Source organism: Trichomycterus rosablanca, chromosome 15 (genome assembly GCF_030014385.1).
Source record: "Trichomycterus rosablanca isolate fTriRos1 chromosome 15, fTriRos1.hap1, whole genome shotgun sequence".
In the NCBI taxonomy this organism is placed as follows: Eukaryota; Metazoa; Chordata; class Actinopteri; order Siluriformes; family Trichomycteridae; genus Trichomycterus; species Trichomycterus rosablanca.
This window is the reverse complement of record NC_086002.1, coordinates 9,790,510-9,862,598: the sequence shown is the minus strand read 5'-3', so window position 1 is coordinate 9,862,598 and position 72,089 is coordinate 9,790,510. Positions and strand designations below refer to the sequence as shown.

The 72,089-nt window shown below is 39.1% G+C and overlaps 1 protein-coding gene across 1 annotated transcript; it reads right to left on the bottom strand.

Annotated features, from left to right (window-relative positions):
* Positions 1–27,288: 27,288 nt before the first annotated feature.
* lmo7b (LIM domain 7b) lies at positions 27,289–68,129 on the bottom strand. The gene is made up of 30 exons (XM_063010497.1): positions 68,084–68,129; positions 67,472–67,562; positions 62,915–62,985; positions 62,749–62,818; positions 60,218–60,324; positions 58,630–58,660; positions 57,271–57,384; positions 56,108–56,288; positions 54,769–54,937; positions 53,352–53,666; positions 52,638–52,946; positions 48,771–48,978; positions 46,877–47,004; positions 46,084–46,696; positions 42,302–42,556; positions 40,690–40,804; positions 39,156–39,317; positions 38,685–38,776; positions 38,381–38,444; positions 36,329–36,354; positions 36,145–36,249; positions 35,976–36,065; positions 34,946–35,154; positions 34,423–34,467; positions 34,223–34,278; positions 33,921–34,095; positions 32,406–32,666; positions 31,698–31,806; positions 29,881–29,986; positions 27,289–27,401 (listed from the first exon to the last, which is right to left on the bottom strand). The coding sequence occupies exons 2-30, from the start codon at positions 67,538–67,540 to the stop codon at positions 27,379–27,381; spliced, it is 4,278 nt and encodes a 1,425-aa protein (XP_062866567.1). The 5' UTR covers positions 67,541–67,562; positions 68,084–68,129; the 3' UTR covers positions 27,289–27,378.
* Positions 68,130–72,089: the final 3,960 nt, after the last annotated feature.

The window sequence follows — 72,089 nt, the reverse complement described above, 5'->3', positions numbered from 1 at the left end:
GAGGGGGGCTGATACAGCCTAGCTATTGGGAGGTGCACTTGTCAGTGTGCTCTTAGTGCTGGTCCCAAGCCTGGATAAAAAAGGAGGGTTGTGTCAGGAAGAGCATCCAGCTTAAAAACTGTGCCAAATCTGGTATGCCGACCAGATCCACTGTGGCGACCCTCAAAAACAGAAGCAGCCAAAAAGAAAAAATAAACATAAATTAAATTTTGAAATGCCCACAGTGCACTTGCACTACATTTTCCTCCAGTTGCCATTTGCGTTTACAATTTTGAGTGTTGAGTACTCTCCTAATTATTCAAATTTTTATGGTTTTGCTGGTTGAAACAGGGACATGTTTACCACTGTGTTACATCATGTTTCCTTTTAACAAAGTTTGCTATTTGGGAGCGGAGGACAGCAAATATAGCTGATATAGCGACATTTTTATTTTGTTCTTGCTTAATATAAAACTTAACATGCTGAATTTCTGTTGTCCTATAGTGCACGTCATAATGCAGCACACATTTTCAGTTAGAGAGTGACAAAAAGGCCAATCTAGGACCTGCTAGGACCTAACATGGCATTGTTTTGCTAAAACAAGCAGGAAAAAGCCCTGAAAAAGACGCTATCTTACTGTGCTATGAGCAAACAAGCTGTATCACATTTATCAATACAGATTAATAAATGTTAGTGGAAAGTGGTGTACATGAGTCTAAACTATTCCAGTTATAATTTACTATTATATCGTTATTTGCATTTTAATATACACAGAAGAGGCATAACATTATGACCACTGACAGGTGAAGTGAATAACACTGACAACGGCACCTGTTAGTGGGTGGGATATATTAGGCAGCAAGTGAACATTTTATCCTTAAAGTTGATGTGTTAGAAGCAGGAAAAATGCACAAGCGTAAGGATTTGAATGAGTTTGACAAGGGCCAAATTGTGATGGCTAGATGACTGGGTCAGAGCATCTCCAAAACTGCAGCTCTTGTGGGGTGTTCCCGGTCTGCAGTGGTCAGTATCTATCAAAAGTGGTCCAAGGAAGGAACAATGGTAAACCGGCGACAGGGTCATTGGGAGCCAAGGCTCATTGATGCACGTGGGGAGCGTTTGTCCAACAGACAAGCTACTGTAGCTTAAATTGCTAAAGAACTTAATACTGGTTCTGATAGAAAGGTGTCAGAATACACAGTGCATCGCAGTTGCAGCGCTGTTTTGGCAGCAACAGGGGGACCAACACAATATTAGGAAGGTGGTCATAATGTTATGCCTGATTGGTGTATGTTTTCCTTATTAACACCTAATCTAAGAGCCACTTTTTTATAGATGAACTAAGCCAAGTTTAGTCCACCCATCCACATAAGAAATGCAGCAAAAAAAAAATTTTTTTTTCTTTTTAATATAGCGGCATTCTTCTAAGGTCGAGCTAATCAGTGAATGGCTTATGTCAGATAAACCTGGAGGTTTAATTCTCTCACAAATCTATTATAAAATGATTAGCATTTATTCAGGCTAATTCTACCTCACAGTGAGGGCAAAGGTTTGAGCTCTGCTGATACGAGAGCAGTTTCTGGGTGTCTATTGAAGTGCTTGACCTTGGAAACTGGAGATCAAACTGACCCAAGATCAGATCAGCAGTTGATTTTTCTCCTGTGACAAAGGTGACAACCCTTATGTAACAACTGGGAATCCATATTTGTGAAAATCCCCGTTTTTACACTGATCTGGGACGAATTGATTTGGTCACAAATAAAGTAAGAAGTACAGAAAGCTGATCCTAGATCAGCAATAAAGGGCAGCCTGCCACCCACCGCGAGCCGTTGTTCTCTGTAAATGTCGCAGCAGTTCTCCCTCTTACTGTTCTCTTTGCCAACTCGAGCTTCCGCACTGTGGCAGTCCGGCACGCCTCACGCAGCTCACTCCGAGGGTGCTAAAGGCCGCCAGCATCAGTCAGCGGCGGGGAACAAAAGCAGGGGCGCAGGCCCATGATTTTTAGCATCCTGACCACCTGCTGGCCACAACACTAGGCCCTTTTGGAGTAAAAAGAGCTCTGGCTGGGCATAGAAAAGGCCAGGAAAGAACTAAGAAGCATAAGCAGAGATGGGAATCGTCTTAGAGAAGAGGATGTTTTGCACACAAAGTTTATAAAAAAAAACCGTACAGATCGGCTACATGTTCACACATGCAAATACACTCAGCTCTTCATGGGAAATGAATACCAAAATCTGCAAATGCTCAAGTTCCTTATATAAACGGGTGAAGCATTTGCATATAACCTACACACATCCTCCCCAGTTTCTCAAATCATCTCAAGGTTACTTATAATATTGAATACATGCACATGTAAATAGTAATGCCGGTGATCATTTATGTTGGGATAGAACTGATTCTGAGTGCAGACGTTTTGGGGTTTTTTTTTTTTATAATGTTTTCAATCCACTGTTGGTTGAATCAGTGGACTTGGAACCCATGGATTTGGACTGCTGACTGTGTATTGCCTTTGAACTGTTTGGCCAAAGCATGCACATGTACACACTCATGACTACACACAGGAGGGTTCTTGTGCAATCAACTGTGTTAGCGTCTTTCACACAGGAAACTGAAGCAGACTCATGCAGGAAATGTGCTGTTTGTCGACTAGTCGACTATTTCAAGTTCAAAGACAAATAAAGGAAGAGGGGTCACATGAAAAATGTTCAGGACTCACAAAGAATTGAAAACAACTTAGAATTGTGACAGAATACAATTAATAGTTTAGGGCCTCGGTTCGGAGTGGCAACCTGGAAGTTACAGGGCTGTTTTGGCAGCAAAAGGGGGACCAACACAATATTAGGAAGGTGGTCATAATGTTATGCCTGAACAATGTATGTCATGGGACTTCTTGGGACTTTCTGTTCTTCTCTGACTAAAGAAAGCAAATACATAGTATACTGTACATGTTCCTTAAAAGTGTATGCAAACATTCAACTTGTATGTATATTCTTGTATAAGCACAAGACTACATATCAAGTTGCAGTGGCCAAGCAGCTCCTACTATCACAAATACTAAACAATGCCAAGAATAATGTAAAGCACAGTATCCCTGGACCCACAGGTTACTCTTTTATAAATGCACTACATCCCCAAATGCATAGTGCCAGCTATAAGAATGATGGAAAAGAAAACAAGTTCTGGAGAGTTTTTAAAAACTGGCTGGATTTAAACCCCTTTGTTGCAATCGTTATACAGCATACCATGGCAACAGTTGGTAAAAAAAAATGGTGAACACCCTTTTGTTATTGTTTTTAGCATAAGCAAACCGCACAGAAATGGTTTGCCAATTTTGTTTTAAACGTTCTTGACTGACCTGACTTCAAACACTTAAATAAATCAGAGTGCAGTTCCCACTAATATTGTTGTAGATGAATGTAAGTTATTATTTGCAGTTATGTTCCTAGAGGAAAGCCTCCCTAGAAATTGGGGACCAATATGACAAAAAAGGGAATAAACTTTAAAATTCAAAAAGAACATTTGACTGTAACATATACACATATATACACTGGTCAGCACCACCTCCTTGTTTCTACACTCATTGTCCATTTTATCAGCTCCACTTACCATATAGAAGCCCTTTGTAGTTCTACAATTACTAACTGTAGTCCATCTATTTCTCTACATACTTTAGCCTGCTTTCACCCTGTTCTTCAATGGTCAGGACCCCCACAGGACCACTACAGAGTAGGTATTATTTAGGTGGTGGATCATTGTAAGCACAACACACACTAACACACAACCATCATGTCAGTGTCACTGCAGTGCTGAGAATGATCCACGAACCAAATAATACCTGCAGTGCTTCTATATGGTAAGTGGAGCTGATAAAATGGACAGTGAGTGTAGAAACAAGGAGGTGGTTTTAATGTTATTCCTGATTGGTGTATATGTGTGTGTGCGTGTGTGTGTGTGTGTGTGTGTGTGTGTGTGTGTGTGTGTGTGTGTGTGTGTGTGTTTGTCATTCCCACTGATATTTGTTTCTTAAAGGTTGGGGATTAGACATGTTTTAATCAATGCTTTATGAACCACTAACACACACAGGAGATTTATACTGCCCCTGGTGGTTGTGTCATGGAAGAGCATGGGTGTGCCTAACTGATCATTTTGTAAACATACAGGATTCTGAAATGGAAATTAGAAAAAGGAATTAGGCTGTACCCTATCCAGTGCACAACGAGTCAAGGATCCATTTGTGATTCAGGCTATGCATCTTCCCTGTATCCTGTGTCTGGACAGTGTTATTCTTTGAGCTCTGAGCTCTGGACTACTCCTGACATTCAGCAGAAATTGGGAGATGAATCCACCAGCCGGAACTAATGTACCATATGATTCTTCTTGTTTTCTTAGATGGAAACACGCCATACTGTTCCACATTCCCCAATCAGATAATGAGAATTACACTTAGAATTGGATGTTGCAGTCGCCCAGCAACCCGAGATCCACATATCTGAAGTTGAACTTGACAGCCGGTACATAATTACAAGACTGATTGATATCTGTGGTAATTAGCGGATTATGGGCTGCATTTGTTTGGTCTCCTTGCGCCAGTGCTTTTCCACACTAGCAGGCTGAAACCCAATTTAGTGCAAGATGATGAGCCACAGCCTTTATTTCACCCTCTAAGATTTGATATGATCACCGCCTGCTGACAAAAGCCAGTCTTGGTTGTTTCTGCTCTGTTAAGTGCTCTGTAAGATAATGTTAGCTCTGTCAAGCGTGTTTAGCTTAACATTCGACTGTGCAAATATTTAATAGGACAGGGTTTTATTAATCCACAGAGATTTTACCCTGACAAACAGGCAGACTATTGATCTTTTAAATGATTGGTCATATACAGTGCCTTGAAAAATTACCCCCAACTCCTACATAAATCTAATATAAAAACAACAGCATAAATCAGCTTGAATTGTAAGCTAGTTGTGCTTTTATAAAGCTAGTTAGCTTGTTATCAACAAAGAAAGATGTAGAAGTGCTAAAATACTCTTAGAAGCTGGTGGAAAGGATCTAAACTTGCAAAAAAATATGGTCAGAACTGGTATCTGGACCATGTAATGCTTTTATATTGAAATAAAGCAAACAATGATTGTGGCGTTACAGTAACAGTGAAAGTGTAAAAGCACTGATACACTATTTGGTCAAAAGTAAGTGGACATCTTGCAATGAGCTTGATGGACATCCTTTTTCGAAACCATGAGCATTTATTTGGAGTTGTTCCCCCTTTCCAGGTCTAAAAGCTTCCAGTCTTTTAAGATTCCTCAAAATCAATCAAGATGTTGTCAAGATATGTGGGTGTATCTATGGGGATTTGTCATTTATGTCAAACTGCACTTGTGGGGTCAGGCACAGATGTTGGAGGAGGAGGTGTGGCTAGCAGTCAACACTGTAATTCATCCCAAAGGTGTTTAATAAGGACAAGTCTTCATGGACCTGCACATGGACACAAATATTTGATTTTACAAATATTTGATTTTACACCTTAGCAATGGGTGCATGAGCTCAATAATAGGAAAGGTGTCTACATAATTATGATGTCATAATATACATTACACAACTAGACTTAATGTATTTTATAATGTATGCATTTAAAATATTTTATCCATACACGTCTGTATATCAGTGTATTTAAATCCCTCTTGCTAAATCACGTCTGGTAACATATTTAGGTCTCAAACATAAGGGTTCGGAGTTGAGCACCTCAGGTCACTATGTGAATGTTTGTATCAGTATGTGTATGTGTATCTTAGGGCAAGAGCGAATGACAGCTGTGACCCACCATCTGCCATCAGCATCAATCCTTAACCACCGCGGCATTACAGGAACATCGACCATCTCACACAGCAATAAGATCTCACACACATGATGGAAAAATACCACACAGCAATATAAGAAGGAGGCTGCTGCCTACAGGGCTTTGGTTTTATTGCTAAGAGCTGATTTCTCTATGTCTATCTTTCTATTTCCATTCATTTCTTGTAGTACCTTCAAAAAAAATTAAAAAATAAATAAATAGGTGACATTTATAGTGGTTTGGAGGTCAAACAAGTCATTACAGTGCAAAAGTAATATGTCTCCATTTAAAATAGACATACTGAGTAGTTCTTTAACAAAAAAGGTGGACTTTACACATCTAAGTGGCACAATTATTATCATACACCAACCAGGCTTAACATTATGACCATCTTCCTAATATTGTGTTGGTCCCCTTTTTGCTGCCAAAACAGCCCTGACCCGTTGAGGCATGGATTCAACTAGACCCCTGAAGGTGTGCTTTGGTATCTGGCACCAAGATGTTAGCAGCAGATCCTTTAACTCCTGTAAGTTGCGAGGTGGGGCCACCATGGATCGGACTTGGATCGGGGAACACCCCACAAGAGCTGCAGTTTTGGAGATGCTCTGACCCAGTCGTCTAGCCATCACAATTTGGCCCTTGTCAAACTCACTCAAATCCTTACGCTTGCCCATTTTTCCTGCTTCTAACACATCAACTTTGAGGATAAAATGCTCACTTGCTGCCTAATATATCCCACCACTAACAGGTGCCGTGATGAAGAGATAATCAGTGTTATTCACTTCACCTGTCAGTGGTCATAATGTTATGCCTAGTTGCTGTATACCACATGCAAATAAATATTGAAGGACTGAATGAATGAAAGTCTTTGCAAAAAGATCTGTCTTTTTGTACCTAAAAAAGTTGGGTCTGCTAGGCGCTCAGGTGGTGCAGCGGTAAAACACGCTAGCGCCACCAGAGCTGACTTTTCAAACTTGTCAGTTCGAATCTCGGCTCTGCCATCCGTCAGGCTGGGCGGCTACATGAACAACGATTGGCTGTTGTTCTAAAGGGGTGCCGGAGGGGATTTCTCAAAACTGATGCAATTATGACTTCTTCTGGCTGATTGATGATGCCTGCACACAGACAAAGGATAATGAGGATCAGGGTGTGTCTCTCCGTACACAAAGCTGATCCGCATATGAAGCCTCGTGCAAGTAAATAAGCTCGAGTACATCAGTCAAGTCAAAATCTTTGAGACGGTATGCTTGAGTGACATTCCCAGTGCTGGAAAATGGCTTTTTGTTCAAATAAATGCATTGCACAGTGGGAGTTGTGGTCTGTTTGCACATGATGTTGTGAAAATGTCTTGGAAGAGCAGGCAAACATAACTACATATTCTTCTATCAATAAAAGTCTTGTATAACACTAATTATGAGTTGGTGCAAAAATGCCTTGGCAATTCTTTTCTCCCCACAGTGAAATGTGTCAGAAGTCTTATCTGTTTTTATTGCTCCCTTTTAGTTATGCTATAATAATTAGGGGTGCCGGAGTTTCATGCTGTTCTCTGCAAAATTGACATTTTACTCGTAATGACTTCATATTAAATTTAAACACATTTTGTTGTTTACCCCGAGGTGGTTCTGACAGAAACCTGTTTCCCACCTGAGGCTGAAGCCTGCAAGTCGAGACTGCTGTGCCAACAATGTATCTCCGGCTAGATGTGAGGAGAACCTGGCGTGTCTGCTCTAAAAATGTCCAGAACTCACTACGGATGTTATTACAGACTGGACTGAATAATGAAGACCTCAAATATTTTCGTGTATGGTTTGTGTAAGTCCAATTCATTCAGATTATTTTACAGACCACCCAAGGAGGATAGGTCAGGAGTCTGGTTCTGTATCTCTTAGGAAGTTTTTCCTTGCCATAGTCGCCCTTGGCTTGCTCAACTGGGGTGTTTGGTCTGTTGGTCCTCAATGCTGTAAAGTGACTTTAAGACAATGTCTATTGTAAACAGTGCTATACAAATATATTTGACTTGACTTGACATTACAAAGGAATATATCTGCTGGAATATTCTCTTTTTTTTTTAATGCATTTTCTCCCCTTTTTCTGTTTTTTAGCGCGTCCAATTGCCCGATTGCGTCACGCTTCCTTTCCACTAATGCCGACCCTCGCTCTGATTTTAGGAGAACAAAGCTTACCCACACCCCCTCTGACACATGGACAGCAGCCATATGCATTTTGTCACCCACACTAGTGCATATATGCAAATCAGCCTTGTGTACGGAGAGACACACCCTGACACTCTTTCCCCGCCTCTGTGCAGGCACCATCAATCAGCCAGCAGAGGTCGTAATTGCACCAGTTATGAGGAACTCTGGTCTGGTTCATCCCACCCCCTGAACAGCATTGTTCATCATTGAACAATCATTGTTCATGTGGCCGCACAGCCCAGACGGATGGCAGAGCTGAGATTCGATACGATGTATTTGAAATCCCAGCTCTGGTGTGCTAGCATATTTTACCTGAGCAGCCTTCAACAGGGGTTTTTGGTTGGTCCTGGATGCTGTAAAATGGCTTTGAGACAATGTCTATTGTAAAAAGCGAATACAAATAAACTTAATTACAAATAAATACAAATATATAAATAAATACAAATAAACATGACATTTCAAAGGAATATTCTGGAATATTTACTTATTCTTTCTGTTACTAAGATAACATCATTCTAAGATACATTACAATGAAACAGCAAGATGAAATCAAGCTATTTTTGAGAAACTACAAGATTGCAGATGTACGATTCCTTCCTGATATGCCAAAGAAAAACATCAAAAAGTGTTTCATTAAAATTCATCACCTTACGTTAAATCGTTCAATTAAAATGTTCCAAAACTCAGTCACTGTGTGGCTTAGTAAGGGGTGTGATCAGTAAATAGAGGAAGCTGGAAGTTGGCAGAGAGTTATAATGACTGAATTTGTCAAGATTCACACATCAAGCGTTATTGCACAAGTAATAGTATTTAAAAAAACTGTCAACTGTAATCAAAAACCAATCTTATTTTCTTCCTTTGGAATTATAATAGAAGCATTGAGTTAAAATGAAACACGCTATATACTTGGTAGGTTTCAGCAAGCTGGGAAAACTCTTTTTGCTATGTAGTGCAAAACACCTTTGTGTTTTTTAACAACATTTCATGTAGCATATGAGCAATTACCGTGGGAAAATAAGAAATATATATAACTCACGGAAGGCTAAGAGCAGATGTTGGTGCTGTCGATATGACGTCTTTTATGCAAGTTTAGAAAATGTGCCAGCAACACTGTTAATTCTTTACAGTTACAGTACTTTCACGGAAAATTTAATGAAGGTCGGTATGTTCTGTGCTGGAATAATATGGCTCTTATAGATCCAACTGTGCATATTCTACCTCCAGACCTGCTGAAGCTGTGATCATGACCACACCAGACCTCATATGCACAGGACCTCATGACCAGAGGAGGCAAAAGTAGACAAACTTAGTCAAAAGTCAAAGGTTTACATACAGTATGCTTGAAAGGAACATGTAAAGTGAGAGGAAACATATTTGACATATATGAACCAGTTTTAGTTATTATATACACTGATCAGCCATAACATTAAAACCATCTCCTTGTTTCTACACTGACTGTCCATGTTATCAGCTCCACTTACCATATAGAAGCACTTTGTAGTTCTCCAATTACTGACTGTAGTCCATCTGTTTCTCTGCATGCTTTGTTAGCCCCCTTTCATGCTGTTCTTCAATGGTCAGGACTCTCCCAGGACCACTACAGAGCAGGTATTATTTAGGTGGTGGATCATTCTCAGCACTGCAGTGACGCTGACATGGTGGTGGTGTGTTAGTGTGTGTTGTGCTGGTATGAGCGCTGCTGGAGTTTTTAAGCACCTCACTGTCACTGCTGGACTAAGAATAGTCCACCAACCAAAAATATCCAGCCAACATCGCCAACAACATGTAATTAGATCATATAGTGCAGTAATTAGACATACTAGTTAGTACTGTTGTGCTCAGTTTGGGATACAGCCCACTGTAACAGCTGTTATTACTTTAAGCTCTGGTTTAAATAGAAATAGAATAGGTCTGTTTATTTATGCATTTCTCTCCCTTTTCTCCAGATTTAGCGTAGTCAATCTGTCTTCCACTGCTGGGGATCCCTGATTGCAATCAAGGAGGATATATTTCCTGCCCATGCCTGTTTCAACCTGTGCACAGTCTATAGCGAACCCCTTCTTTTCGACCCATGCTTTCTGCACAGGCGCCTCTACCTGCTAACCAGGGTCCTTACACAGCGTTTGAAGAACCCACCCACTTATAGTCCGGGCATCCCACTCAACAGACACGGTGGCCAATTATTACCTGCTGCAGGCACTGCCAATTGTGCTTGCTAGATGGTGCCCACTCGACCGGTGGCAGAGCCAAATTTCGAACTGAGGTGTTCAGAATAGGTCATTTTAAATTGAATATTCATGAATACAGTTACTGTAAAATGTTAAGACATTTCTAGGTTTTTTTAAATCGTTTTCCTGGACATTAAGAATACCTGATTATGGACACTTGACTATAGCATGTCACTTGTCAAGGCTTTTGTAGGCTAAATTCCATGCTCCTCAGAGACTGGACACTGACACTGTTCATTTTTGAGAAGCTTGATAAGCTCTATGTCTGACTTTAGAACCAGAACTATTATAAGATCAGCCATAATAAGAGACTAGATCAGGAAACCAGTGCAACTTTAGTACCATATGGAGACAGATAATTTCATTATGTTTAATTAGAATTCAAAATTGATATGCTAATGAAACAGAAGCCAGCTATTTCCCGTATGCTGTATATTACATTGCAACAGGTTGCCTAAAACAAATGTTCATTATGATTTTAGAGCACCAAAAAATTATTGCACTGTTAAGCCAGCTGTCTGTTTACCAAAAACCATGCTGGCTAGTGAAGGAGAAACAAAGGTGAGTGAGACTTTCGATGAAATGTCTTCTCTCCCTTGCCATTGAGTCATGTCTTGGTGGATGAAAAGAGCTATATTTGCTCATATCACCCGCTGTTTGAACATGAAAGCCCTTTAAACAACCCCCCACCCACCCCCCACCCAGTTTCTAATCAAGCAGAAGGAAACTTGGCTTAATCCTTATTGAAATGGTCAATAAAAGGGTCTCAGAGGAATACTTGCACACATACACAAACATTCTCTCTGAGTCATCGGCGTACCTTTTCGATTCCTCCCCCTTTCGATTGCCTTCTTCCTGCGGTTGTTTCTATGACGACCACCCAGGAGGCTGTGGTTGATGGTCCACTGACTGTGATTCAACTCTGATCCCGTTCAGGCACCCTCTGGGCAGCTAACATACCAAATTAGGACAAGGATTCCAGCCATTTCTGCACTGAAATTCATGAGTTAAAACATGAGTCTATACTAGTCTAAACATGAAGCTTGGTATGTGCCAATGGCTTGAGGAGGCGCAGTAAGATTTTGCAATTCAGCGGCTTGGACAAGCAAAAATAACCTAAAAAATGTGGCATAATTTATAGGTTCAATATTGGTGAAACCACAACCACAATGGGTGGATCCTTAACCAAAGTACTTATGAGTACCAAATACACAAGGTTTTAGATTACTTGCTTGGTGTGCTGCAGCACATATAGTAAACTAGGCTCTGTGTTGCAACAGATAGCACATTGGACTTCTAGTCTTGGTTTGAGGCCATTTGACGCCTTTGACCAGTCAGCAGAGGCCACTATTGCAGCATTAATGAGGAATCAACTTGACCATCCCTCCCAACAGACAAAACCAATTATGTCTGTGCTGGCACCTGGCTGGTAGACAGCACAGCTGAGATTCACTCACTAGCGCATTAGATCCCTGCACTAACTGAGCGTCCCCTCTACATTGTAGAGCTTTGTGTCACGCTTACAGTTTTTTTCTTAAACGTTTAAACACATTAAACTACTATATAATGCTAAGAGGACAACCCTGTAGTTCCAAACCATACAACATACATTTATTTCTCCAACTTTTCCATAACCTTCATCTATATAAATACATATAGAGTCACCATAATGGTCCATAATGGTTAATACTGAGAAACTGGCTCCTCTGGCAAACTCTACTAGGCTCTGTGGCAAAACAGGACTTCTAGGTTTGGTTTGAAGCCATTCAAAGGTTGTGGGTTCAAGTCCCACCACAGTTGCTGATGTGTCAAAATTTGAAGTAAGTAGGATAAATCAATTGTTCACCAAAAAAATAGACTTTAGTGTGCATTTGTTAGGGAAGTGGTAGCTCAGTGGTTTATGCACTATAGTAGCATTCAGAAGGTTGCTGGTTCAACCCTCACCTCAATTAAAATGCCCTGAGCAAGACCCTTAACCCTCAAATTGTATCCAGTCATAATTGTAAGTCACTTTGGATAAAAAGCGTCTGCTAAATGCCAATATCCAATATATTATTTGTTGATATATTAGACCAATATCCAAACATGGTTTTTAAATACCGTGTCCACTCACTATCCACTCTATTAGACACTCCTACCTAGTTGGTCCACCTTGTAGACGTAAAGTCAGAGACGATCGCTCATCAATTGCTGCTATTTGACTCTGTTTGCTGTTTGCTCTTCTAGACCTTCATCAGAGGTCACAGGATGCTGCCCACAGGGCGCTGTTGGCTGGATATTTTTGGTTGGTGGACTATTCTCAGTCCAGCAGTGACAGTGAGGTGTTTAAAAACTCCAGCAGTGCTGCTGTTTCTTATCCACTAATACCAGCACAACACACACTAACACACCACCACCAGTCAGTGTCACTGCAGTGCTGAGAATGATCCACCACCCAAATAATACCTGCTCTTTAGTGGTCCTGTGAGGGAGGAGCATGCAGAGAAACAGATGAACTACAGTCAGTAATTGTAGAATTACAAAGTGATCCTATATGTGTGTATATATATGAATTGTAAACGGTATGAATTTGTTTATTATTCATATGACTTCAGTTAATTTTGTCATAACTGATGCAGAAATCAGGACAATACAAATGATTTAAAACCCTCTCTTGCAACCTTAAATACTAAGACATGTTTAAACATTGTGCATTACATCAGAACTGCTTGTGTTTACTTCAGCAAAACAATGTCAACTCCCATGAAGTCTATTAAATAAATTTTATGTTTTTCTTTGGTAGCCAAAAACAGTTTCTGGGCTGCTTGCCAAAAGAAATGAGAAGCAAAGCCAATTATGCGTTACTCCTGGAATACTCCAATTAGATTACTTTCCAAAATCAGTACAATCAGTACTCTGTCTGTCACAACATATGTCTGACTGATAATAGTGTTCATTGGATGTACAAAGTGAGCCTGCGAAATAATTTTGTTCCTTTCTGCTCTAATTCACTTGCTTATTCTCCTTTTTCACAAACATGTTCTGTGGATTGATGTTGGTTTCTGTGAAATCCCTTAACTGCATCTTTTTTTGCATATTTGTCTGACTGAATAATATAGGATGATTAAACAAAACTAATCCATACCAAAAAAAACATGATTGAAATCAAGGTGAAGAAATATGATTGAAATATGAGAAATATGATATTATAAGGATTAAACATTAAAAGGTAAGACTAGTGCAAAACACATATTTGATGTGTTGTCTGAGATTCAAACCCAGATCCTAGTAGTGGATGTTTGTCTGTCTTTTGATCCAGATCAGATGAGCCATTATTTCTCCATCCTTATTTTCTCTCTCCTGCTATATGAATAGAGAAGATTGCATAGTGATGGAATTTTAAACAAGACAGTGACATGTCATCACTGTTACCCAGATATGAGCCTTTCAAACAGCAATAACAAGGAAAATAAATGAGCTGTTAGTGACGGCTATGGTCTGGCTGCCTGCTAACACAAAGGCATTGTGCACTATATTATTAGGTGAAAAATGACACACACACACACACACACACACACACTTTTGATGAAATAAAAGATAGCATGTAAAAAAAGAACAAACAGAACAATATTGCAATAGATATCAAAAACACACTGCATGCGACTGAATGAAACATACTGAGATGTGAGAAAGACATCAAGCAACTTAGATGAACTGCTGCATCCTCTTAAATAGATAGATTACAGACTACAGCTATTTACATATGTGGTATTATGTCTATATTAATAGTACTATATACATAATAGTAATAATATTAATAATAATAATAATAATAATAATAAAAATAATAATAATAATAATAATAATAATAATAACAATAATAATAATAATTAAAAAAAAATAATATAATAAATGGGATTAGCTAGGAATGTATAATAATAACAATAATAATAATAATAATAATAAATGGGATTAGGTAGGAATGTATAATTATAATAATAACAATAATAATGGTAATAATAATAATAATAATAATAATAATAATAAAGATGTGTAAAATAAATAACTATTTAACTATAACTATATAAAGACGCTATATAAATGACTATACATATGTGGGTAATTAATTGTGCAGATATGTATATGTATGACAGTTTGTGTAAAGTGCAGTTGCGAATGATAAATAAGAAATAATAGGGCCATTATGTAGTCCAGGGTGTTGGTGGTGTTGACGATGTAGTGACTGAGTAGTGAAACTGTTCATGAGCCAACTGGTCCTGGCATGTATGCCCCTGTATCTCCATGATAGCTTGTGTCTTATATTTTTACCATTATTACACTGTCTCTGAAATACACACAAAAATAGTAAAGTAAGCAGTTTTCTAAAATAGAGAAAGAAGTAGTCCAAACACCTTTAATAAATCAGTGCGATGCAACAAGGCCACCGGTCTGTTCCACAAAATATGACTCAGAAATTAAACAAAGACGACCTCAGACTTTAGCCCGGTGAGTCATACGACATTGAGGGTATTTATAGCTTTAACCCTGCTTTCTACACCGAATCAAATAAATGCCCTTCAGAGGTGTTTTAGTCACAATGAACGTGGAGATGCAACAGGCTTTGAAGCTCAGTGATGCACCCTGTGGAGTCTGGATCTTAACAGTTTGTTTTCCAAGACAGTTAAGTAAAAGTCATGAAAGAATTGCTGATAAACAGGAAATTAATACAATATTCTTAAGGTAATAAAAGAATCACCAGTAAACAGGAAATTAAGAGATAAGGAAACCATAGGGAGAAAATAGTTAATAAGGTTAAAAAGCTAATAAAAAGATTAACTGAAAAAAGGACACTACAACTGTAAAATTGAAAAAATGTAGTTAAAAAAAGGAATATAAAAATAAATAATATATTAATGCTGGAAAAGGGGAATGAAAAAAAGATAAAATAAAAAATAAAAAAAATTTAAAGAAAAAAAGACGTGCAGAAATAACAATGTAAAATTTCTAAAAATTAAAAAAGAAAGATAAAAGATAAAATATAGAAAAAGATATAGAAAAACAAATAAAACAGCAAGCAATATAAAAATAACTGGAATTCTCTAAGGGTATTTTCAGCTCACTCACTAGTGTCTGAAGTTAGCATTCATAAATAGCAATAGCTGCTGGCTAGTGCTGACCACAAAAACATTTCAGTCAGCGGTATTATAAATGTCCTGCTGAATTATGGATATACTCATTTATAAACTTAAATTAAAGCATAATCCAAAAGAATCACCATATATTTAAATACATTGTCCCACAGATCTGTCCTTGACATTTAGCTTTCTCTATCTGCATATCTAGCACAGCACTCAACGTTTAGATGCTTTCAATACAAAAAGCTTTAGAGAGGAAAATGGAAACAGTGAGAGGAAGAGTGGGAAGGTGTTCCTTTTTAAAACTGAATTAACCACATGCTGAGAGAAAATGTGCACACTGACCTGAAGTAAAATAAACAACAACAAAATCCTTCTTTAGCCAGCCAGGTATTCAGAAAGAAAGAGATACAGACAGAAAGAGAGAAGGATAGACAGACAGAAAGAACAAGAGAGACAGACAGAAAAAAAGAAAGAAAGACAGAATGGAAGGAAGGACGGACGGACGGACGGACGGACGGACGGACGGACGGACAGACAGACAGACAGACAGACAGACAGACAGACAGAAAAAAAAGGCGAGACAAACAGAAAGAAAGAAAGAAAAAAAGAAAGAAAGACAGACAAAAATAAAGACTGGCAAGTAAGAGAAGCTTGTACACGGAAAGAACGGGTGAAGATTCCAGACACTAAGACAGAGAGACAGGCAGTAAAAAAAGAAAAAGAGAGAGAGAGGGCTACACTCTTTTTCTGCCTGTCTCTCTCTCTACTCTGACACACACCTACTCACACAGCGGACCAACAGAGAGGACAACTCCCAAAGCTACAACGACAAACCTACAGCTACAGCACACCAATCAGATGACCACCAACACAACCGCTTTTTAAAAAAACTCAAATGGGACACAACTTAAAAAAGCAAAGCATACCTCAACCTACTCAGCGCTCTCACCTGTCCAGACCGGCACCAGGCAAATTACCACCACTTCAGCCTGGACTACTGACAACTCCACCAGCTCACCGGCACCAACCAAAGCATTCAGAACCAGCAACACCACTCCACCTCACCCGGACTGAACAAACACATCTCAGCTATGCTCAAGCACTCATAGGACCACAGCGCACTGACGAAATGGGTGAGATCAAACAATTACTGCAGTACATTTGCAACAAACTGGTTTAAAAAAAAATAAAAATAAAATAAAAATAAAAAAAGCCTTTATGTTTATATAATTGTTTAACTGCTTTGTCTCATTCTAAAACGAAATAATTATATAATGACTTCACTCACTATCACCACGTGGAATATCCAGGGGCTGAATTCCTCAGCCTTTGGTATAAAAAGTTTACACCCTGAATTACACAAACAGATAAAACACCTTGACATTATCATTCTACAAGAGACATGGTGTAGGGCTGATACGGTCACTTACTGTCCCCAAAACTACAGGGAAATTCTAATACCCTCCCAAAAACTGAGCACAGTGCACCAGGGCAGAGACTCTGGGGGGCTCATCATCTGGTATAAATCAAACCTACATAATTTCATAGACATAATAAAACAAGCAAAATACCACATCTGGCTTAAATTAAACAAATCTATATTATCATCACAGAGGGACTTGTTCCTCTGTGCTATTTACATCCCTCCTTCAGAGTCTCCATACTACTCAGATGATATATTTACAGAACTAGAGAGAGAGACGAGCCATTTCCAGGCCCAGGGAAATGTGCTCATCTGTGGAGACCTGAATGCAAGAACAGGAACACAATCAGACACTTTAAAAACACACGGAGATCACTTTATTAAGAATAATATGTTCCTTAATAATCATTCCTCTTCCACTTACAGGAACAACTATGACATTGGGATAAACAAAAACGGTAAAGACCTCCTGCAGCTCTGTCGAAGTCTGGGTCTGTACATTGTCAATGGTAGGATACGAGGGGACTCTTTAGGAAGATACACGTATTGCTCATCTCTTGGGAACAGTACAGTAGATTATATGGTAACAGATTTAGACCCTTTCTATCTCAGTGCATTCACTGTCAAACCACTAACCCCTCTGTCTGATCCCAGATCCTACAGATGGGCCGAGAACAGCGCAGAAGAGTTCCAGAAAGCAATCAGCCACCAAACTCAAACACTCTTAGATAGCTTTCTGGACACTGCGTACACTCACAGTAATGAAGGAGTAAATCAGGCAGTCCAAAAAATTAACCTAATTTTTAGAAGAACAGCAGAGAAGGCAAAACTACAACTTAGATCTACACTAAAACCCAAATTAACAAAAGATGACAGCTGGTTTGATAAAGACTGTCAACATTTACGAACAGAACTCAGAACATTATCAAATCAAAAACACAGAGACCCAAACAACACTAACATACGACTTCTTTACTGTGAAAAGCTTCGACAATATAAACGTACACTCAGATCCAAAAAAGCACAACACACAAACAAACAGCTGACACTAATTGAGGAGTCAATCAACACACATCAATTTTGGGACAATTGAAACAAACTAAATAAAAAAGAACATGAAGAATTAGCTATTCAGGATGGGGATATATGGACAACCCATTTCCAATCACTATTTAAAAACATAACATTCAACACAAATTCAAAACAAAATGACATCAATAGAAGACTTATAGAACTTGAATTGGCTATTAAAGATAACCAAAACCCTTTAGACTCCTCCATTACTGAGCAGGAACTCCTTAATAAAATAAATAAATTAAAACCAAAGAAATCATCAGGACCTGATGGAATCCTGAATGAAATGATTAAGCACATCAGTTCCAAATTTCGATTGGCCATTTTAAAACTCTTTAACTTGGTTCTGAGTGTAGGTTCCTTCCCTGAAATCTGGAATCAAGGTCTCATAACACCAATTTACAAAAGTGGAGACAAATTCGACCCTAATAATTACCGGCGCATCTGTGTGAACAGTAATCTGGGGAAGTTATTCTGTAGTATAATTAACTCAAGGTTTTCAAGCTTCCTTATTGAGCACAATGTCCTGAGTAAAAGTCAGATTGGATTTTTACCAAATTACCGCACAACCGATCATATTTACACCCTACACACTCATTGAAAAATATGTAGTTCAAAACCATGTAAAAATATTTGCCTGCTTTATTGATTTAAAAAAAGCTTTTGACTCAATTTGGCATCAAGGATTGTTTTACAAACTATTAGAAAGTGGTGTAGGGGGTAAAACATATGATCTTATCAAATCTATGTACACAGAAAACCAGTGCGGAATAAGAATTGGCAATAAACAAACAAATTTTATCTCTCAGGAGCGTGGAGTGAGGAAGGGCTGCTGTCTGAGCCCAACTCTTTTTAACATCTATATTAATGAATTGGCCTCCATGTTAGAGCGCTCAGCCACGCCCGGTCTCACTCTACACGACTCCGAGATTAAACTCCTGCTGTATGCAGATGATCTGGTCCTGCTGTTCCCCAGCGCTCAGGGTCTCCAGCACAAACTGGACCTGCTGCAGCAGTACTGTCAGACCTGGGCCCTGACAGTCAACCTCAAAAAGACTAAAATTATGACCTTCCAGAAAAGATCCAGATCTCAGGGAACCAAACACACATTTAAATTAGGAAACCATGAAATTGAACACTCTAAAAACTATACCTACCTTGGACTCAACATTAGTTCATCAGGAAACTACAACTTAGCAGTGAATGAACTGAGAGAAAAAGCACGCAGAGCCTTCTATGCCATAAAAAAACAAACTTCTGTAGAAATCCCAATCAAAATTTGGCTCAAAATATTTGGCGCAATAATTGAACCAATTGCCCTGTATGGCAGTGAAGTGTGGGGCCCGCTTACACACCAACAATTTAACAAATGGGAACAACATCCAATTGAGACCCTGCACACAGAATTTTGTAAAACAATATTAAAGGTGCACAGACACACCACCAACAATGTGTGCAGGTCAGAATTAGGCCGATACCCACTTATTATTAATATACGAAAAAGGGCAATAAAATTCTGGAATCATCTCAAAGAGAGCGACCCACACTCGTATCATTACAAAGCTCTGCAATACCAAGAGCTGAGCAAAGATACCAGTCCCCTCATCCAACTGGTCCTGAGTCACTGCACCAACACACCATTAACACATACTAACACACCACTAACACATACTAACACTATTAAGACTCAAGACCAGAACCTAATCAGAACTGATCAAATTACACATAAATTAAAGATAAACTATTTGGCCTATTGGGAAACACAAACTAAACTCCAAAGTAAACTACAATGTTATTTGGCTCTAAATAGACAGTATAGTGTGGCAGATTATCTCAGCACTATAACTGATCCAAAACTCAGAAACACCTTGACAAGGTACAGACTCAGCGAACACAGCCTGGCCATCGAGACGGGACGACACAGACAGTCCTGGATGCCCAGAGAGGAGAAAGTGTGTCAACACTGCTCTTCAAACCAATTAGAGACAGAGCTGCACTTCCTCACTGAATGTACAAAATACACACAAATTCGAAAACAATTTTTTACCAAAATCAACAAAATTATCCCCAATTTTAATTCGCTCTCAAATCCTGACAAGCTGCCCCACCTACTGGGGGAGCACAGAGCGAGCTGCACACTCGCAGCTCTCTACTTACACACCTGCCACCAGGTGAGGGACAGTGAGTGACCTTATACTGTATCCCATACACACTCACACATATACACACACACACACCATCATACACACACCATCAAGTGCACACACACACACCATCATACACACACCATACACACACACCATCAAATGCACACACACACACCCCATCACACACACACACCCCATCACACACACACACACACACACCCCATCACACACACACACACACACACTTACAAATACTTTTTCCACACATACATATACACACTTTATATAATTTTGTAAGGCTAATTACTAAGGTTATTGAACATCCTTTAAATTAATATGAATGTTTATGTATGGGTTTTTTTTTTCATTTATTATCTAGTTTGTAAATGCACTTTGGCAATACAAATGTGAATATTTGTCATGCTAATAAAGCACTTTTGAATTGAATTAAAAATTGAGAGAGAGAGAGAGAGAGAGAGAGAGAGAGAGAGAGAGAGAGAGAGAGAGAGAGAGAGACAGAAAGAAAGAAAGAAAGAAAGAAAGAAAGAAAGAAAGAAAGAAAGAAAGAAAGAAAGAAAGAAAGAAAGAAAGAAAGAAAGAAAGAAAGAAAGAAAGAAAGAAAGAAAAGAAAAGCTTTTACACCCGAAGAACGGATGAAGATTTCAGACAGAAAGAGAGACAGATAGACAGAAAAATAGAGAGACAGACAGACAGACAGACAGACAGACAGACAGACAGAAAAAAGAGACAGACAGACAGACAGACAGACAGACAGACAGACAGACAGACAGACAGACAGACAGACAGACAGACAGACAGACAGAAAAGAGAAAAAAAATTAAGACAGAAAGACTGGTAAGTAAGAGAAGCTTTTACACTTGAATGGGTGAAGATTCCAGACAGAAATACAGAAAAGAAGAGAGACAGACAGAAAGAAAAAGGAAAAGAAAAGAAAGGCAAAAAGAAAAACGAAGCAAGGAAGAAGAGAAGGAAGGATGGAAGAAGGAAGGAAGTTGGTAAGTAAGAGAAGCATTTACAAAAAAAACAGGTGACGATTTCAGCCAGAAATACAAAAAGAAACAGACTGACGGACAGAAAAAAGACAGACAGAAAGATGAGAGACAGACAGAAAAAAAGAGAGACAGACAGACAAAAAGAAATAAATAAAGGAAGGAAGGGAATAAGGAAAAAAAGCTTTTACACAAAAACAGGTAAAGATTTCAGACAGAAATACAGAAAGAAACAGAGACAGACAGACAGAGAAACGAGAGACAGACAGAAAGTAGAGACAGACCGACAGAAGGTAGGTAGGTAGGTAGGTAGGTAGGTAGGTAGGTAGGTAGGTGACCTGCACAGAACCCTGATTACAACTTCCTTAAGCACATTGGGTGGAACTAGATTCAGTGCTTAACCTTACTAATATATCGAAAGCAAAATATAAGGGAATCCCAGCAACCATGTTCAAAAACCTATTATAAAACGGATAGTTCCGGTCCTAATATCTGATTGGCTGAGCCGCGTTCGAAGCCGTTGTAAAATCCCCGATAAACGCACACCTATGACCACCTCACATCATTCCATATTAATACGCCACTGAAAAGAAAAAAATTATGTTATGTTCGCCCTCATGTTGCCTAGCAACACTGTTAATCGAACTACCTTGCGTCGCGGAAGAATGCTTTATTGTAAGTTTATACACAATAAATACATTTATGAATTAAACATTGTTGTATTTATTGTATTTTATGTTGACCGCCGTTTTATAAAAGCAATAAGCCACTCAAGACCGTGCGTTACTGCTGTGATTTTAGCATGGGGAATGACGTTTTTGGCACGGCCTCTCGTGGCTTATTGCTTTAGTAAAGAACATCCTCAGAGTGTAGGTTGTTAGCTAAAAGAAGAAGCCCTGGGGGAAAAGATACATTCTAACCCCACTATTATATGCATTTCCTTTAAATTAATATGAAATTTATTATTTTCCCCAAGCCAATATCAATAACCGGAGATCTCAAAACTAACCACCACATCAGTTTTGCAGGCCTACTTCTACTGACAAAACTATTCCCCACATGAGAAATCCTTGGACATGTTTTGACAATGTAATGTGATGTTTAGTTTATATGGCTTTTACAGAAACACTCCCAGCACATATTTAGTAGGTTCAGAGGTGAAAGGATGGAAAGTCCCTTGATGAATATGCTCCAGCTAACATCACTAATCTGAGTGGAGCCAACGTTTCTCTCAGAGGACAGCCTGCGATGCAGATTCACACTCGTGCAAAATGGGCTTATATAGGCTGTGTATTTCCCAAAGGTAATGCTAATTCTCAAAGTCAGTATTTTCCCAAGCAGCCATGACAAGTCTGTAAGATGTTTGCTTTGGTCAAAGATATAAAACAGAGAAAATGAATACACGAAGGACTGTTACAAAAAGGGAGTCAAATAAAAGATAATGTGACCTTAGTGTTCCTGAAAAGAGGAATAAAACTGGCATGACTTTAAAAAGGCCATGTGCACCTCCACAAAAACAACATATAAATGGCAATCATTAGAGAAAAGAGTATTGGGTTAGAGTTGCAGGCATCTGGCAATTGAAAATCGCACAGGGTGCCCATGGGCATGCATAATTCAATCCGACTGGCTACTTACGCATCAACTGACTCCATATTTATTTTTTATGCCATTATAAACTTTATGAAATTGCAGGATTATTCAGCGCTCAGACAGATTGCGCATAACCCTCTCCATTGACTGCGTCTATCAAAGAAAAGACAAATGACAGACTTCATTTCAAATAACGTAATCAGGTTTAAAATTATAAATCCATACATTTGGGTAAACTGCTAGAGTCAGTCAACACACATCCCATTAAATTAGGATTGAAATGCTTAACTATTAATTTCAGGAGCTGTTAGATCGAGCTATGCTTTGCCTCCAGAGCAGCTTTAATTCTTCAATCAATGCTAAATTTAGTGGGTGGTTGAACTTCAAGACAATAATCAATTCTGAAAGAGGTTGAGCTCGAGCTTATACTAAATCCTAAGTCTTTGCTTTTTATCAAATTAAAGCCTAACTTCCCATGAAGGTTCAATGACATTTAAATCTCCTGGGTAGGCAGAAATAATCGGCTCAACTTTATCCTACTGTCTTATTAAACCAGTTTTGAATAGCAGTATGTGGAGGTGCATTTCATCAGCTCCACTTATCATATAGGAGCACTTTGTAGCTCTACAATTACTGACTGTAGTTCATCTGTTTCTCTACATACTTTGTTAGCCTGCTTTCAACCTGTTCTTCAATGGTAAGTACCCCGCAGGACCACTACAGAGCAGGTATTATTTAGGTGGTGGATCATTCTCATACTGCAGTGACACTGACATGGTGGTGGTTTGTTAGTGTGTGTTGTGCTGGTATGAGTGGATAAGACACAGCAGCGCTGCTGGAGTTTTTAAATACCGTGTCCACTCACTGTCCACTCTATTAGACACTCCTTCTTAGTTGGTCCACCTTGTAGATGTAAAGTCAGAGACGATCTCTCATCTATTGCTGCTGTTTGAGTTGGTCATCTTCTAGACCTTCATCAGTGGTCACAGGACGCTGCCCACGGGGCAGTTTTGGTTGGTGGACTATTCACAGTCCAGCAGTGACAGTGAGGTGTTTAAAACTCCATCAGTGCAGCTGTGTCTGATCCACTCATAGCAGCACAACACACACTAACACACCACCACCACGTCAGTGTCACTGCAGTGCTGAGAATGATCCACCACCCAAATAATACCTACTCTGTAGTGGTCCTGTGGGGGTCCTGACCATTGAAGAACAGCATGAAAGGGGGCTAACAAAGCATGCAGAGAAACAGATGGACTACTGTTAGATCAATAATTAGTACAATTATTATCACTGGCATGCAGTGCTAAGAGTTTTGGTAAGTTTTGTTAAAACAAGTCCATTGAATCATGGCTTGACCTTAGGTTCACTGAACACCTTTGGAAGCCAGACCTTATAAATCCAACACCAGTGTCTGACCTCAAAAATGCTTTATGGAGGCATGGGCACCCATTCAAAGGGATACATACCAAAATCTAATAGGAACCTTTCCCAGAAGGTTGGATGCAGTTACAGCTACAAGGTTGGCAACTTTATATTAAAGTGGATGGTCAGATGCCCTAATTCTTTCAGCTATATATTGTACATCACTCTAGATGTGGTTCCTGCCATAACAACTAATGGGGGCACTGGCAGATCCATTACACAAAACTAGTGAGTGGAACACTTTTATTTACCATTTTTACATCTGTATAAATAGGGGAGACATGTCTTGCTCACCACTATCTGGACATAGACTGTACTGAGCTGATTAAATAAGTCACTTCCTTTTTTCAGTTCCAGTTCTTGACCTTTTATGGAGGGAAACTAAAGGTAAGACTGAGGATCCAGAAAAAGCTGCCCAGCAAGACAGAAACCAGACAGAAGAATGAAGAGACAGGTTAAATGTCATCACACTAATCACAGAATATATATACAGACATGCACTGACCAGTATGCCAGCACTAACACAGAGCTGAATATTTCTTTTAAATGGTAGTGGATTAAAATTCCTGTTTCAGAAACATCACAGATTTACAGGAACTTGCTCACTAAACAAAATGAATTACAGATGAGCAGTCTTTCTTTATACTTAATTAACTACAGTATATCAGTGTAGCCTTGGAGGCACTTGTTACACTTGTTACCTGTAAGTGAAGATTCTGTTTTGCTTTATTGCACCTTCAGTAAATGTTAAGAGGAAAACATTCTGTTCTGTGGACAAACAAGATGACTCATTGAACTTTAATGACCAGGCTCGCCTTGCCTTTAAAAAAAGCAGAACTACAAATCACCAGTAAGCTAAAAATAAAACACCACACTAAAATAAAAAAGAGAAATCCTGCTTCTTAAACTGCTAAAATAAAATTGCATACCACATACACCGATCAGCCATAACATTAAAACTACCTTCTTGTTTCTACACTCACTGTCCATTTTATCAGCTCCACTTACCATATAGGAGCACTTTGTAGTTCTACAATTACTGACTGTAGTCCATCTATTCTCTACATACTTTTTTAACCTTCTTTTACTCTGTTCTTCAATGCTCAGGACCCCCACAGGACCACCACAGAGCAGGTATTATTTAGGTGGTGGGTCATTCTCAACACTGCAGTGACACTGACATGGTGGTGGTGTGTTAGTGTGTGTTGTGCTGGTATGAGTGGATTAGACACAGCTGTGCTGATAGAGTTTTTAAACACCTCACTGTCACTGCTGGACTGAGAATAGTCCACCAACCAAAAATATCCAGCCAACATCGCCCCGTGGGCAGCATCTTGTGACCACTGATGAAGGTCTAGAAGACGACCAACTCAAACAGCATCAATAGATGAGTGATCGTCTCTGACTTTTCATCTACAGGGTGGACCAACTAGGTAGGAGTGTCTAATAGAGTGGACAGTGAGTGGACACAGTATTTAAAAACTCCAGCAGTGCTGCTGTGTCTGATTCACTCATACCAGCACAACACACACTAACACACCACCACCATGTCAGTGTTACTGCAGTGCTGAGAATGATCCACCACCCAAATAATACCTGCTCTGTGGTGGTCCTGACCACTGAAGAACAGGGTGAAAGCAGGTTAAAAAAAGTATGTAGAGAGTTAGATGGACTACAGTCAGTAATTGTAGAATTTCAAAGAATATGGTAAGTGGAGCTGATAAAATGGAAAGTGAGTGTAGAAACAAGGAGGTGGTCATAATGTTTTTCCTAATTGGTGTATGTGCATTAATCATTGGTTGGATTTATTTAATAATTCACTGTGAGACTGAGCTTATTACCCACAACCATAAGTGCCAGTAAAGTGAGCAGCTGGCTCTTTATGTAATGAAATGTAGTGGTGAGTGGCCAATGTGTGAAAGAGAGAACTCCTGCAAAACTGTTTCATTATCCACTACAGACTTAGTAAATAAAAGCCACTTATTTATGCTGCATAGAACTGTTTTTATCTTCTAGTTTTTCATATCAAGACACACAGGGCAGTTGTAGCCTAGTGATTAAGGTACTAGACTAATAATTGAAAGGTCACTGGTTCAAGCCCCACCACTGCCAGGTTGCCACTGCTTAGACTGTATACTGTCACGGTACTGTAAATCGCTTTAGTTAAAGGCGTCTGCTGGAAATGTTTGTTCATTAGGATTTTAACGTCATGTTTTACACTTTGGTTACATTCCTGACAGGACAGATAGTTACTCATTACACAAGATTCATCAGTTCACAAGTTTATATCGAACACCGTCATGGACAATTTAGTATCTCCAATTCGCCTCACTTGCATGTCTTTGGACTGTGGGAGGAAACCGGAGCCCGCAGAGGAAACCTACTCAGACACGGGGAGAACATGCAAACTCCACACAGAAAGGACCCGGACCGCCCGACCTGGGGATCGAACCCAGGACCTTTTTACTGTGAGGTGACAGTGCTATGCTGGAAATGTAAATGTACATATTACAGAATTTATGCTGAATTTAACAGGTGCTGTGATGAAGAGATAATCAGTGTTATTCACAACACCTGTCAGTGGTCATAATGTTATGCCTGATCGGTGTAGAAACATCAGTTTAACTACTAACTACAGTATTGCGTTTCTCATTTTTCCACAGTTCTACCCTATTTATAAGAACAGACCTTTTGGCGCCACCTAGTGGATCCCAGATGACACGAGTTGAAATCAAGACGAGTAGTTTGAATAAAATTCATATTTGTTTATTTTATTTACAAACGCTGGACAATTACTTAACTGCAATTTCTGCTCACCCCCCCCAAAAACAGCTACCAAAAAACAAAAACCGTGTGTGCATTTTAGAACAAAGTGCTTAAACATCAAATTCATGTTTATTATAAATCATCAACGTGAGAAGGTGGTCAAAGTTGAGACCGTGTTCTAAGATGTAATGCAGAGAATTATACACTATTACATTATAATAAAAGATTTCTTGGATACGAGTTGGCCAGCTTATTTCTATAATGTTATGACCAGGCACTTGGTTTTATTTAGTTTAGCAATCTGCAAAAAAAAAAAAAAAGTTTATTAAAGAGAATTTAAAATCTTATAAAAGGAAAAGAAAAAACAAACAAGAAACCTGAATCAATACATACACATAAATCCAAATCGACATTTAGAGACACCAGAAACGAACTGCTTAAATAAAAATATACTTATAACACTTAGATGTGAAAAGGGAAGCAAAGTGTACAATTTACAAGTCTCAAGATTAGGCTGTGCTGGTGGTTTCTGTGATTGGAGCATGTTCAGGTAAAGTCTTCTCCGTGATCTGCTGTGATGCACTGTGGTCACTTGGGAATGCCGGACCGGACTGAAAAGAGACAGAAATTAGCTAAAAACTTGGATTACACAAGGATCACACAACATTTCTATTTTTACATCACCATTTAAGTTAATGCAGTACAGCACTGTTAACCTTGTTGTTCACATGGTTACTATAGTGTCTGTCTTGTTATTTTTTTTCCATATAAGGCAAAAAGTCTTAGACAGCATTTATTATATAAGTAATGGCCAGTGTGAACTTCTTTCGTAAGTCGTAAAAAATGTCTAAAAAAAGATAATCATGCAATACCTGTCCTTACATTACATTCTCGGCATTTAGCAGACGCTCTTATCCAGAGCAACTTACAGAAGTGCTTCTATAGTAAACATTTCATTGCTCTAGTTTAAGTAAACACCAGTCCAATAACTTTTTTTTTCAAGAATTTTTTTTTAAAGAAATGAAAAAGAGCGTTAGCAAGAAAGTACAAGTCAGCTTAAGTGAAGAGGTGGGTTTATAATCGTTAAAATAGATGTTTGGACAGACAGAGGAAGTTCGTTCCACCATCTGGGTGCCAGTACAGAGAAGAGCCTTGATGCTTGTCTTCCTCGAGTCCTGGGTGAAGGATCAAGTCGGGCGAGACTAGTGGCTCGGAGGTTGTGTGGTACGATTAGACCTCGAAGGTAGCTTAGGGCTGGTCCATATTTGGCTTCGTAGGCGAGCATCAGTGTTTTAAACTGAATGCGTGCAGGTACAGGACGCCAGTGAAGAGAACGCAGCAGTGGGGTGATGTGGCAGTGTTTAGGTTGGTTAAAAACCAGGCAAGCAGCTGCATTTTGAATGAGCAGCAAGGGTTTAATAGTGGACATGGGAGCACCGTGTGATTACAAGTGACTGCACAAGAATCGGAGTAGCTTCCATGGAGAGAAACAGCTGCATCTTCTTGATGTTGTAGAGGAGGAACCGGCACGATCTTGTCATGTTGGCTACATGAGGAGAGAAGGTCAGCTGGTTATCCAGGACAACACCAAGGCTTCTTACATCATCAGATGGTCTGATCTGGAAGTCGTCAAGAGAGATGAGTAGGGTCCTGGGTTGGAGATTGATCTTCAGGAATAAGTAGCAGCTCTGTCTTGCTGGGATTGAGTTTTAGGTGATGAGCTGACATCCATTGTGATTATCCATAGTGTAAATCTGTTTACACTCAATAACTAAGGCCCTTCCTAATTCACAGCTGTAAAAATCATGTCACGGCCATAAACAAGCTTTTTCCTGTGTTATATGCATTTATTTATTATACATCTATTTTATTATACATCTATTTTATTTTCTCCCAATTTAGCTTAGTCAATTTGTCTTCCGCTGCTGGGGGATCCCTGATTGCAGTTGAGGTGGGTATATAGCTACTCACGCCTCCTCCGACCCGTGCACAGCCCTTAGCGGAACCCTTTTCACCCATGCATTCTGCACAGGCGCCTCTCTATCTGCTAACCAGGGTCTTTACATAGCATTTGAAGACCTCACCCACATAGTCCGCCCAGGTCATCCCACCCTAGCAGAAACGTGTCTGCTGCAGGCACTACCAATTATGCCCACTAGATTGTGCCCAGCCAAACGGTTAATGGAGTTTCGAACCGAGGAGTTCAGAATCTCGGTGCTGGTGTGCCAAATTTAAGGTTTGTGTTTAGCGATTTAACATTTTTCATTTGCATAGCATTCAAATGGCTCACGTTTACTGGTTCATTTGCACTATGAGGCGGTATCAGGGTTAGTATCACAATACAGTATTTTGTCATACTGCTCAGGCCAAAAAATTAATAAGTTTTGCAAAAATTAAAACACTTAATACTTTTAAGAAAGGGCTGTATTCAAAATCTGTTTACGACATTCTGCTAGCACCCCGGTTCGAATCTCGGCTCTGCTACCGGTCGTCTGGGTGCCATCTAGTGGGCACAACTGGCAGTGCCTGCAGCACACAAAAATTTGCCACCGTGTCTGCTGGGTGGGAAAATGACTGGCCTAAGTGGGTGGGAATCTTCAAACGCTGTGCAAGAACCCTGGTTAGCAGATGTGGTGTCTGCAGTAAGTGGATGAGCCTTATGTATGTAAAAAAAAAAGTGGCCCGCAAGGACTGCGCAGACATCGGAGGGGGTGTGAGCAGGCAAATATACCTTCCTCAAGTGCAATCGAGATCCCCAGCAGCGGAAGACAAATTGACTACACTAAATCGGGAGAAAAAGGAAGAAAATGCATGAATAAATAGGAAAAAAAAAATCTGTTTACACTTAATAAGCAAGTTCCAGGTGATGGTTTGTTATTTATTTAAACTTTTCCCCCTGAGGTACACACTTCACCAGCTTTTTGCCATCATTATCCATTATCATCTTATGTTACATTTTCACCGAGATGCTGACTGGAGCATAGAATGTTCATCAGTGTACAAAACAAACTGCAACAATTAGATCAGGCCGGCAGCTTAACTGACTGAAGAGAAGAATAGATGAGAAAGGCATGTAATCCGATGCCTCACCTCGGAGTCTGTCGTAGCAGGTGTCACAGAAGAGCTGTTTGTGTCGGACTCGCACCTGAGCTCCGTGTTCGGAGCCTTTTCCGAGCACACTCCTACAGCTGACACACTGGGAAAATAAGAACCAGACTTAATACCAGTATTACAAAAGCACATTGCTTTTTCCAAGCTGCAACGACCAGAATAATCTGATTCGAAATCAGTCAAACGAAGAATTTAATACTGATTAGAATCTGAGACCAGATATAACAACCACCACCAAGACTGAGTAGATGATCTACTGTAATTAAGCCTAAAGGTGCTACAAAAATAATCAATGCAGGGCAGAATGCTGTGAAATGTGACCACCACCAAGCTATGACAAGAATCCCCAAGGCAGGTGCATGTTATGAAGTTTATATGTGAGCAAAATGAATAGAACAACACCCAGTGAGATTAAATGTGTGCTTGGAAGCATAATCTGTGATTGCTGGATATCCTCAAGATCACATGCATATCATGAGCTGTAAAGATGTGAAGTATTCATTATTTTGTCATATTGCTCAGGCTAAAAACTGTATCGTGATACTTTAGATATTAACTATTGCTTTTTTCAAAGAGCAATTTCTCTTTTTAAATGGTAAATATGTTACACTACATTTAGCCTAGTGTTTCTTTGTTAAGCTTTCATGCATTCATAGTATATTGCATAAGTAGCTCCCTTTAATGGCACAGTCAAGGAAAATAAGACTCAGGTTGCTGGAGCAAGAGTGTCTTGAGCCTGTAGAGATGAAATGACACCTTCACTAGTTTCTGTTTTTTTCTTGACCCATTATAATTTTTTTTCTTTTGCGTTTTTCCCCAATTCTGCTCCCAATCTAGGCATATCAAGTTACCCGATTGAACTGCGCTTCCTCTCTGCTGATGCAGACTTCCACTCCTGATCGAGGAGAGCCGTGACTAACACACGTCCCCTCTGACACGTGTGCAGTAGCCGACTACATCTTCTCACCCGCACAAGTCGAGTTCATATGTAGATCTTATTCGCACATGGAGAGTCACGCACTGATCCCGTTATCCCTCCTCTCCGTGCAGGCGCCACCAATCGGCCAGCAAAGGTCGTAATTGCATCAGTTATGAGGAATCCCCTCCAGCACCCTCCCTACAAACAAGCCAATCATTGTTTGTGTAGGTGCCCAGCCTGCCGGTAGCAGAGCTGAGATTGTAACTCACAAGTTTGAGAAGTCAGCTCTGGTGTGCTAGTGTGTTTTGCCGCTTGCCACCTGAACGCCGACATATTATAATGCTTATATAGAGTCCTTCACAAAAGGCACTTAAAGCCATGTGCCAGGAGGCAGTTTGGGCTGTGTGCATATGTAAGAGCATGTTTATTGCTCATCAAAAGAAATGCTAAACATGCAATAAATCAGCCATAATATGCTGTGTAGGCCAGTCATATCTACACATTTTAGGTTATATTTTAACACATTACCTAACACTGTACACATTAGTGACGATCGGGGAACAAATGCTATTAGGTATATAACTAACATAAGCAATAAATGGCAGCCTGTTACCTTGTTGCTTGCCAGTCAGACTGAAGAGTTGTACTTATAACAAACATTTCATAACTAGAACTGTTTCATGCTCAGTGAACAGCTAATTACCACACCATCTTAGCCCACAAAGCAGCATGTGATCTGATGCCAAACCTAACATAAAGAGCAATTTCTGTTAGTACAAGGTGGTTCTTCAGCAAGAGCTTAAGCAGTCAGACTAGGTGCGGGTGACCTGTTGCAGGTCAGCAGGTGCCTCGGTTGTCAGGTGACCTCCAGGCTCACCTTAAAGCACCCAACATGATAAGAGAGTTCCAGAGACTCGATCATCACGGCTGCACCCTTAAGCAGAGGCTGACTGCAGCGGGAGCACAGCCGCCTGTTGCTCACCTGCCTATAGGATACGGCAAAGCAACAGGTAGTCCAGACATGATGCACTAATCTGATACTGAGTATTTTTAATATATAGTATTGCTGCACGGTCATATTTCATTCCGTTATAATAACTGGAGGAGTATTAACATTTCACATAAACATACAACTTTTGACAAACTATGCAAAATTACAGACAGAGAGCATTTTGTCAAGTGAATCTTGCAGAATGCCAATTTAGATAATGTGAGAATGCCAGATATGGGAAAAAAATCATGTAAACATCACCATAATTGCAGCTAGTCCATATATACTAGTGCGGTACATTGGAAGTTCGAATCTGAGTGGTGCTAATGGCCAGTTAAGCCTCTATATTGTCACTGGCTTTTTCTGGGGAGGTGGCAGGGGAGGGGGAACATTAAACATTAGGAAAGGCACTTGTCAGTATGTCCTGGAAGGATAAGTCAGGACTATAATTCAGTTACATGTCTTAAAAATAAAAACTAAATCAAACGCATGTATGGATGGCACTTCAATGTCATTTTGACCTTTGATGCATATAATCTCACACACTCCACAGTAAAATGGCATTATATTAACAGTACTACAAACATGCCGTACTTGCTATGTTGCTGTGAACTGGAGGACGTCTCAAAAGCAGCAGTTGAGATTTTTGTAGAGGGGAAAATGGAGGTGGGTCTAGAGCTCTGCTGTAAAGAGGTTGAGAAGATGACAGCATTGGGGCCCAGGCTGCAGCGGCCAGAGAATCCTCGGTAAGGAAGGGTGACGCTCGAGGCCAAGTTACACTGGGCTGGCTGAGATGGGCTGGAAAACTGCTTGGACACCGAGTTGCTGGTGTGGAGGTTATCCAGAGAGTCATATCTGTAATGGAAATATCCATTAGACAGAACTGATAAGCCTTTCCTGCTGCAGCCATATATTTCTTATGGTCTAATCAGCAGACATGACCTCTAAAAGACAGTTTTTGATTCAGAGCCAAGTTATACAATTGAACATCACTCATACACCTTTCCCACAATTGCCATTGTTGGGCCTTTGAGCAAAACCCTTAACTGCTTGAGAATTATACACTGATCAGCCATAACATTAACCACCTCCTTGTTTCTACACTCACTGTCCATTTTATCAGCTCCACTTACCATATAGAAGCACTTTGTAGTTCTACAATTACTGATTGTAGTCCATCTGTTTCTCTACATACTTTTTAACCTGCTTTCACCCTGTTCTTCAATGGTCAGGACCACCACAGAGCAGGTATTATTTAGGTGGTGGATCATTCTCAGCACCGCAGTGACACTGACATGGTGGTGGTGTGTTAGTGTGTGTTGTGCTGTTATGAGTGGATCAGACACAGCAGCACTGCTGGAGTTTTTAAATACCGTGTCCACTCACTGTCCACTCTATTAGACACTCCTACCTAGTTGGTGCACCTTGTAGATGTAAAGTCAGAGACGATCGCTCATCTATTGCTGCTGTTTGAGTTGGTCATCTTCTAGACCTTCATCAGTGGTCACAAAACGCTGCCCACGGGGCGCTGTTGGCTGGAACTTTTTGGTTGGTGGACTATTCTCAGTCCAGCAGTGACAGTGAGGTGTTTAAAAACTCCAGGAGCGCTGCTGTGTCTGATCCTCATACTAGCACAACACACACTAACGCACTACAGTGCTGAGAATGATTCACCACCTAAATAATACCTACTCTGTGGTGGTCCTGGGAAAGTCCTGACCATTGAAGAACAGCATGAAAGGGGGCTAACAAAGCATGCAGAGAAACGAATGGACTACAGTCAGTAATTGTAGAACTACAAAGTGCTTCTATATTGTAAGTGGAGCTGATAAAATGGACAGTGAGTGTAGAAACAAGGAGGTGGTTTTAATGTTATGGTTGATCAGTATCATATATATAAAAAGTTGCTTTAAATAAATAAAAAGGTATTTGCTAAATGCTAAAAACAGAAATGTATTTAGAGCTTTGGTATTACTATAGCAAGTCTTACCCAAACTGTTGCCCCATCATAGGAGCACATTGTTCCTTTGATATAAGATTTTAATATACCTTAGCAATAAGTGTGTGGCTGAAGAGAGCGAGAGAGTGTTTGAGCAGAACATGACAGACCTCCTTATTGGTGCCATGTTGACAGGCTCCTTGTGGGTGGTGCAGGAGCCCTGCTGACGTATCCAGCTGTTGTCAGTGAGGAACTGAGTCTTTTTCTTCATTTCATGCAGGATGTGTTGACGCTCCTGCTCAGCCTGAGACAACAGCCCCTTCTTTTTAATGCTTACTGCAACCTCTTAACACACAGTGATACACAGGGATCCACATAACACAAAAAACTGTGACAAATTAAAGCAACAGTTTAAATAAAAAATAAAGGGTTGGGGTGTAGTTATTAATGTGTGAGATGAAGAGCAGGAAACCTTTGGGTTCTTGCTTGTGACTGCCATCAAGGGTTGGGGTAGATTTTGACTTTTTCCTATTAAGAAAAACAAAATAATTAACATTTAAAACCACTAATAGCAGAATCATACTATTTACCTATGCCCGTTTTTAAAACATATATAGTAGCGAGTGCACACTCATGCATTTTCCATGCGCAACGTTGTATAAGCATACTAACCTGTCCAAGGGTGTAAGCTTGGTAAATCCATAGGACTCACTGGGCCTAAATAGCAGCAGAAGCAGACATGTAGACCAAAGCAGAAAAATGTGTAGCAGATACACACAAAGCAAAACAACATAGCCAGCAATGATTTATTCATTATCTGGTCAGGATGGGTCAGATTCACTGGGCACGCACACATACACACACAGAACAGTTTTCAGTAGCTCTAATTTAACTGCATGTCAAATTGTGGGAGGAAATCGGGGTACGCCAAAGGAATCCACACAGACACAGAGAGAACATGCAAACTCCACACAGCAACTCCGGAACAGAACCTAGGCCGATCCCTACTGTTTTCAAGTCAGTTGAAATGTTATGTCTGTATTGCATATTTTGTTGCATTGTACTACAATATCAGTGATATCCGAAAAAGTGAGGGCTAGCACATGATTCCTTTAAAGCCCAAAGACAGTGCTGTGGAATCAACTGGATTTGATTAAGATAATAGATTTTTAACAGAAAGTCCCCAGCTTCTCACCACTGGTCATTCTTCATAGATGAATCCTGCTCCTCTCTGGTCTGATGTTCTTCTGCTATCTGCACACGTCCACTCCGTGCTGGCTCAACATCTGCTGCAGGCCTGAAGTCACTTGGAGCCACTAAAGGCTGAAAAGTGAACTGGGAGGGGAAAGCAGATGAAGTGTGACAGGTGGTGTTTTCATTGGACAAAGATAAAAGTTTGAACTCCTAGAAAGAATAAAAATACACACAGTCATTAAACATGTTTATTTCCTTTCATTTAAAAAGCAATGTTAAGAACTACCAGAGATTTTCAAAAATAGTTTAATTATGACTTTTATATTGGCCTGTCACAATGATACATCACAAGCATTATATAAAAAGAGGGACTACACTGATCAGAACCTGATATCCAGTCAAGTATGGTGGAGGATCTGTTTTAACTTCGAAGGCCCTGGATACCACGTTCAGGTGGGTGCATGGCATCAAGGACTCCATAAAATACCAGAACATTTTAAATCAAAATGGGTCATCATTGGATCTCACAGCAGGACAGATATACTTGTAGGCTTAAAGTATTTGGACTCCATATATTTGCACACTTTGTGTTATGGACTTTAATTAAACAAATGTTATTTACAAAAGCATTTAGAATCTTTGTTTAATACTTTGTAGAAGCCCCTTTGTACAGATGTATTCAAGAAGACTTGAGCTGAAATTGCTGACCAAGTGTATACACTTAGGTTTGGGCAGTTTATCCCATTCTTCAAGTAAGATCATTTCAAGCTCTGTCAGACTGAATAGCAAGGGATTCTAAACTGCCATCTTTAGCTTTCTCTACAGATGTTAGATGGGGTTTAAGTCTGGGCTTTGGCTGGTCCACTCAGAACTTCAGGGCTAATCTCTGAATGTCCTTGACATGTTGAAAGGTTAACTGTTGCCCCACTCCGAGACTATGATTTCTAGAGAAGGTTTTCTTTAATGATGTTTCTGTATTTGGCTACAACACGCTTGACAAATGTTGGCACAAGGTTTGAAAACCCACACACCTCTGGGCTGCTAAGCTCATCTCTTGCTACTTCTTGCTGAGCTCGTCTCCATTCTTCCTCCAGCCTTTCCTGATCCCGCCTGTACTTTTCCTAACACACACAGTACTTAGATGAAATTGTATGTCATTCTTCAAGTCAAAATATAATTTTTAACATTTTGTTTTTCTACCTGCAGGAGCCGCTCCTGCTCCATCTGCCATTTCTCTTGTTTTCTCCTCTCCTCGTTTGTGTCCCAGGACCAGCGTGATGATGCTCTAATGGAGGGAACTTGCAGCTAATAGAAGGGAAAACTAGAATAATTAGAAAATGCACAATAAATTCCACAATTTATATGAATAATAATTAGGACTTACGTCTGATATGGCAGAATCAGAGCCTCCTACAGGAGAGAAGCAATAAAAAAAAGTCAACAGTGAAATACATGGTGCTTTTAGGCAACACACCACACAAGCAGTACTAAAGATCACAGCACACACACAGAAATCAGATTAAGAATCATCAGTTAGAAAGTATTTGGGATAAAACTGAAGTCCTCCTATAAATAGCATGTGTGGAATGTTTAAAGTCACACACCTCAGAAATAAACAGGCTGCAACATTTTAGCCACAGTTGGATAGTATTTGCTTTTTTTTGCAAATTGTTTAGGACATATTGGAAAACCAGTGCAAAACTGTTAAAACCACTGTGCCTCACTCCAAAAGGGCACAACTTTCATGTGATGTGCCATTAGGTCAATAAGCCATTTTACACACATCTGTTGTTTATTTAGCCAGCACATAAAGCATCTGGGCATGTACTACAATGGTGTAAAAAATATTTGCCACCAATCTATTTCAGTAATAGTATATCTGTAATACTAAATTATTATATATAATTTAAGAAATAACATAATGTAAAACAAAAGGGAACCTGAGTAAAAAAAACAAAAAAAACATTGTGAAACATGATTTATTTTATTATCAGAAAACCAAAAGGTATCCAATGTGTAAATCAGCCATGTGAAAAAATAATTGCCCCTGGTTACTTGGACAACCATTCTGTCTAATTATGCAAGTAAGATGCACCAAAAAAATCTATTTTTTATTAGGTATGTCCCATTTCTTCCCAGCTGTACTCAAGCCAGCATTTCGTAATATCTGGTGTTTGTTAAAGCTATTCGCATCTGCTATTAAGAAAATCCCTCTCATCATCTGCTAGCCAGGCTTAAATAATGTGGGTATTTTGGTTCAATGTGGGAAAAACTACTGAAGCAGATGGATATATAAATTCATGAGTGAATAAAAACCATATATGGCCATTCTGACTGACAAGACTGTTAGATTTAAAGCTGAGTATTAACTCATCCAGGAACTCATACAAGACATTAAACAATCAGTGTTTAAACTGAGAATTTGTGTCTTATTAAAAACAGATCTGAGGAGAAAAAAAAACTGAAAGTGTTTAATTGATGACATTCCTGCTAAAGATGGTTTAAAACTTCTGGATAGCCATTAATTTTTTTACACTGATGCCAAAATTTGATAGCTTTGCATTGATTACACGAGGTGCAATTCCTTTTTAGGACATTTTAGGGGGAAAAGTCTTGTCCTCAGTCCAAAACTCAAGAATTTTGAGAGGGGGGGATGATTGTGTATTGTAAACGTGTTATAATTTAAATGAACTAAAAAAAGAGAAGAAACGTTCACTATATAAACACAGTTTTCTCAGGCAGTACTTTAAAGGGCACACAAAGCACAACTGCAGTCCACACTGCCTTCATTTACCACAAAGGTACACGCAGGAGTCCACAGTGGAAGAAGAACCTGGAAAGTATAAGGTTTGCATAATTGCTTAAAAACGAAACATAAGGGGCACCAGCAGCACTCTTACTACAGTATAAAAGTATTGTTTAGTTAGCTCAGTTTTACCTGCTATTGTTTAACTTATGGATAGACCACAGTTTCTCTACTAGCTTTCCGTACTCTAATGAATATGCTAATTGTTTATCAATGTTCTTTTGAAGTTATCAGAAGTCTTTAGAAACCAGGGGTTTCCCTGCATTATGATGGTTTGTAAATGCTAACCTGCCGGTACTGGTCCGTGGGTTATTTATTACCGGGCAGCACAGAAAAAATAAATAATTAGAGATAGCTACAAGATCAATTACATTTTCAATACTCTTCTGGTGTTATTGTCCCCATCACACTGATTTTCCATTCTATACTTATTCTATTTTAAATCCCCCCACCCCTGCCAGTCCGTGAAATTATATCTTATATGAAACCAGTCCATGGTGTAAAAAAGGTTGGGGACCGCTGTAATAAAGCACTTAATTTACAGGTAAAGCAAAGAAGCATAACAGTGAAAATACAAAAAAGATAGTAAGGTATAATAATGCAAGGCTAATCTAATGTACAAAATATTACCTTTGCTTTTTGTTTGGATTGTACTGTCTTCACAGCTTTTTCTTGTTGCTTTTATTGGCAAACCCTGCAAAATAAGTCAATGTAAAAAATATATACATAATTATCATAGCTGCCATAAACAAAGTATAAACCTTATAGAATAGTGCTAGGCTATTTTGATTAGACTTTTAATACAAAAACTTTTTTTTTTAACTGGATAATAATGTCACTATATAAATACAAATAAATAATAGCTTTTAATTACTATTATTTATATTTTATTTAAAGGAAGTTTGTCGATTTGCTTTGTAATATTCATACTCACATTAACAGGGTGGCTGTTTACTGGCGCTCTGACCTGCTTCTCCACTGGCACGCTGGAGCTGTTACTGACTGTGGCACTGTGTTCAAGATCACCTACAAGTGTTAAGCAATAGTGCTCAGATGTATGATCCTATAGCTTTTAAATGGAAAGAGTTGGCACTGCTCAAGCTCAAGTCCAGTGTATGAATCAAACAGAAATGGTCAGTAACTGCCAGAAATGTATCAGATTTTAGCTATTTAATTACAACAAAATCAAATTAAAAGGTGAACAGATAACCAAGAGACAGACCAAGCACCTCTTCCTGAGACAAAATATCTGATTGTTTAATAGCCTCCTAATTTTACACAATGTAGCAGACAACAAAGACAGCATTGTGGGTCAGCATTAAGCTACAGAGAGAGACAGCAAACATTTTTAGAAACAGTTTCTTTCAGGCTGCAACATAGATTGTGGAAACAAAGCAAACCTCACCATTTAAACCATGGCGACGGATGTCCATGAGCAGCTTGCCCTCCCTGAGCGCTGCATCCATTTTGGCCTTCCACTGTTCGTAGCTCATCTTAGCCACACAATGCCCGCCCAATTCCACAACCTCATCGCCAACCTGCAGGTTGCAGAGCTGAGCAGGGGTTCCTGAGGGCCAGATTCAATCATAACCATAGATACACCGATCAGCCACAACATTAAAACCACCTCCTTGTTTCTACACTCACTGTCCATTTTATCAGCTCCACTTACCATATAGAAGCACTTTGTAGTATTACAATTACTGACTGTAGTCCATCCATTTCTCTGCACGCTTTGTTAGCCCCCTATCATGCTGTTCTTCAATAGTCAGGACTCTCCCAGGACCACTACAGAGCAGGTATTATTTGGGTGGTGGGTCATTCTCAGCACTGCAGTGACACTGACCTGGTGGTGGTGTGTTAGTGTGTGTTGTGCTGGTATGAGTGGATCAGACACAGCAGCGCTGATGGAGTTTTTAAACACCTCACTGTCACTGCTGGACTGGGAATAGTCCACCAACCAAAATATCCAGCCAACAGTGCCCTGTGGGCAGTGTCCTGTGACCACTGATGAAGGTCTCAAAGATGACCAACAGCAGCAATAGATGAGCGATCGTCTCTGACTTTACATCTAAAGTGGACCAACTAGGTAGGAGTGTCTAATAGAGTGGACAGTGAGTGGACATGGTATTAAAAAAAAAACTCCAGCAGCTCTGCTGTGTCTGATCCACTCATACCAGCACAACACACACTAACCCACCACCACCATGTCAGTGTCACTGCAGGGCTGAGAATGATCCACCACCCAAATAATACCTGCTCTGTGGTGGTCCTGTGGGGTTCCTGACCATTGAAGAACAGGGTGAAAACAGGCTAAAAAGATATGTAGCGAAACAGATGGACTACAGTCAGTAATTGTAGAACTACAAAGTGCTTCTATATGGTAAGTGGAGCTGATAAAATGGAAAGTGAGTGTAGAAACAAGGAGGTGGTTTTAATGTTATGGCTGATCAGTGTATGTAATTTTACTGATGTTCTTTTTCTTTTGCACAATGCTACTATTTGCACTTCTGGTAAATAAAGTTGAATCTACCTATCTAAGTAATTACTTTAGAAGTACTAAATAAGGAAATTTGACAAGCTTGATTAGCATGTAACAGTTAATAACAACGCCATTGTTACCATTAATTATTCATGCTCATCTCACATTAAACAATAAAAACTGTTTAAAAATATATAGCAAACAATTAAAGGAATGTGTATACAGAACAACAAGGAAACACTGATGTATAGAGAACAATGTATGTATCCTATTTTTAAACTAATCAATATAACTACTGCAACAGTAAAACTAATGATATACTGTGACATCATTAGTGAAAAACAGCCAATCAGCAACACAATTACTAATCTCACAAAAGAATAAGAGTTAATTCACTTAAAATAAACTATGGTGAAATAAGCATATTGTAAGAAAAACAATGCACTAGTTCTCTTACCTGGTATGACAGATTTGATGTAAGCACCAGTGGAATCCCAGTGAGACTGAAAGCCAAAGTCCCTGCCACAGTTTGCTTTCTGATTCAGACTGACTCGCAGTACATTGTAATCCACCTTAAAGAGAGGAGAGTGAGTTAGATGGAGTAGGAGAGTGCACAAACTGAGCAAGTGGTCATTTGAAGCTATCACATGATTGCACCTGTGGGGAACCTGAGATGTTTAACGTAGTAATGCCGAGCTTTCCATTCGATCACTCCCCCAAGCCAGTGTAACATTACAGTATGGGAAATGCTTCCCTGTGATAAACATGACTTTTTGATAAGCAAGTCAATACCTTTCTATTAACAAACTCTGCACAACTGACAGACGTGTAACAGTGGCTGTTTAATGTTTGCTTATTCTACACTGAATCTGTAAGAGTAATAAAGCAACTAATAATGAAATTCTAATAATAACTGATAATGACTATTGGTATAGTACAATGGTTTACCAGATGCTGCACTAGGACCTAGACTGTTATAATTATTATTTATCATTTGCACCTGCACTTTACACAACCGTCATATGTATATAGTTATAGTTATTTTTCACCATCCTTACATAGTTATAGTTACAGTTGTATAGTTATTATTTACACATCTTTTATTATTATTACTGTTATTATAATAATGTATATCTAACTAATCTTTATTATTATTACTATTATAATGTATACCTATCTAATCCTTTATTATTATTATTGTTATTATTGTAATACATACCCATGTTTATTCGTATGCTTATTGTTATTATTGCTATTATGTATATCGTACTATGTATATAGATATAATTCCATATATGTAAATAGCTATAGTTATAACTTTATATTCATATTAATCATAGATATATGTTACTGATATTATCTGTTTGTTTTTTTTGCGCAATGCTACTATTTGCACTTCTGGTAGATGCTAACTACATTTCATTGCCTTGTACCTGTACTGAGCAATGACAATATACTGTAGTTGAATCTATCTATCTATCTAGACACTTTGTCCATATTACAAACTGGGAATGCAAGGTTTCTGCGAGTTAAAACTGAGAGGTTTTGAGTTATACGTCATATGAATGGTCCAAATCACAAAAACAAGAATGCCAAAACAGAACTAGAAAACCTGACTAGGCTGTTCAAAAACATCTATTTTGCAATGAATTTATTAGCCAAAAGAGATGCTGTGAACCTAAACCAAGCAGTCTATACCCCAAAATCTAGTGATATAGCTTTTGGACAACTCTGTTCCTAATATAAATATAAAAAAGCCACTTTATGGACTGGTGCACTGTCCAGGGTATTCCTGCATTGCACCCAGTTTTTCCCGGTCAAACTTGACCTGCCACAATCCTCACCAGGATAATGAAATAACCGGCTGATGAAAATAAAATGATTTGTTTAAATTTATATAAGTAACACAATATCTGTGTTCTATTTGTATCAGGTAGTAACACATTTTATGGCCAATAGTCTAAGATAATAGAGGTTAATGATCTAGTAAAAAAATAACAATGATTAAGCTTTCAAACACCATGAATTTACATTTATGGCTTTTCCCAGACTGCTCTTATCTTATTTACCTTGTCCACCTCAGTTATAGACATGCCATGAGGGGTAGTGTGTTTGGGAGGACGCGATATCACGCTTGCAGACATAAAGGAGTGAATGTTAGGAGCGCAGTCCTTTTGTCCTCCCCCCTCTTCACACTGGACAGCAAGGTAGGTATTGGTGTGAGCATGAGCCTCATCATCCAGGGTTGTTCCCTCATGTTGACAGGTATAACTTGCAGGTTGCTGTAGTTGACCTTTGACAAAGCTGTTTTGAGAATCGTCTTTCTGCAGGAGGTTAGCATAAACACACACACACACACACACACACACACACACACACACACAAAGTGATGAGACTTACACAGTGATGCAATTTATTTTAAAATAACAGCACTGAATTTGCTACCTTGGTGTTATTAAACAAGCTTTTTAAACACACAGCTCCTCAGGCCCCAACTGCCCAGCTGAATTGGGCATTAGGACAAAAGCTTGGGTTTCACTATGTGCCAGGAGCATTAAGTGGCATGGCAGACGTGTTTCATTATTCATGTGAGTTGCAAAAAGATCGTATAGCAACTAGTAATACTAAACTTCACACAGAACTCTGCACACATACATGAACAGACACAAAAAAGAGCAAAAGGCAAAGAGAGTTACACAGAACAGTAGTTCTACAGGGCTTCACTGGCAACTAAAACCAAGAGATGTACACTGTTAAAGCTAACCATGTTGAGTAAACAACTCAAAAGAATAAAATAAAGTGACAACAACTGTAAAAAAAATTTTGCTGGCAATTGTGACAAAGTACTGGTAATACTTCTATGTACTGTAGTACATAGGCTAGTACTTAAAAAGAGTAACTGCTAAATTGGATGCATGCATGTTTGAACTAGTACTTACAGGGGTTGGACAAAATAACTGAAACACCTGGTTTTAGACCACAATAATTTATTAGTATGGTGTAGGGCCTCCTTTCGCGGCCAATACAGCGTCAATTCGTCTTGGAAATGACATATACAAGTCCTGCACAGTGGTCAGAGGGATTTTAAGCCATTCTTCTTGCAGGATAGTGGCCAGGTCACTACATGATGCTGGTGAATGAAAACGTTTCCTGACTCGCTTCTCCAAAACACCCCAAAGTGGCTCAATAATATTTAGATCTGGTGACTGTGCAGGCCATGGGAGATGTTCAACTTCACTTTCATGTTCATCAAACCAATCTTTCACCAGTCTTGCTGTGTGTATTGGTGCATTGTCATCCTGATACACGGCACCGCCATTGGATGCACATGGTCCTCCAGAATGGTTCGGTAGTCCTTGGCAGTGACGCACCCATCTAGCACAAGTATTGGGCCAAGGGAATGCCATGATATGGCAGCCCAAACCATCACTGATCCACCCCCATGCTTCACTCTGGGCATGCAACAGTCTGGGTGGTGCGCTTCTTTGGGGCTTCTCCACACCGTAACTCTCCCGGATGTGGGGAAAACAGTAAAGGTGGACTCATCAGAGAACAATACATGTTTCACATTGTCCACAGCCCAAGATTTGCGCTCCTTGCACCATTGAAACCGACATTTGGCATTGGCACGAGTGACCAAAGGTTTGGCTATAGCAGCCCGGCCGTGTATATCGACCCTGTGGAGCTCCCGACGGACAGTTCTGGTGGAAACAGGAGAGTTGAGGTGCACATTTAATTCTGCCGTGATTTGGGCAGCCGTGGTTTTATGTTTTTTGGATACAATCCGGGTTAGCACCCGAACATCCCTTTCAGACAGCTTCCTCTTGCGTCCACAGTTAATCCTGTTGGATGTGGTTTGTCCTTCTTGGTGGTATGCTGACATTACCCTGGATACCGTGGCTCTTGATACATCACAAAGACTTGCTGTCTTGGTCACAGATGCACCAGCAAGACGTGCACCAACAATTTGTCCTCTTTTGAACTCTGGTATGTCACCCATAATGTTGTGTGCATTGCAACATTTTGAGCAAAACTGTGCTCTTACCCTGCTAATTGAACCTTCACACTCTGCTCTTACTGGTGCAATGTGCAATTAATGAAGATTGGCCACCAGACTGGTCCAATTTAGCCATGAAACCTCCCACACTAAAATGACAGGTGTTTCAGTTATTTTGTCCAACCCCTGTAGTTCCAGCTACACATACACAAAATAGGGTGAGTTGTGGCCAAACAGCAAAGCCATTGCAAGGTGCACTAATCTCAGTGTGGGTCCCAAGTCTAGATAAAATTGTGGTTGTGTCAAAAGGTATCCTCCATAAAAATGTGCTAAATCAAGTATGCGGACCAACATGATCCGGTGTGGTGACCCCTAAATACAGAAGCAAAAAATCAAACTGCATCTGTTTAACTTTTCTTAGAGCAGATTTAGCAGTAAATGTTTGACTAACAAATTGACAGATTTGTATTTCTATTTGTTAAAAAAATATTCTAAAGTATTGTTTACCAATTAGCATGCTATAGTAAGATTATCACATCATTCTTTCATTACATTCTGAAGGTAGCGAGAATTCTAAATTGGAATGTTATAATAGTACCATACTTTTGACATTTTTTTGAAGAAGAATAGATCTAATTAACCTATTTTAATTACAAAGATTTTATGTAATTATCAGACAGTATTTACATCTAATAAAGCTGTGATAACCTAAAGCTTAACTGAAGCTAGATGACCACATGAAAAAAAATTTAAAAAAATAATTGGTCACCTGAAATAATTAAGTGGACACAGTGGTAGCTCTGCAGTTAACGTACAGCGTAAATAGCTCAACCACCATCAGAGGTTGGCACTGTTGGACCCCTGAGCAAAACACAACCATCGATTGCTGGGAATGAAATAAGTCAAGACTGCAAGTGACTTTGGTCAAAAGCATCTGCTTAATGCAGTCATTTTAAAAATGCAAAACAAATATATGTTTTGGCAAAAAATATATGGCACAATTACCAGAATCATGTTTGGTAGAGCGATCAAACCCCAAAACACTACCTACCGTCAAGCCTGCTAGTGCTAGCATTTAAGTATGCATTTAGGCTGTTGTGCAGTTTGTTTGTTTATTAGGATTTTGACGTCATGTTTTACACTTTTCGTTACATTCATGACAGGAACGGTAGTTACTCATTACACAAGGTTCATTAGTTCACAAGGTTATATTGAACACAGTCATGGACAGTATAGTGTCTCCAATTCACCTCACTTGCATGTCTGTGGACTGTGGGAGGAAACCGGAGCACCCGGAGGAAACCCAGACGGATATGGGAAGAACATGCAAACTCCACACAGAAAGGACCCTGACCGCCCTCCCCCGGGGATCGAACCCAGGACCTTCTTGCTGTGAGGCAACAGTGCTACCCACTTAGCCACCGTGCCACCCAGGCTGTTGTGCAGACAGTAGAAAGAATAATAGAATAATAAAGTAATTAGACAGGAGGTTGACCCAAAGGTCCTGACCAAAACCTACTGAAAAAGTGGAATGTACTGAAAGGTGTGAATCAGGACAATCCAAACAAGAGTTGTGCAAGAAGCTTGTTAATGGCAAAAAACAACAAGGACATACAGTAATACATATTATTAGGTGTGCTGTTTGTATATTTTTCACAAAACAGATGTCATGTTTTAAGAAAAATAAACTATAATCTACCTGACCTTAACTGTACATTAAAGCAAATTTCAAAAACCATACACAGATACACTAAAAAAGAAAAGAAGATCCACACACGAAGAGCAAGTTGTACATGGTAGGAGGAAAGTAAACATGCACATATTATAACAGTAAACATAAAGACAAACACTCACTGAAAAGAATCTAGGCAGGAATGACGTCTTGGAACGCTTGGCCCCAAAAGGTCTTGGCGTAACGCCTGTGGAGAGCCGTGATGTAGCCTCTGACCTTCGGAAGTCTCTGGGCAGTACGGCAGGCATTTGCATTGCATCTGACAAACCACCGTCCAGTGACTTGGCACGAGTGACTGGTATCGGTGTTGATCGACTAATCTCTGAGCCAGAAGCTGTCCGGGTAGTGGATGAGGTCTGCACAAGGTCAGAAGCTCCTGGCTCACCAATAAACACAACTGTACCCTCCTGGCTCTGGTGCATCAGAGTCAGTGCATCAGGAATGTAATGGCCTTGTTTAATTGGACCATTAGCTAAAGAATAAGCTTCATTTACAGGCAATGAACCAAAAGCAGATCCAGACCCTGCTGAGCTCATAGGTGGCGGCATGGAGCAGCGGGAAGAAGGAGCAAAGGCTTTTTCTGAATCCAGTGGGGCCAGCTGGTGTTCCTTCTGCTGGATGTACAGCTGGGAGGGAGCAAGAGCTCTGCTGGAGGGTGCTGTGGTGGAGAAGGGCTCCTGAGGCCTGGCCTGAGACTGCACATGTGCGGCAAACATGGGAAATTCCACCTGCTCACTGTAATAAAGAATAAATAGCAATGAAAGAAGTGAAAATGACATATAAAGAATTTCATATGCAACTCAAAGCAAAAAGCATCACTTAATCTTATGAGTATTAATACTCATAAGTCAGCTTATTAACAATTTGTAATGCCAAGTTAAAATGATCAGCATACTCATGGCACGTGTGGGTTACCTCTCTTGCTGCACCTCTTTGTGTTGGCCAGGCCAGCTGGTGATTAGCTCCAGTTGCCCCCTGTCCTCTAGCTTTCTGTGCAGGTCCAAGTTTGTGCTCCGCCTACGACTCTTCCACTTGTTTAGGTCCTGCACCAGTTAAAAACAAACCCATATATTATAAAATGAGAGACTGGGAAAAATAACTGAATCCATGATTACCTTAGTGCAGGTTTTTCTAACTATTTTTAAGCTATCCACATGCATACTCTGCTCTGCTCTATACAATCTGGTCCCACTGTAGTTTACAAGATAATAATAATAATCCATTTTATTTATGGAGCCTTTAAAATAAAAAAAATTAAAAATAAAAAAAAACCTCAATGACACCTTACAAAAGCAAGAAAGTAACAGGCAAAAAAAACAATAAAATTCAATAAGATAAATACAATAAAATCAATACAATAAAATCGGTACAAGATGTAACAAAGCCTCCACAAGGGGGCGTTCACATACAAGTTTATTTAAATATTATTATTTTTTTCTGCGACCCATTTCTTTTTGGTTTCAAATATCCTGCCTTAGTGAGAGAGTGAGATAGGAGAAAATATCTCTAAACGCTTACACAGAGTTTAGGCACTTAAATATACATTCATAAAGCAACTCTATCAAGTAAGGTGTTTCACAAACTCAGACTTCCAATACAGATATTGAAAAGACTGACAGACTTAATTTGTATTTGTATTAGTTCTTCATTTTTTAGTTCAACTGCTGGGGGCCAATCATTTCCCTTGGGATTAATAAAGTAAGCAGGATGTAGCAAGAAACAAAACATAAATAAATAACTTAGAAGAAGCAAACATTTTCATGGCAGAAAGGCCAATCAGCTCTGATGGAGTCCTGTTAGAAATAATGAAGGCCCTACCTAATTCACAGCCGTGAAAATCGTGTCACGGGCCATGAAATGAGCCGTTTCCTGTGTAATATGCAATTTGTGTAGCATTCATGTGCCTCACACCACTACGAGGCGGTCCTAGCAATCCTATGGCAAATCAGTTAGCAATCGGTTAGTTAAAATGTCCAAGATGTCAACGTCTGAAGCAGCCAAAAACGCTACTCGGGTAACTGAGTTTAGAAAACTCCCAACCAATTCTGTGGACGCAGAGGAGGGTGTGTCAAACGTGGACGAGCATTTTCGTCTTTGATTTGTTCTAGGTTTACATTTAACTATTAAGGTGGGCTTTGCTGTGTATTGTAGCTTCCATTTGTTCTATCATTTAATTTATCAGTGTAATTTAAATGTGGCATTTTTCTTAGAACAAGAAAACAAGAAAACAAGGTCTGTGAAATTAAGCACATTTTCCCATGAATTTATTAGTAGGTCCTAGAAACAAGAATTATACACTAGCCACCCTTCCTCAAAAATAATCAAAATTCGCAGCATTAAAGCATTTATGCATCTTTCAGATCGAGCTTGCGTACTTCCATCTAACACAGTAAACAGATGGTGTTCATTTTAAATGGAAGTGAGTAATACACAACTGAATCGGCTCCGTAATACCCTAAACATTCTCCAAATAATTCTCAAAGAGCCTTCAGGCAAAGGATTTCATGATTTTATGAAACCTAAATCCTTTTTCATTATCTAGGTTTTCTAGGCGGGAGGAAGCTCATGAGAACAAATTGTTTACCTCTTTATTCAGGAAGCACTGTAAAATCTACATATTATTTTTACTCCTGAAGCCTTCTCTTCAATCACCAATTTTGTTGTATAATATTGTGGGACATTGCTACTGAAATGCAATTTATTACAAGAACCATTCAATTTTCTTTCCCTAAATGTTGGTTTTAAAAGCCACTCGTTGCTTCTAATTTTTTTTTAATGCTCTGAGCAGAGTTGATAATAAACTACTCACTTCTTGCCACTTGGTCTCAAGCGCCTTCAGTCTGGCCTGTTTGTGCTGTATCTGCTCTGGCTGCAGCTTCTCTAGAGCTGAGGTACGAAGGAGGATCTTTCCTGCTTTACGCTGCTGACCCTGCCGTGAGCACGGTGGATTATAAGATGTGCTGCTTTCTATCTGCTTTGGTGCAAGCTCCAGGATGAGGTCACTCGTGGATTTGCTCCTGTTGGGTAAAGACAATATATTGTATTAAGAACTGAATGACTGCACCACATTTTTAAACATCTACAAGAAAGGGTATTTAATACTACATTTGTGAACACAAGGAGGTGGAGAGCAAAGCAATTAAAAGCAATTAAACACCATTATAGCTGCAATTACAATTTGCTTTAATATTAGGGACTGGCTAATTAATCATTTGGTTAAAAATAACAGCAAATATTAAAGTTACAAAGAAAAATTGCCATAAGGAATACAATAAACACCAATTACTGATGACTTTTGTTTACACACATACACTATACTTTCATAAGTAATCAGACAATACTGTAATAGTCATAAGTATTAGCTCCTTAAAATCTGTCTATTTTGTATCAGACAGATCACTAAATATAGCTTGAGACATCCTTTTTGCTTCAATGCTAACAAATACTAACAATCTGTACAGGCACACATTACAGCAAAACAATACCATAGCGGCTTTCAGCTAACTGGACTAAACTAATATTCTATAGAATATTAATCAAGTCCAACATGAATCTAATGAAGCATTACAGACATTAATGAAAACCATAAGTCACTAGAATAAAAAGCAGGCATTACATAAAAGGGCAGTGGTAGCTCAGCGGTTAAAGTACAGGATTAGTAACTGGAAGATTCAAGCCCCACATCTACCAGGTTGTCACTGTTCGGCCCCTGAGCAAGGCCCTTAACCCTCAATTGCTTGCAATGTATACCGTCCCAATTGTAAATCGCTTTAAACAAAGGCGTCTGCTAATTGCTGAAAACGTAAATGTAAACGCTAAAATAAACTGCTAATGGTTGATGTGTATAAAGCCACCACTGCAGATTTAACAGCAGAAACACACACAAGTAACACACTCACCCAACATGAACAGAAATCCTCAGAGGATCTCTAGAAGATAATGACAAATCCAAACAATCCATTCAGATTTCATATTAAAGAAAATGTCATTATTTTTTAAAGATCAATTCCATTCCTGTAAAGGAAACTCAGATTTTCCTTGCAAAACAAAAGACCTGAACAAAAAGCATAGCTTAATTATACAACGTATATACAATTAGATCTCATAATTATAATGACTATCTTATAATAAATAAATCAAGAAAATTGAGGCTCAACAATAAATAATATCTCTCTTTATTAAATCACTGCATCATTCAAAGTTCAGCTTTAAACACATTCATGTCAGCAGTATGACATTAGCAAGACCTAGTTAAACAAAATGTTTCATAATGAACTAAAGCAGGTACTCGCGTAAACTAAATCTGTTACATTACAAATCTGTACAGCATCAATAAGACACAAAACAATGTTTTACATAAAAGAAAACATTCAAAATGAATCCAGCAGACAGATTATGTTTCTCTCTTAAAGGGTGCACTGGTTACAAGGCCAACTATACAAATCTTAAGAACAGTTTGTTCACCTATTAAACTCACAATCCTAACAATTTAGCATTCACCAGTTTGTTTCATCATGTGTTGATGATTGTGTTCTTTGTGCTAATTTGTTAGCATAGTGCTAACATTTGTTTGTTTGCTTGTTTATTAGGATTTTAACGTCATGTTTTACACTTACATTCATGACAGGAACGGTAGTTACTCATTACACAAGGCTCATCAGTTCAGAATCTCCAGTTTACTTCACTTGCATGTCTTTGGACTGATGGAGGAAACCGTAGCACCATGAGGAAACCCACACAGACACGGGGAGAACATGCAAACTCCACACAGAAAGGACCCGGACCGCCCCACCTGGGGATCGAACCCGGGACCTTCTTGCTGTGAGCTGACAGTGCTACCCACTTAGCCACCGTGCCGCCCGCTCATTTGTTACAGTGCAAAATCTGTACTGCATTTTAATATTGATTTAATTACATGGAATTTGTAAGTATTTGATTTAATGTTTAGTGTTTTATAATAGGCTACTCACATTTACATGGGCTTTAGTGTTTAGAATTAGAAGAAGATGATATACTTTATTTGTCATATATACATATACAGGTGTACAGTATAATGAAATTATTTCTTCGCATATTCCGCATGTTTGGAAGCTGGGGTCAGAGCGCAGGGTCAGCCATCGTACGGCGCACCTGGAGTTGACAGGGTTAAGGTCCTTGCCCAAGGACCAAACAGTGGCTGCATAGCAGAGCCTGGATTTGAACCGCCAATCTTCCGATTGATAGCCCAAAGCTCTACCCACTAGGCTACCACTGTCCCACTAAATAACTGTGTGTTTAATAACTATAATAAAAACAGTGCTTATCGTATCTAAAACTGGAAGAGTAAAATACTTTGCGAGTCTTTAATACTTAACCACATCACCAATCTTTAGTGTCCCAATGCCTGTATAGGGTGCATGGCATAGGTATTGCCCAGTAACAGTCCTCAATACCATCTGACCAGTCCACATTCTTTTTCATTCCAATTACCAACATGACAATCATTGCATAACAATGGTACTGTAACAGAAAGGAAAATAGCGTAAGATACAGCAAAAGAAGAATCATGATAGGGAGGAAAGGTGCTTTAGTGTTTCAGAAGGTGTGTGGTGCTCTGGAAGTAGGTGGACAGGTATGAGAAGTTGTCCCCAACCATGGAGTAACATCGAAGTCAGAGTCTTCCTCAGATGAGCCAGAAGCTTTATGGCTTTAGCCAGGAATTAGGAAACAGAGAGGGAGACAGACAGAAGGCAGAGGAGGGAAAGAAATTACTTCAAAGGGGCAGACAAAGAGGCTTTAACATAAGCAGAGCAATGATAAATATAAAGAAAACAAAGTGCCAACTGGGCTGTCAATTTCACCATGATGTCACATTTAGGGTAAAATGTAAAAAACGTACTAAAACGCTTTTAAATACTGATGAACCAGTCCTTTGTTACTGTTTCAAACGAAACAACAGTTTGGCAAAAAACATTCAGAGATAACCTAGTTTGATTAAATTTCACTTAAAAGGTCAATAAATAAACATTATCACTGCCATCTCATTTTATTTTTTCTTAGAAACCCAGGAATTTAAACTAGACTTGCAAACAAAAAAAAAATCAAAATAATATTTGATAGGGCACCCAGGTGGTGCAGCGGGATATTCCACTAGCACACCAGAGTTTCTGAACTTCTTGGTTCGAAATTTGGTGCTGCCACCGGTCAGCTGGGCGCCATCTGGCGGGCATAATTTTCAGTGCCTGCAGCAGATACTAAATGGCCACCGTATCTGCAAAGTGGGGGCCGGACTATGTGTGGGTGGGTGGGTCTTCATACGCTGTGTAAGGACCCTGATTGGCGGAAGAGACGCCTGTGCAGAAAAGCAGGGGCGAGAAGAGGAGGGCTGTACACGTGTCGGAAGAGGCGTGTACAGCGACGTGCTCTCCTTGGATGCAATCGAGTATCTCTCAGCAGCAAAGACAAAATTGAGTGCGCTAAATCTGGAGGAAAATGGTGAAAAAATGAATAAAATAAAAAAATAATAATAATATTTGATGTGTGCAAATCCAGTTTCTAAATGAACAACGATACTGATATTGTTTTGCCACGCTATGAGACTCGTTAGCTATACAAGCTTCACAAGGTAGATATAATTTTCTTATATGTAATAAGCTGCTCGATCAGGTTGCGCCATGATTCCGGCATCTGGACCAACCTGAAGCCCTGTAACTTCTTGTACCAGGGTCTACGCTGTGAGCCCAGTTTGATCCTTCCCACATGAGCATCCTCCTCAGGAGTCCAGTATTTGGGCAGAAACTTGTCAGAGTCAGAATTCATCGATGTCTGATGCGTAGCCTGATGCACCCGGCGGGAATAAAGATCATCCTGAATTGGGTCAGCGGAGTTCCATCCTCCATCAGAGTCACTTGACTCTTCATTCCAGGCTTCCAGAAGTAGTTCTTCCTGCACGGCGGTTTTGTCGCAGGTGTCTTGACTGTTTATGCTACTGGGCAGGAGTGACGTGCTTCTGTGTGGAACAGAGCTGTCCATGTGAGATGTCAATATTCTTATTAAGCACGCACCAACAACAGGATTACAAAAAAATGAATCACTCCACGTCTGTTTGGATTAGAACAGTTAGAATAAAAAGCAGAAAGCTCAATACTGCCAACTTAGAAGAATTAGCGACACTCCATTGCATTTATCAAGCCAAAAACATTCAACACAAGAGAAACAACCGTAAAAAGAAAGGCGAGGCTACAACCAAGTTCAATAACAGTTCAATATTTCATCAAGGTGCTAAACCTCATCAGGAGTTAATCAGGTAGTATAAAATCCGTACACAATAGGAATGAGCTGAAAAAATAGCATGCACAAAAGCACAAGTGTTACGATGCCACCGTAGTTAGAAGCCACTACAAACTCTGACCTTTGACTTGACATATTTTGAGGAACAGTAGCCAACCGTGAGGCATCAGACATGGTGATCCATGACCTTCGAGCACTCGGGGTCACTGTAGGAAAATGACTCGGATTCCTCGGATTTAGAGGAACGGCAAAGTTCGCAGGAGTAGCGCAAGATGTTGCGCGAAAACGCCGACTTGCAAGGTCGTCCTGTACGGGGTCGGGTTCAGGTCGGTCAGAGTCTGACTCAGAGTCACTCTGGTAATCGTGTGCCCACTGGTGGAAGGCAGAGGCTGGAGGGAGTTCCAGGCAGGGCTCATTTAAATCCCTCCTATTTTCACTAAATCCAAAAAATCATTAAGTCAAACTCTGGGGCCTCCAAGATTTTTTCAAGTAGCTCATATTTAAAATACTACAGAAGATACCACAGCTCTAAAGTAAAAGGTTACACCCAACCAGCACTGTCAGATTTGCATAAACTTGCATGTAACCGTTTACAAATAAGTAACATAAACAATACATCATGTTTGCTGTGATAATACTAATGTATGGATTTGGCAAAGCACTTTTAACAAGAATGCTAACATTAGTTTTTTCCAAGCGACCCACATTACGACAATTTTTTATGCAACCCAGACAACACAAACAATGCATCTTATTCTCTCTGTTTTGCTCTGTACAATCTGGTCCCACCGTGGATTTCGTGTTTGTGTTATTTTTACCAATTTTTTTGGCTTGCAACCCACCTAAGAGTCACAACCCAGTGTTTGAAAAACTCTGCTTTAACGGATATTTGACAAATCATACACATACCATGAAGAGCAATTTCTGACCCTTTTACCCTAATGTCATCACTACCAAGTATCAAGCAAAAAAAAAACCTCGGCACTATTTGTGTAATGGTTACAAGTTAAACTACCCAGCATAAGGGTAAAATTATCTTTGGGACGGTGGTAGGCTAGTGGCTTTGGGCTTTCAACTAAAAGGTTGAGAATTCGAATCCCAGCTCTGCCATGCAGCCACTGTTGGGCCCTTGAGTAAGATCCTTATCTCTTGCTGCTTCAGGGGCACCGTACAATGGCTAACCCTGCGCTCTGGGATAACAAGCTGGGATATGTGAAAAAAATAACTTTGTTGTACTGTATGTCTGTATATGTACAAATAACAAATAAAGGAATTCTATAAAAAAAAAAATAATATTGAGCAGGTATATTATCCTCCCAGTATGATTTATGGCCACTGTTATGATCAGGTTAAAGAGACTTACACAACACTTATGTGGTACTGCACTGTCACAGAGTAAAAAAAATACTGCAAAAATACTTAACTATGGGATACTTGTGGCAAAATTCGTTGATCAACCAATTGAAAACCTCATATTACTGAAGAAATACAGCATTTGTACAAACCCTGTACAAAGCAAAAAAAGAATAGTACTCTACCTTGAGACTGGGTTGGCCCGACTTCTGCCCTCTTCACACTGGTCTGTCCTTTTCCTCCTCTGTGCAGCTGGGACGTTTCGTCTCTCTTTTACGGATGCAGTTGTCCTTTCATTCCCATTGCGCTCAGACATTTTAAAGCAGTGTTCTGCCTCGGCGTCACTTCCAAACCCTGACAGAGAAGTCATACAAAGAGGAAAGAAAGGGAGAAAAGTGAGAAACATAGAGATCAGTAATGGACAGGTTCCTGATTCACAAAGCACTTAGCTGTTGATTGTTTGTGCAATGTTCATAGTCAGTTATCCAGGCAGAACACACCCATTTGAATGACCACATGGGTATGGAATTATTTGGTATGTCACACTTAAGTGAGCAGTGCAAATGAATGTGTGCTGCTGAACTTTCATTATCATATATTTGCCAGTCACAACACTAGATCAGTAACATAAACATAAGCTTATGAGAAAAAACACCGAATATTCATGGATTAGCAGTATATTAAAAGCAAGAATCAGCAGATTGATGGTTCCCAGACAGCATAGCATCCAAGTATCCACCAGGTCAGTCTACACGTAAATTTATCTTAAAATCAATCAACACTTTTCTTTTAAATCTTTAAAACTGCAAAGGGTGCTTTCAAGCAGCCATGGTCAATACCCACAGATAGTGGTCTAAAGAGGGACAGGTGACAAACTGTTGACTGGTTGTTGGAAAGTCAAGACTTATTAATGCCAGAGTACATGAAGCTATGGTGTTTGATAAGGACCAACAGAAAAAGCAACTGCAGCCCAAATTGCAGATCACTTAAATACTAGTGTAAAAGTAAATGTCACACAATGCATAGTGCATTTAACCCTACTGTGTATGGGGATGTGTAGTTGCAAGCCAGTCAACATACAGGGAACCTGCTGGTTAAGTAACAGTACCAGATACAACAGGAGTCTTTTAGCCGTTTTGTTTTCAGTCCATGGGTCTGTCCGAAAACCTGTGTTTGATACACGGAGGAAGGTGTTAGCTGGCATGCTAGTGGAATGTGCTGCATCAGCCCATTGAGGCTAACTGTCTTAGCTTAGTAAGCGAAAACTGCGGTGACATAATCGCCATTGTCGCTGTCTAAGTAGTGTGTCTAAATAACTTGCCTTATAAGTTTGATGTCTTATTAGAATCCTCTCTACTTAGGCAGCTGCCTATGTAGGCAATGGGCAGGTAGGCAGTTTACTCGGTTTTCAAACAGACTCCATGTCTCTTCAGGTCAGAGCTGTTTTGACAGCACATTAAGGAGGTGATAGTAAATGTTTTGGTTTATCAGTGTATGTAAATAAAGAATTCTCAGTGCTCTGACCTTCACTGCCAGCAATGAGTGTACAATCAGATGCCACGCTTAGAGTACGGGACTCCACAGAGTCCAGGCTCTCGACGGAGTCCTCTCTCTTATAAGTCGGCCCTTCCCTCTCAGGGTACCAGGCCTCCCCAAATTCACTGTCCCTCACACTGGACTTTGAGCACGATGCCTCCTCTAGAGCCTGCAGTGACAGAGTGAGTGGTAGACATATTTTGTGATTCGTAATGGTTAATAAGCATGATGTTAATACAGATGCTGGGAATAAACAGAAAACATGATTTGTTCCTAAACAAGCTGGTAACCAACCTGTAATGATTTGCAGTCAGCCTGTTTACTAAAGAAAAAAAGCATCAGGGCATTTCTACAGAAATTGGACTCCTATTAAATAACACAATATAACTTTTGGCCTCTTAGTGTCTCAACTTTGACTATGAATCAATTAAATTAATTAGCATTGTCAGTACATTATTTTCTTAATATTTGGCTAAGAAAATGTTTAAACAGATCTAAGAACCCTGCATCATCTATACCCTTATTAAAAAAGCTAAATTTATAAGTATGTACACTGGAAATTCCCCCACGTCCTTCTGCACCCAATAATAAATGGCCAGCTCAAGTGTTTAAAATGACAGTCACCATATACACAACTTGTTTTAAACCACAAGTTTACTTTTCATGTCAAATTATTGTACTTCATAGAATGACATTACTACTACAACTACCATTGTAATGCAGAGCTAACAACCAACAACCTTTAAGCATTACCCTTCAGAATCTGATTACCCAAAGTGTCACAAGTGCATTTTTACTGATAGCAATTCCAATGAATGTAATCTTGCAAAAATAATAATGCATTTTCTGTATATATAACTAAAAAGTAAAAAAGGATTGCAGCTGGCTGCTATAAGCTTAGCAGCTCAAGGTACTGAGAGACACTTTTAGTATCAGAATGCCTCCGATGCCTCAGCATGTCTATGTCTCTCTGTACACACACACACAGCACATGGCAATTTAAAAAGCAGAGGCACAGCTGTACTAAGGTGACCTATGTACACTGTTTTAGTTAGTGGCTCTTAAAACCAGCAGTGACATTTACACTATTGAAACAGCAAACAACACTGTAATCATGCACATGCTTACTTACAGATCCCCTTATTTCTCACCTTGGACAAGGCAACACCCAGCAGTCCCTCAAAAGCTTTAAAGTTGAGCTGTGGCCCCGTACAGAAGGGGTCTGTCTGGGCCTTCCTTCCCAGCCAATATATGGTGATCAGAACCTAAAAAACAAAATGAATAATTAAGCCGACTGCTATTTAAAGTAAGAAGATTTATTTAGAACATGTAAAATTAGTCCAGAGCAACAAAATGATTAATAATCTTCATTTTTAGCCTGTATTTCCTCCTCCTAATCCCTCATGATCATACAATGTCATCGCTGTTAGCTGTAATCCACCCTGTCAGCACTCTCGTTGTCTGTGCCTCTTATGAAAGGCTCTAGTATTCCAATGTCCCTATTGTCTTTGGTCATCCAGAAAGATGCAAGCAAGAAAGCAAGAAAACAATCAGGCAAAGCAGATTCATGGCAGATTTTTAGAAGTAGTGTTACATAAACTACACTAGTGAGACATCAAATCCAAAGGCAAAGCCAGTTAATCTGCACATGCAGCAGCCAAAAGTATGTGAACACCTGATAATGAGCATTAATATAGAGTCTCCACCTTAGCAACAATAACAGTCTCCATTCATCTGAAGTCTTTCCAAAAGAGTATGTAAGGTGAGGCACTGACATTGGGTGAGAAGGCCTGGCTTGCAATTAACACTGCAGTTTGTCTTGAAGACGTTTAACGAAGGTCAAAGCTCTGTACAGGACTGTACAATTCATCAAACCTGTCTCTATGGAACTAGCTTCGTGCACAGGGGCTCAGTCATGAATTAAGCAATGGCTTTCCCAAAACTGTTGCCACAACATTATAAGTATATTATGTATTTAATAGAACATCACTTCCAAAAAAACGGGATAAAAGAGAAACAATAAATAAAAGCAAACAGCAATGATTAGCAAACCACAAATAATGATGTGAATATATGACTTCTGTTGGCATAACGGAGTCTTAACTTACATTTTAGTGACTGACTGTGTTTATTGACAAGGGTTTTCCAAAGTATTCCCTGAGCCTTTCTTTAAAGATTCTGATGCTGCCCATAATATTCTCCGAAGGAGCATTAACTTACAATATTATTCTGACCGATTATCCAGCCACCCCTGTACTTTTACTGAAAGAAACTAAACTGTCCTATCAAGTCATTTAAAACAGCAATGTAAAGCCACATGTAAAATAGCTAGATAGCACCACAATTCACATTTATACTACACATATAAAAGCAAATAAGGACAAGCAAACCCAGAAGAAGGTTTGTTCTGAAAGTATATACTATTCAAATACAGTTTTATCCAAATAGCTTCAAAGCTCAAGACAAATTCACCTGCATGGAATGATACTTAAATGAATAATTCAACATACATTTTTCAGTCTCCTGGAAGTCTCTTCATGTCTGTAGGTAAAAGAAAAAGTGAGAGAATCTGTAAGATAAAGCCCCTATTCAGAGAACATGCAGAGTATGTTTGAGTACAGCGTGCCACACACTATTGTAAAAAAACAGATTCATATATGTTAATACACAACGTAGCTGACTAAACGCATGCATTAGTTGAGTCCGTCATATTCGTTTCCATGAACTAGTCAAATGCTCTAAGAGAGGAATGTCATACTGTACTGAAACCCAAGCTGCACCGAGTTGAGCCATACAGCATTGCAGAGAAAGTCAGATAAAAATAGATACTCAACATATAGAGATCTACTGTGGTTTCACCAAAGCACAAGGTCTTGGAGTGAACCACTGTGGCTAACTTTGGAAATCCAGCTGTAGCTCCGACAAGACAAAAATTTACTTAGAAATCAAAGCACAGAAGAAAACGTATTGTCAGAAAAGAAGTTAGATTGGATTGATCCACAGACAATTACACAAAAATTAATAGCCAAGGCAGTAAGAGAGCAGATTCAACAATGAGACCTAATGAAGTGATGTGGGGTGATGATGACTATTTTATAATGTTTGCCAAAAAAGCTAAGCACCTGCAAATACCTGCATAATACATGGTCATTATGTCCCATTATTTTAATAGCAAACGTATAAATAAAAATTATAGTATAACATGCCAAAATAAAGACCTCATACAGCCAGTAGCAGCCAAGATTAGCTTCAACTCCAAGTTATGACAATATGATAAATGAATGCAATCTACGTCAAGAGCACTTTCATAGCATTCATAATTTTATGGCAAGGGGCAACAACGTCAAAAAATTTTGATAAAGTCTACAAAAGAAAAAAAGGGAACTGCTAATCCAGTCAAATAAAATGAGAGAGAGCTATGTAGAGTGAAATTCCACCAGCTCTTCATGTAAAACTAATGTAATTCCAAAATGCCAACTACATTTACAATTATGGCATTTTGCAGACACCTTTATCACAGTTCTGGCTAATTACAGTGCGAGCAACAGAGAGTTAAGGGCCTCAACAATGGCAACATGTTGAATGTGGGGCTTGAACCAGCAACCTTTACTAGTTATTACTGGATTACTAGTCTAGTACTTTAACCACTGAGGTTCCAAATCATTGCCTGAACGTGTGAGTAAGCAGGTACTTACTAAGACTCGTATTTCAAACCAGTTGTTAATTAATGTGCATTAGTCACCCTGACCAGTTTAACATACCAGGGGTCATGCGGAAAGCAGTAACAGTCTCAGATTCTGCACATCAGCAGATTCCACATCCACTTGCTATGACCACAATAACAACATACACAGACCTGCATGGTAGTTCACTGGCATACTGAAGATTTACTAAAGATTTGTAACCCTTACTAATTTTAACAAAGCTTCACCTGTTTAACAAGTCATCATAAATCCCTGAAGCATAACATGTCTGTTAAGTAATATTTTTTGCAATTAATTTGAATATAATATTACCCACAATGCCTGCCACTAACTGTTTAGTACAGTGTCGGATCCATCCAACCAGTCCTAAAAACTGAAAACAATGACAGCTAACCTTACAGTGACACGAGTGGAGACATCCTGAAGGTCTCCTGGATGGAAGAGCTGGGCATCATTCAACCCGAGTTTCCCACAGGCCTTCAGGAACACATTCACGTTGTCCTGCAGAAAGCATACAGGTACTGATTAAAAGCTGCTTTTAGCTCATAGGAAAAGCAATGATTGTTTGATAATGTTAACTACTGTGCTACTCATGTCCCATGAGGCAAAGCTGACCCTGTGTTCACACTAGAGTGCAACAGAGTGACAGGAAGCCAATTACCTGCCATGTCAAAGCATGACAGAGCGCTCGGTAGCAAGCAACACAGAACTGACACACAACATTCCTCAATTTTAAGCAGACTAGGTATGCAGTGGTACAGCAACATATCCCAGTAATTGACTCTAGTTGATCTGACAGACCATCAAATGGCACCAGAGTCTGACATTTTTCCCTTCCCCTCAGTTTTCAGCATTCGGCCGTCATTCAGCAGTGTTTGGCATACAAAACAGGGAAAAAAACTTTAAATTAGAGATGGGACGATCGATCGGCTATGAATCGGTATCGGCCGATTTTTAATCAAAATATGCTATCGGCGATCGGCGATATTTGCTAAAAGTAGCCGATCCGATCGTGTGATATATAAAGACCACGTTAAGTTAACAGCTCAGTGGATTGATCCAGACTTTGAGCTACGACGCGCCAACCATCACATCACCATTCATCAACCATCGTACAGAAACCACAGTGAAAGCTCTTCATGACCTAAAATAACATCATTAACGTTGTGCATCATACATACGATGTAATTTTGCTGATTGTAATATTTACTTTAAAAAGATAATTCAACCCGGTCACATCTGAGTCGATTCTATCAGCACGTTATATAAACTCCTGGTTCACTTTGGTAAATCGTAAGCGGTTCTTACTTGTGATGTAGATGAGAACAGAAAACGTTAGAGCCAATCAGAGGCAAAAGTTTATTCATTACCAAATTCGTTAGTTCAGGATCATCTGCTGAACTTTTAGGGTAATCAGAACTTTTAGCTCCACAGACGGAACGAGTCTGACTCGGTGACCGCTCTGTGGTAATAGCGGTTTAATTAAGCTTTTTAATGTAAGAAAGTCACACAAAATGTTCTGTAGTAGCTGGTGTTTATTTAAAACCACAGCATTTATTAATAACAGTAAAAACGGAGAGAGAAACTTACGCGTCACATTCGACTCCTGAATCAGAATCATTTAAAGCGACACTGTGAACAAAGCGTTTTTTTTTTAAAGAAACACACACACGCTGTTGCTTTCGGTTTATTTTCACTGTGAGGCTCTTTTTAAGTTTTTTTCAGACTAAACTGGATAACATTAAACCTGTGTGTGTGTGTGTGTGGTCAGTTAGACTAATAAGATATGTCTCCTGTGGGTGAAAAAAATAATTGTTTGGTTACTTTATTATTTACTGCTGATTTTGCGCTAAAAATTGCATGTCACCGCCCGCCCCCCCCCCCCCCCCCGATCGAAATCGACTATCGTCCGATTGCCCTGAATGGAGATCGGAGATCGCAATCGGTGCCAAAAACCCCGATCGTCCCATCTCTACTTTAAATGGCTTTAATTTTTCCTGTTTTTTTTTTTAAACATTACACAGTGTTGTGTAACAGTTATCTAGTAGATTATTAAGTATATGTTAGGTCATGAGCATTGCCCGATCAGTAGTGTCTGCTTTCCACATCTACAAGAGACATAAGCAAGCGACGTTAACAACTTATCGGCTAGTGTGAACAAAGAGTCACTTGTTTATTTATTTAAATGTTTTATGCCAAGCTTACACAGTGGTTATATTCACGGCAGGAAAGGTAGGTAATTCTCATATTTCAGTTTATTGTCCTTGTCAAGTGTTGTTCTTTAGATGCACTCTTTTAGACCAATTTTTTCCAAAAACTTGGACCGTTTTCATTTCGACTTGATTATAGATTTTTCTCATAGTCTTTGGTATTGCAATAGATTGTCGCTGCTGTAAGTACTTAGAACATTCAAACAAAGGGTCACCTGCTGATAATAGATTATGTCAAGTACAGTAACAATGCACATTTTGCAAATTTCTGTGTAAGTGTTTGTACTGTTCTTTAACTAAAGTTATAGTGAGCACATGCATTGGACACATGCTACTCAACAGTGATTACGTACAGTGCTTACTTGGTACAACCTAATCAAGGTAGTGTTCTGTTAATCTGTTAAAAACAGACTTATCAGAGATGACAGCAGACAGCCTTTTTTGTTTGTATTAAGCCTAAGCAGCGTTCTAACAGCAGCATTTTTTTTCTCCTCTGACTTTTGATGAGTGAGGCAGGAGGTGGAATGAAATGAAAAAAGTTTAATTTGTTTTAGCACTGATATCGCTGTACCAAAAGTCAAACACTCATGCAAATCCACACATTTTATTCTTAAAGGATGTGAGATAATGCAAATGAGAGCATGACAGCTTAACAGCAGCAATCAAACAAAACCTGACACCCATTATCAAGTTAAAAAAATAAAAAGATACTTACTAAGCCAGCAATAGGTGTAGAAAGTCTGTTCACTCTCTTAATAATTCCTGGCTTAAGCTTGTTGATCAGGCTGCACAAAAGTGACAAAACAAAAAACATAAATTGAGTTTACTTACTTTAATTTTCATTACATATTTACTAAAGCTATTAAAAACTTCTTACTTACTCGCATAACAACACGCCATTCTCCAGTGCAGATCTGAAATTACTGCTGCCAAATTTCTTTTTGGTTACCTCCTAAAAAGAATTAGAAATTAGCATAATTAACATTTTGCTTATCTAGTCATGAACTTATGCTTTCAGAATGCAGACTATAAAGGAAATCTTTCATGTCCATTTAACAAATAGAATTTGATCATCACCAAAGGGCTGATTACAAGATTACATAATTGCAGAACAGGTGATGTAAACTGTGCTTAAATGCATGGTAATAATCTGATTATGGTCAGGTTCTGGCAGTAGTTAGATATTTGGGAGGTCATAATTATCTAAAGATGTTTAAAGATAAGGCCCTATTCCTCTGAATCCCCCCCTCCTTCCAATCCCAAATGTGCATGGAAATGCCTACTTCATAATAATTGTGCATGCGCCAGTCGGGGATTGTGAATGTGAGAGAATGTGTCAGACATGCTGCATCAAAATCAAACTCCTAAGCACCATCAAAAGCACATAAAATCAGAGCAAAAATATAAGGTCAACCAGTTTGGCAAATGTTTTTTAATCCAAGATTATGTGGACAGTCGGGTACACACATAAGAGATGGCACTAGGACACAATGTAGAACGATCCATCTTGCAACACATAAAAGGACCCGTTAGTAATGTCCTGGTACCAGATAACATCAGGACTTTTACAGATTTCTTGTGGAGTCCATGTCTCTGTAGTATAGAACAGTTTTGACAGCATATTAGGTGGTTTAATGTTATGTCTGATCTGTGTATGGATAACATCTTCATTACTGATTTAATTGTCGTTTTTCCATAGCCGCATGTGTGAAGAAAAACTCATAATCCCCCAAATCAGGTTCTATACATTTTTTAGTATGGTCAAACACATAGCAGACCCCCAGTTCTGTTACACATTGTGCTCATCCAAGTTAGCTCATGCATAAATTACTAAGAACACAGAAAGCACTCAGTGAGAGTAAACGGTTCATATTGACATCATTAACGCTTATTAAACTGCTACACAATAATAAGGCCAGCGCTTTCTTTTAGGGAATAGAGCATCCATGCAAGGAGGCACCCAACCTTCAGTTACATAAAGGCATGTGCATAAGCGGGCATTAGTAGCCTTTAGGTAGGAAAAAGATCTGTGGATGAGACAGATCTGAGGGTCTTTGTGCTCGGCTTGAAGAGCAATAAACAGTCTGGGCTTGCTCCCATTTGCCTGTTTGGCTAGATGGAATGCCAATGACAATGGTAGCTTTCCAAAACCAGCAGGTTGTCTGGCTTAAATAGGCACCAAAAGTGCAATAAAATGTTTTAAAAGAATTCTTCAAATAGTGCAGAGGCCAGACACAGTAGCAAGATTTCTTCTTACCAGACAAAGTGACATTAGTGAGAGCAACAAACACTTGCAAAAAAGGGTTGTATCAGGAACTTGCAAACTTAAGAGAACACAAAACTGGTTAAGTCAACAGAAATAGAAAAGTTCAGTAAGGTGCATAACATGTGGACTCCCCTTATAACAAGGATGATGTGAAAATATATTATTGGTGAGTAATGATTCATTGCCATTAGCTCAATTAATATCCACCTAAATAATAAAAAAATTAAATAAAAAAATTAATTTAAATAAATAAAATAAATAAATAAAATAAAATAAATAAATAAAATTACTATTTATTTGTTTTGAATGTGACAGACCTACATGTGATGCCTTTTCCTCCCAACCTAGCCATGTCCAGTTACCCAGTTGTAACTTTCTCTGCTTATGAAGGCACACACCCTCATCAAAAATAGCTATAGACTATCAAATACCCCCTGGAAGATGTGCATAGTTGTCAACCGTTTCTTTTCAACTGGAACATAAGCCATCACACAGAGGACAGTGTTGTGTATGGAGAGTTACAAACTACAATCCATCATACTTACTTACACACTCGACCAGCCAGCAGAGGACACAGGTGCAGCAGCAGTGAGAGACCTTTTGACCAACCCACCATTGCAGACACAGTTGTACAGCTGTTATTGACAATCGGATCTCATCGTGGTGCACTAGTGCATTAGACCACTGAGCCACCAAAGTGCCCATGTCTAAAGCTACCATTGTCCACTTTAAGCACTGTTATATTAAAGTGAAAACATCTAGAAATAACAATTAAGCAACAATGCTCACAGAACAGGTAACCAAGTACTAAAGTCTGAAGCAAATTTAAATACTCAATTCTCCATTGTAACACTCTCCTCCAAGTTCTAAAATGCTTCTAGGAGCAACACCAAGACAAGAACTGTTGATCAGGAGGTATAAAGCACACTGCCATTAGACACAACTGTAGCAAGTGAAGGCAGTTATAACATCAAATAGGGAACACTACAATACCCACGGTTAGAAATCAGATGCTCAGGGTAGACAATATGAACTTTGTCACATTTTTTTTGCTTTGTTTTCTAGTTATGTTATGTGTACTGCTGATGCCCAAATGTCTGTACTCAACAATCTTCTGATTAGGTCATGGTCAGATGTGAATGAAAACAGATATAGGACACAATTATTTTTAGGGTGCTCTGATTAATGTTGTAATATAATCTTACTAAAGAGACAGAGATCTTAAAAGCACTGTTAGCTTGCTTTAATTAGTACATAGTACATAGAAAATCAAACAGTGTTTAAGCTCTTCTAAAGTGTGCAAAAGCTGCACAGCCAGCTAACACATCTAAATTAACCACAGAAGCAAAAAAAGGAAGTAGCATCAGCCGGAAATAGTAGCCTAGGTAAAGTCATTGCAAAACTTGCACATAATAAGACTTGAAAAGTACAGCAGCAAAAATAGCCATTTGGTAGTCCACAAATTACCAGACACATCTACACTGAAAAGCATCAAGTAAGAGGCATAAACGGCACTAACAATGGTACACAAAAACTGAAAATGTCTAGTAATAAACTAGATAAACCAAATGTTATGTATATAGCTGAAAAAAAAAAAAAAAATTATATATATATATATATATATATATATATATATATATAACTGAAGTTATTATTTTTTTTTAATCATCAAAATTAGCAGTTATAAGATATCACACAAACTTAACACTGTTTAACATCTAGTTTATTTGCATAAGGGTAGAAATATGAATCTAACCTTTTAAAATTATTGGCTGTCTCACTGTGATGGAAACGTATCAGCAAGATAGTTTGCCATGTTTCCTTAGGCAAATATTAAAACTAGGGATGTTAATGATTAACTGACAAAGAACTCATTGTTTAATTAACTTTGTTGTTATTTTTTAATAAAAAGCACAACAGTAAATGTTGCTGTAATGTTGAACAGTAAACTTAACCACCATGAGCACAACCCACAACTTCTACATTCTCAAATCAGCTCAATATAAGCACTAACAAAACACGATCATTGGAAAAAATGGAAATGGGAGATAGGCAGGATGGATGTAAATGTGTGGAGGGTACATCTATAAACAGAGTGCATAATTTAATGTAACGTGCCATATGAACCTGTAATATCTGCAATAAAAATATAGGCTTTCAAGTTAGCACTTTATGAAGTTCTGTAAACAAACATGTGTTTTTAATTTAAAAATGCATAAGGGTGGAATATTGCGTACAGCCATAAATCAAGTCCATATGGCAACCCAGGTATTATAAAATGCTTACCAAGAGTCTGTCATGTTTGTATTTGTAACAGTAAAGACTCTAGCTGAGTTAAAGGCTCAAGAAAGACATGTGTATTACATGACTAGTAGATGAAAACTAAATGAGCCAGCATAGCTTTAAGCATTTTAGATACTGTTCATCTTTTAATCAACTTGCTTTATTCAGTTTTACAAATTCTATTTCATTATGATCTCCTGATATCTCTGCTGTATTTGCATTAACACCAGATAAAATGCTGTTCAGTTTTGATAATGAATTTAAAAAGCCAGTTTGATTCTGTAGGAACAAATAATGTGTGATATATTTTAATTCTCTCTCTTCATCCAGGGTGGCAGTGCTGCATGTTGGCACCTCTGGTAGCATGGATACCACACAATCCTTTTCCCAGTCATGTATGAGATGAGTTTGCTTTGGGTTAAACCAGTTTTCTTCTACTGTCCAAAATATGCAAAAGTAGGACTAGTTAATCCAAGTTGTCCCTGGGTGCAAATGTGTGAGTAAATAATAGGGTAAGTGTGTAATGGTCTGCAATGGACTGGGGTATAATCCAGGTGTAGTTGGCATTGCACCCAGTTCCCAGGCAAAACCTGCCCACCCAAATATTTTAAATGAATTATGTTTTTATTTACTTTGCAACATTAAAACAGCAAAAGGCTATAAAATAGAAATATGAGGCATTTCTAATTTAAATACTATATGGTCAAAAGTATGGGAACACCTGACCTTAAGTTTGATGTGCATCACATTTTAATAGCTCAAACTTTTGTTACCCATATCTTGCATTTTCTACGTGTCTTTCGATCAAAACTAAATTAATTTAAAAGGCAAATCGCCATGTTTGAATTTAGGAACCGAGAGACGAGATGTAAAATTAAATCAGTCTTACCTCAATCCATTTCTGCGCCTCACTGAACGCCACCTCACAACCAACAGCAGGCTGCTCACGCCACTCCATCACCAAACACTATCAAACCAATCTGCAAGAGATTTAATGCAAGTTAAGTTTCGACAAACGTGGTTTATTTGTCACTTATTATAATTGTTTCTAGTCATATACCCTGTAAACAATAGCTCCTTGTGTTGTTGGGAGTCGATTCTGAGGACTCGACTCAGTAATTCCAAGTGTTCAGATTTTAAGAGACTCTTTGATTCGAATCATTTGATTCACAACATTTGCAAACATATCCGAATATATATTCGAAGTCCAATGTTTTATATTCGACTACATACAAATAAACACTCAAGTTAGCCTTGTTCTAGAAAGTTATGTTGGTCCTACGCAGACATTGTACCACGGCTTTTTTCATTTAAAGTTTCCCCTTTAACAAGTGTTTTCGCCTGAGGTGAAGCTGCTTTCCGTTAATGTGCGCGTGCCTCCATCCTCACCTCTTAAAGTGGCGCCTTGATTTCCTCTCGAACATATGCAGATTTAACGTCTTGTTTTGTGGTTTCCGTGAAGCAGAACTGCTTCAAATTAAACATTAAATGTGTCTCCTACCGTGACGTTCGGAAGAAAAATGTCCCTTGTAGTCGCTACATAAACGTCGCAGGTGATAAAGCCTCCCTAGTAAAAGTTCTGTAGTGAAGAGAAGGTTTTTAAATAGCCACGCCCCTCTTTATAAAGTCAGGTAAACCACGCCCCCTGTTGATCAAATGTGTAGTGTAATGCCACCAGGTGAGGGACAGTGGCTGACCATGTCTCACACACACACACACACACACACACACATTTTTTATTTTTAATAATGCTTACATTTAGTGGTATTACTGTCGATGTTATTATTTTAAATATATTTTTATTGTTGTTGTACTTGCATTGTTTGCACTGTCTTACATACTCAATGTATTTTATAGTTATTTTCCTTTTATTATTTTTCTTAAAAATGTAACTAAACAATACGAATGTCCATATTTATCTTGTCAATAAAGCCACGTCTGAGTTAACATTATCCATGTGCGCATGCTCAGTACATACGTTTATAAAAACCCTTAAAAAAATTTTTATCATTTAGTTGGCGTTGACTTTAAAAGTAATTACTAATACTAATAATGTAATTTGACATTTTGTACATTCTTTGTACATTACAAACACATCTACTGACATTACTTATATTAGATGAACAAACAACAATGGCAAATGTTTTAACATAAAAAGCTTTTAATGAGTAGATGAAATCAACATGCTTAAAGTAATCTGGGCATGTGCTTCAATAAAAACGATCTTAAGCTCTTGAGTTCAAATCCCAGTTATCGCTGATCGGCGATAGGGGGTTTCACACTACACAATCTACCATCGGAAGGAATCGCAGACGAGTCTGTCTGTTCTCCCAAAATACGTTTTGTCACGAAAACAAACGCGAGAAGTTATGAGGGGTTTAATGATACTATGTACTGTAGTGGTGTTCGATACTGTTTCTTCTGTAATGATCCTCTCTCTCTCTCTCTCTCTCTCTCTGCTACATGTGCCGCTTAGTCACGTGACGGTACCACAACAAAACACAGTGAACCAGGAGCAGTGAGGTGAGCATGTAAGATTATCATTATAAAGCCCTGAAACACCAAGAGCTGAGCAAACATACCAGTCCCCTCATCCAACTGGTCCTGAGTCACTACACCCATACACCACTAACACAAACAGATACACCACTAACACACACAGATACACCAGTAACACACACAGATACACCACTAACACACACCCATACACCACTAACACACACAGATACACCACTAACACACACAGATACACCAGTAACACACACAGATACACCACTAACACACACCGATACACCACTAACACACACAGATACACCACTAACACACAGATACACAAGTAACACACACAGACACTGTAATAACACACGCCGACACACCACTAACACACACTAACACAATAAAGACTCAGGAACAAGAGAAATCTGTAAACCCAATTACAATAAACCAAATTACACAAAAAATCCGAACTAAATATCTGAATTATTGGGAAAACTGAAACTAAAACTCAAAGTAAAATGCAGTGCTATTTGGCCCTAAACAGACACTACAGTGCAGCAGATTATCTGAGCACAGTATCCGACCCTAAATTAAGAAACACCCTGACGAGGTACAGACTGAGCGCACACGACCTGGCCGTGGAGACGGGGCGACACACCCGGTCCTGGCTGCCCCGGGAGGAGAGGTTGTGCCAGCACTGCACTCTCAGTACAGTAGAGACAGAGCTGCACTTCCTCACCCGGTGTACCAAGTACCACCACGTCCGCTCCCAATTCTTCCCTAAATTTAATAACGTCATCCCCAACTTTACCTCCCTCCCAGACCCCGACAAACTGCCCCACCTACTGGGGGAGCACAGAGCACTCTATACTCACACCTGCCACCAGGTGAGGGACAGTGGGTGACCATGTCTCATACACACACACACACACACACACACAAACTGATTGTTTTACTACCTCATTATTGTAAATATTATACTTTTTATTGTTATTATTTTGCACTGTTTTTATAAATATTTTATTCTATTCTATATTTTTTGCACATGTAACTGTTCTGTATATTTTTGTTCTTTCTTATTTTTATTTTTATATTTCTCTGTAACTTGCTTTGGCAATACGAATGTCATTATTTGTCATGCCAATAAAGCTTCTTTTGAGTTTGAGTTGAGTAAGATGTGAGAGGAGCGTCTGTACAAACATGGTTTCTATTTTCTTATGAAATGGGAGAAACGTGCTGAATGTAGCGGAGAAAAAGTAAAACTGAAGTATTGATACTATTATTTATACTAGTAATAAGGTTAGAATAGCCGTGTGACTATCAATACCTAGCCTAGCCAACTAGTTCACAGCTGAGATACTGACTAAAACCCAAATATTATACTCATTACCCAAATATATACTCATATATCATAACTATTATTATTATTATAAAAGATAAAGACTTGTGCACGAGTACTTGTTAGCTTAGTAGCTAGTGTTAGCTGCTAAGCTAATGGCAGGGGTTTCTGTTCCCAAAAGCACTCTGTATTTATAAATCTATCATATTATGATTGTAATACATACATTTTTGTAAGTAGCTGCTCTCAGTAGGATTGTAGATAGATTTAGTTGTTTAAAGCGGTCTGATATTTTGTTTCTGGTGCTTTACTCTCTCACAACGTTACTATCATGACGTATCACCACCAAGCGGCTAATGCCTAGTTCACACCACGATTTTTGCCCTGATTTTCGCTCGGCGACTGGTCGGCGCTAGATTTGCCGGCTCGGGAGCAACTCGGCGTTCGCTCGGCGATCAAAACTTGGCTCTCAATCGCTAAGTGTGAACTACTCAACAACTCGATCCGACCGGCTCGCCGAGCGCTCGGCGACCAGATCGAGATTTCTAGCATGTGAGACATCTGATCTGAGTTGCACGCAGTGTTGCCAACTCCTCAGTAAGGAAAGTAGCTATTGGCTGTCCTAAAAGTCGCTAGAAGTCGCTAAATGACGTCATCGCCTAATTTGCATAATGTCAATTTGCATGTAATTGACGCTGTAGAAGAGAGGAATAACATCGTGGGAGAAACAAAAAGTGGGTAAAAAAAACACCCTAAATATGTTTAGAACTACAAATGAACATTCTTTTGTTGATTCGTGGTTTGTTTTTGTTTTTCAAGACAACACTGAGCTACTCTGGGCAGGGTTGCCAGATTGCAACAGTAATTTTCAGCCAAAATGCATGAAAAACGCCCAATACACAGGATAAGCAGATGATGTTTAGCATTTCACGAATAATAAACCAGTTTAACCATCATGACGTACAAATTAAAATCTTAAAATGTACAGATCAGTCATTATACATTATAAAGGACAAATTATTTTTGCTTGCATGTGTTTGAAGTAGCCTGAAGTAGCCTACCAAGTTTGTAAAATGCATTATTTATGATAGGACACACACAACCCTTTGCAAGTAAATAAAAATAAACTTGCAAGCAATGAAAGTTTAACCTTTCGTACATATGAGACTTGCTTACCTATTCAACTCAAATCAAATCACTTGTCTAACATATGAATCACTGTATTGATGGGCGTGGCAACGGTGTCTTTTGGACTGGAAGAAGAATAACCTGTCAATCAAACTTTTGACAACGGGTTGGATGTGGTGGGAGAAGGTAGACCTATTTATATTCCACCTGCTTTAGAAAGCAATATTTTTTTTTTTTTTTACATTTTATGCCGCCAAAATGATACAAACCAGCCCAAAATTTGTCCACCTGCCAAAGTGTGTTTTTCCCTGCCAATTTCCAACAAAATCCGCCCATTTTGTGGAAAACCGCCAAATCTGGCAACACTGACTGGAGGGGCTCACGGTAGGACCTGCTGCTCTGCAGAACGATATGTGTTTTCACGTTCGAGTCTCCAAAAGTCACCAATAACACCAGAAAAAGTTGCTAGATTTGTCGCTAGTAGCTTTTTTGAAAAAAAAGTCGCTAGAGGGGTCTGAAAACTCGCTAAATATAGCAACAAAGT

Excerpts from the sequence above, each read along its gene's own strand:
- lmo7b (XM_063010497.1), bottom strand. The coding sequence starts at position 67,540 with ATGGAGTGGCGTGAGCAGCCTGCTGTTGGTTGTGAGGTGGCGTTCAGT. Across the intron at positions 47,005-48,770 it reads TTGAGACCAAGTGGCAAGAA|GACCTAAACAAGTGGAAGAG; the intron begins GTGAGTAGTTTA and ends TAACTGGTGCAG. Across the intron at positions 32,667-33,920 it reads AACATGGCACCAATAAGGAG|ATATGACTCTCTGGATAACC; the intron begins GTCTGTCATGTT and ends TTTCCATTACAG.